At 42.6% G+C, this 72,089-nt stretch overlaps 1 protein-coding gene across 10 annotated transcripts; it reads left to right on the forward strand.

The window, feature by feature from the left end:
- The first annotated feature begins 14,607 nt into the window (after positions 1 to 14,607).
- Positions 14,608 to 54,119, forward strand: LOC147034455 (ATP-sensitive inward rectifier potassium channel 12-like). Of its 10 annotated transcripts, none has more exons than XR_015058800.1 (5): positions 14,608 to 14,820; positions 16,237 to 16,328; positions 28,110 to 28,248; positions 37,993 to 38,107; positions 48,978 to 49,661. XR_015058800.1 is itself a non-coding variant. In XM_085883651.1 (5 exons), exon 5 carries the CDS (start codon positions 51,659 to 51,661, stop codon positions 52,952 to 52,954), a length of 1,296 nt encoding a protein of 431 aa, XP_085739777.1. In that variant the 5' UTR covers positions 14,611 to 14,820; positions 15,490 to 15,595; positions 16,237 to 16,328; positions 28,110 to 28,248; positions 51,508 to 51,658; the 3' UTR covers positions 52,955 to 54,119. The 10 variants fall into 10 exon arrangements, 8 of the variants coding, with proteins under 8 accessions (XP_085739777.1, XP_085739788.1, XP_085739784.1 ...); XM_085883651.1 differs by lacking the exons at positions 37,993 to 38,107; positions 48,978 to 49,661 and adding exons at positions 15,490 to 15,595; positions 51,508 to 54,119 and having other exon boundaries at positions 14,611 to 14,820; XM_085883662.1 differs by lacking the exon at positions 48,978 to 49,661 and adding an exon at positions 51,508 to 54,119 and having other exon boundaries at positions 14,611 to 14,820.
- Positions 54,120 to 72,089: the final 17,970 nt, after the last annotated feature.

Genomic DNA, 72,089 nt, shown 5'->3' on the forward strand with positions numbered 1-72,089 from the left:
AGATCTCAAGCATGAAGTGAAAAGATCCTGTAAGCTGAAGAATTGAAGAATGCCAAAGTTGTACCAGTGATGACGAAGAACCTCACAAGTATGATGAAGAAGAACCTCAAATATATATTAAAAACCATCCCTGTGACGCAACGGCAAACGATCTTCAGTTGGAAGCCATCTTGGGCTCAGTAACGACACTGAAGAGCCCTTGGCACAAAACTTTGAAAACAGAAAACGTCACAGCTTGGTCCATGAATCGTGGACCCCTTACCGAAATGAAGGTGGATACTTTGAGCCCACCCTTGGAGGACTCCATTCCACATTCTGAAACCCACATCAGTAGATACCAATCAACGACACACACACACCCACACACACACACACACACACACACACACACCCACACACACACACACACACACACACACGGACTCCATTCCACTTTGTGGAACTTATATATGGAGATATGAACCAAACACACAAACACTATACAGTATATATATATATATATATATATATATATATATATATATATATATATATATATATATATATATATATATATATATATATATATATATATATATATATATATATATAAGATCCTGGTGCTGGCTCAGTGGTTAGGGTGGCGGCTTGGGATCCAAGGGTCCTGAATTCAAGCTCCGTTGGCCACTGAATTAATACACACCAGGGGGTTGACTCAGCCTGTCATCCTTCTGAGGTCGGCAAATTGAGTACCAGCTTGCTGGGATAATTGAGCCATTCGAGGTCAGAAATCATCTATGGCAGCGGGTAGATGAGGCACGAATTAGCGACTGCTAATATACTTGCAGAACGGTATGAAGTGCACTCCGCCTTAGGGGGGAGACCGGTTCAAGCAAACACCGCGATCTACAATAGGACTGGCACCCACTGTAGATTATTCCTGCCATCGAGAGGCAAAATGCCCGAGTTCGCTCGATCAGATGATATATACATATATATATATATATATATATATATATATATATATATATATATATATATATATATATATATATATATATATATATATATAAAAATAGAGAAGAATTTTCAAAACATCAGAAGGGACAACCGGCTTAAAAATGTGTGACACAACACGATGTGCTCAACTTAGCAGTACCCCCTGATGAAACCACCTCGGAGTAGGAGCTGTTCATCCGATTCTCATCTGATTGGATCCTCGAACAATCAAACCCAGAAGCAGAGAACTCAAGACAGGAGAATATCATCTGAAGTTTCCCACCATCACATGGAGATACCAACCCATCACATGGAGACTCCAGCTAGATAGAACAGAGGTCACATATATGTATATATATATATATATATATATATATATATATATATATATATATATATATATATATATATATATATATATATATATATATATATATATATATATATAGAAATATATTGTTGCGAATTCGCGCCCGCCGTCGTGCGAACGGCCACGTCACTCGAATCGCGGCACGTCGCCCACCGGACGGACAATTCTGTCGTGACCCTATCGGACCAACGCCGGGAGCTAGTCACGGGTGGGCCTTTCGGCCTCACCACGATCGTGCCAATCGGCCCCCCGCGTGGGATAGGGTTGCTCGCCAAACTCGACCTACCTAAGTACCCACGCGGAGGGTAGACCGGGCGATCGCACCTCGCCGCAGGTCGACTCTGGACACGGGCCACTTAAGCGATCCGTTCCGTACTATCGGGATAACCGAGCGGTGTTATCGTCGGCCTCGACGGTTCCGATTAATTATCGGGCGTATTCAGCCCACTACCAACCCTTTACGTGAAGCAAGATGGAGATTCAATTAAAAAAAAGACGAAGCGAAACGGGAAAACAGTTCAACATGATGCACATTTATTCCGCGGCACACGGAGAGCACACATATACAATTAAACAGAATGCACATAAAGCAATTGCAACAAAAGAAACACAACAATGCAGAGATACTACCGACTACGCGAGCACACGGCAACACTTAAACAGTTTTACTTTGCAGACGGCGCCAACAACACATTTACTCAAACGTAAAAGAAAAGGCCACCCTCAAAGACAAGGGGGCAGACGGGGCCTGTGGGCCAATATTTGCGCGGGACCTGAAAGAGCGGTCAGGCCCGCGAGACCGGGTGGATCCTACCCGTGTCTTTGTGATGAGCCGCAAATGTGGCGGCGCGGCGGTGCCCCGACTTCGTGCTCCTTCGCGGGTTTCGTTGGCACTGCTTGGAGTGGGGTGGGAACGGGGCCCCTTTTTCGCACTATCTCAGCGCGGGGGAAAAAAGGGGGGAGGGAATTGTTGATGCTCTGAGGAAAGAGTATAGCTGGCTTGTTTGGGTCCCGCGATGAGCGATTCCACCACGACCTCGTCGCCGACCGCCGTCTTCCTTGCCTCGGACCCGAGCTCTTCGGTCTCTTCCCCAATTCTCTTCAGCTGACTGCAGCAAACCACCTGTACGCCCTCGCCTCCCGACTGCACTCCACGCTCCAACCCGACTCTGCCCCAAAACTCTCTTCGCCCTTCCAAGGCCGACTTCCCGCTCCTCCAAGGCCGACTCCGCTCAAACCGACCCTTCAACCGACTCTCTCAAACCGACTCTGCCCAAACCGACTCTTCAACCGACTCTCTCAAACCGACTCTGCCAAACCGACTCTGCCGAGACCGACTCTGCCGAGACCGACTCTGCCGAGACCGACTCTGCCGAGACCGACTCGACCCAAACCGACTCAACCCAAACCGACTCGACCTTCTGCCACTCAATGCTCTTCTAAAACCGCCTCGACTTTCTGCCACTCTCCGCTCTTCTAAAACCGCCTCGACCCAGATTCGCCCCGCGCTCGGCGCTTTATAGGCCGGCAGGAGAACCCATATGCAAATTTCTGGATCAGAACGAGCTCGGGGTGGAGCCACGCTCGCCCATTGGACGGAGAAAAAGGGGCGTGAATTTCCCCTTATCCTAGAAATAGCATATCTCGATTTGACACCGACGCGCCTGGAGGCGGGGCCGAACCGCCCCGCGCTTGCTGATTGGACGGATCAGAAGTGGGCGTGTTGCATTCCTGATCCGAATTCTCCTCGGAAAGGCCGCATTTTGCACTCGTGGCTCGGCGCGCGTCCCGTACGAGCCCAGGACAGCCTGACGCTCGGTGCTCCCAGGTGGTGCGGGAATGGCCGCAGAAGGAGAGAGGTGAAGGTGGTGGAGGGTTTATGGTGGTGGTTTATGGCCCTGGTGCCATTTGGAATGGTGGTGATGCGATGTTTGCGGGAGCGAGTTGTGAAGGTAAAGATCGTGGCTGTTGGTGTTGTTGTGAAGCGGCGTTGTGGTTGGTGGTTGTTGTGTGATGGCGGTTAAGACGTGGTTGGTTCAAAATAAAGATAGAACAGAAAAACTGCTATCTCAAAGGGTCGCAGCCCGAATGAATCACATTTATTCCTTCTAAACAACGGGTTTGGGGCTAACTACACATGTACTTACAGAGATATCTCACCTATGGGACCTGAATGGTGGTTTGCGAATTTCCACAACCGCAACAATATTATTTATAAATATATTATATGATATCTATATATATATATATATATATATATATATATATATATATATATATATATATATATATATATATATATATATATATATATATATATATATATATATATATATATATATACAGATATACATATATGTTCATACATCTATCGTCATATACACACACACACACACACAAATATGTATATATATATATATATATATATATATATATATATATATATATATATATATATATATATATATATATATATATATGTCAATCTTCTCGACTAAAAAAACAGAATATGTTTATATGTATGTATGTGTGTGTGTTTGTTCGTCCTTTATAGGTGGCCGAACCGTTGGATGGAATGAGATGAAACTTGGCATGAGTGATCCTTGGGACATGAGAACGGACATGGGGGGGGGGGGTCAAGTTCAAGCTCAAAGGTCACGGGGTCAAGGGGTCAAGGTCACCGGGTAACTTCAATTTCTCAATTTCGTCCGATCGAGACGGGACCAACGCCATTCGACAGATAATCAAAATTAAATCACAGTTCCTTGACGACATTCACTTCCCACTTCCGGTTTTCGAGTTATGACGTCCTAAATTAACTAAAACGTCAATTTTTCATGTTTTTGTCCTTTATAGACGGCCAAACCGTTGGATAGAACGAGATGAAACTTGGCATATGTGATCCTTGGGAACGGACATAAGGGGATCAAGGGCAAGGTCAAGGTCAAAGGTCACGGGGTCAAGGTCACAGGATAACGTCAATTTCTCAATTTCATCCGATCGAGATGGGACCAACGCCATGCAACAGATAACTGTACCCGCCCATGGGCGGGTACTTTGCTAGTATATACTCATATAGTCACATATAATACAAACCCATATATATATATATATATATATATATATATACATATATATACATATACATATACATATATATATATATACATATACATTCCACATAAAGCCATATGTATATATATATATATATATATATATATATATATATATATATATATATATATATACATATATATATATATATATACATATATATATATATATATGTATATATGTATATATATATATATATATATATATATATATATATATATATATATATATATATATATATATACACATATACATAAAAACATGAGCAGAGGTGCCTGGTGTTTCTGGGCAGCGCTGGGTCCCTACTCCCACCAGTTCCCCTCTCTCTTCCCATCCATTTTCCTCCCTCATTCTACCCCTCCCCCAGCTGTTCTACCGGACATAAGGGGATCAAGGGCAAGGTCAAGGTCAAAGGTCACGGGGTCAAGGTCACAGGATAACGTCAATTTCTCAATTTCATCCGATCGAGATGGGACCAACGCCATGCAACAGATAACTGTACCCGCCCATGGGCGGGTACTTTGCTAGTATATACTCATATAGTCACATATAATACAAACCCATATATATATATATATATATATATATATATATATATATATATATATACATATATATACATATACATATACATATATATATATATATATATATATATACATATACATTCCACATAAAGCCATATGTATATATATATATATATATATATATATATATATATATATATATATACATATACATATATATACATATATATACATATATATACATATATATACATATATATATACATATATCTTCTTCTTCCTCTTTCGGCTTGCTCCCGCTAGGGGTCGCCACAGCGGACCAACTGTCTCCATTTTGCTCTATCCTCCACATCTTCCATTGACACTCCAACCACCCGCATGTCCGCCCTCACCGCATCCATGAACCTCTTCTTTGGCCTTCCTCTTCTCCTCCTGCCTGGCGGCTCCATCTTCAACATCCTTCTCCCGATATACTCCGTTTCCCTCCTGTGCACATGTCCAAACCATCGCAATCTCGCCTCTCTCACTTTGTCTCCAAACCGTCCTACCTGCGCTGTCCCCACTCTAATACACTCATTTCTTATCCTATCCATCCTCGTCACTCCCAACGAGAATCGCAGCATCTTTAACTCTGCCACCTCCAGCTCTGCTTCCTGTCTTTTGTTAGCGCCACCGCCTCCAAACCATACAACATAGCTGGTCTCACTACCGTCTTGTATACTTTCCCTTCACTCTTGCAGCTACCCTTCTGTCACAAATCACTCCTGCAACTCTTCTCCACCCACTCCATCCTGCCTGCACTCTCTTTTTCACTTCTCTCCCACACTCTCCGTTACTTTGGACAGTTGATCCCAAGTATTTAAACCAATCCACCTTCCCCACCTCAACTCCTTGCAACCGCACCATACCACCACCCTCCCTCTCATTTACGCACATGTACTCCGTCTTTCTCCTACTGACTAACATTCCCCTTCTCTCCAGTGCGTACCTCCACCTCTCAAGGCTCGATTCAGCCTGCTCCCTACTCTCCCTACAAATCATGATGTCATCCGCGAACATCATGGTCCATGGAGACTCCAGTCTGATCTCGTCCGTCAACCTGTCCATCACCATTGCAAACAGGAAAGGGCTCAGAGTCGATCCTTGGTGCAATCCCACTTTAACCTTAAACCGGTCCGTCATTCCTACCGCACACCTCACCGCTGTCACACTGTCCTCATACATATCCTGCACGATCCTCACATACTTCTCCACCACTCCCGACTTCCTCATACAATGCCACAACTCCTCTCTTGGCACCCTATCATAAGCTTTCTCTAAATCCACAAACACACAATGTAACTCTTTCTGGCCTTCCCTATACTTCTCCATCAACATTCTCAAAGCAAACATCGCATCAGTGGTGCTGCTTCCTGACATAAACACATATTGTTGCTCACAGATCGTCACCTCTCCTCTCAACCGAGCTTCCACTACTCTTTCCCACAACTTCATGGTGTGGCTTAACAACTTTATCCCTCTGTAATTTCCACAGCTCTGCACATCACCCTTATTCTTGAAAATCGGAACCAACACACTTAATCTCCACTCCTCCGGCATCCTCTCACTTTCCAAGACTTTATTAAACAATCTGGTTAACAACCCACTGCCATCTCTCCTAAGCACTTCCATGCCTCCACTGGTATTCCATCTGGAGCCAACCGCCTTTCCACTTTTCATCTTCTTCATAGCAGTCCTCACTTCATCCTTACTGATCCACCCCACTTCCAGATTCACTATCTCCACCTCTTCCAACCTTCTCTCTCTCTCATTTTCTTCATTCATCAGCTCCTCAAAGTACTCCATCCACCTTCTCAACACACTCTCCTCGCTCGTCAGCACATTCCCATTTGCGTCCTTTATCACCCGAACCTGCAGCACATCCTTCCCAGCTCGGTCCCTCTGTCTTGCCAATCGGTACAAATCCTTTTCCCCTTCTTTTGTATCCAACTTCTCATACAGCTCGTCATATGCCTTTTCCTTGGCCTTAGCCACCTCTCTTTTTGCTTTTCGACGCCACTCCTTGTACTCCTGCCGACTTTCTTCATCTCTCTGACTATCCCACTTCTTTTTAGCCAACCCCTTCTTCCTTATACTTTCTTGTACTTCCTCATTCCACCACCAAGTCTCCTTATCTTCCTTCCTCTGTCCAGATGTCACACCAAGTACCTTCCTAGCTATCTCCCTCACAACTTCTGCTGTCGTTGCCCAATCATCCCACCCATCTTTACCACCATCCAACGCCTGTCTCACCTCCTCCCTAAATTTCACGCAACAGTCTTCCTCCTTCAGCTTCCACCATCTGGTCCTTGGTTCAGCCCTCACTCTCTTCCTCAACCTCACCTCTAAAGTCATCCTACAGACCACCAATCGATGCTGTCGAGCCACACTCTCCCTGCCACAACCTTACAGTCACTAATCTCTTTCAGGTTGCATCTCCTACTTAAGATGTAATCCACCTGTGTGCACTTTCCTCCACTCTTGTATGTCACCCTGTGTTCCTCCTTCTTCTTGAAATACGTGTTTACCACTGCCATTTCCATTCTTTTGCAAACTCTACCACCATTTGCCCTTCCACATTTCTCTTGTTGAGACCGTACCTCCCCATCACCTCCTCATCCTCTTTATTCCCTTCCCCAACATGTCCATTGAAATCTGCTCCAATCACCACTCTTTCATCCTTGGATACACTCTCCACCACTTCATCTAACTCACTCCAGAAATCTTCTTTATATTCCATCTCACACCCCATATGTGGGGCATATGCACTGATGACATTCATCATCACCCCTTCAATTTCCAACTTCACACTCATCACTCGGTCAGACACCCTCCTCACCTCCAATACCCTCTTGACATGATCTTCCTTCAGGATTATCCCGACACCATTTCTCCTCCCATCCACACCATGGTAGAACAGTTTGAAACCACCTCCAATGCTCCTCGCCTTACTCCCCATCCACTTGGTCTCTTGTACACACAGTATGTCCACCTTTCTTCTCTCCATCATATCAGCCAACTCTCGCCCTTTGCCAGTCATCGTCCCAACATTCAGAGTTCCAACTCTCACCTCCACACTTCTACCCTTCCCCTCTCCCACTGCCTCCGGACTCGCCTTCCCCGTCTCCTTCTCCTCCTTCGCCCAGCAGTAGCACAATTTCCACTGGTACCCTGCTTGACCACCGGTACCGGTGGCGGTCGTTGGTAACCCGGGCCTCGACCGATCCGGTATGGAAATTCGTTTTGTTGTCCGCATAATGATTTGACATAGGTTTTTACGCCGGATGCCCTTCCTGACGCAACCCTGGTCGCCTCTTACGACACACAGGGATATGGTACACCCATTCTAACCGGGGCATACACCGGGCCCAGTACAACTGGTGCTCATTTCGCCGACCTCGGAAGGATGGCAGGCTGAGTCAACCCCCTGGTGTTTTCGACTTGGTTTATATATATTTATATATATATATATATATATATATATAGATACATATATATATATATATATATAGATACATATATATATATATATATATATATATATATATATATATATACATATACATATACATATACATACATATATTAATTCAGTGTCCCAACGGGGCTTGAACTCAGGACCTCTTGGGTCCCAAGCCACTGCCCTTACCACTGCGCCAACACCAGGCTTATATACATATATATATATATATGTATATATGTATATATATATATATATATATATATATATATATATATATATATATATATATATATATATATATATATATATATATATATATATATATATATATATATATATACACATATACATAAAAACATGAGCAGAGGTGCCTGGTGTTTCTGGGCAGCGCTGGGTCCCTACTCCCACCAGTTCCCCTCTCTCTTCCCATCCATTTTCCTCCCTCATTCTACCCCTCCCCCTCCTCATTCTACCCCTCCCCCGAACCCCCACGATTATAGATCAAACCAAGTAGCCCATGTTCACCATAAGGTTGAACTTGGTCCATGTGCCAGGTTTGGTGGCAATTCGCCTCGTAGTTCTGGCAGTATTAGTGTTACACACAGACACAGTAAATGACATATACACACACAAGTGCATGCCTTTTGGTTTGCAATGTCAATGACAGTTGCAAGTGTAAGTATAATCCCATGAATTCATGTCTGCACCGTTGTGTGATGTCTGTTATGTGATGTTTCCTTTGTTGATGTGAAATTCGTATATAATCACCAGCAAAAGTAAATCCACATAGCCGATGTAGGTATAAGTTTGAATCTCAAGTTTGATGTTGGTTCATTGGCTATGGTAAAGCGGTATATTTGTCCTTCGAATGTGATGGGAAACTTCAGATGATATTCTCCTGTCTTGAGTTCTCTGCTTCTGGGTTTGATTGTTGGAGGATCTAATCAGATGAGAATCAGATGAACAGCTCCTACTCCGAGGTGGTTTCATCAGGGGATTTTAAGTTTTAGCACATCGTGTTGTGTCGCTCATTTTAAAGCCGGTTGTCCCTTCTGATATTGTGAAATTCTTCTTCTTCTTCCGTTGTGTGCAGCACGTGACTCCGAGTAGAGGAACATTTGCTTGCTGGAGGGGGGAACTGTGCCACTGATGCAGTGCCCCCTCTAGGTTAGAGCAGGAATTTGGAATTTGGCCAGGGTGTCGGTGACAGCGTGCATTAAATAGGATGTCAACATGACAGAAGTGTGATGGGTGGAATGACCTTTCATGCATTTCCATATATAAAATAAAACAGGTACGAGGTTTTATTTGTTTGTTGTTTTTTTCTTTACAGGAACGAAGCTCATGAAGGAGTAAAAAAAAAATATTGTAACTGCATCTGAATTTGAATCTAATGCACAAAATATTGTCACGTCGAAGTATCCGTTGATATGGAATTACTGAGAGCCGGGACCTTTTGGCCCAAGAGATGGTCTGAGCAGTCGTTTGAGGCACTGCGTTCGATTTTTCTTTGCTTTTACCATTCCTCAAGGTCATCCAAATGAGCCAAAACGATAGCAAACTCACATGGAAAGCAGATGGCTGAACCACGCTCTTACCTTTTAAAGGATTAATTTTTATAGTGAAAAGCACAAGAAAGAAGGTTGACAAGATGCTATAATAACGGAACAAACCAAGCGAGTCAAAAAGACACAAAAAGGAGAATGGGATACACAAACGTCTATACAATGAGGAGAAATAAAAGTTTAAATACTACCTACTAGATGCCAACAGTTCACACTTTTGCAAACAATAATGATGCAGGCAGGACTTCCCTTTTCTCTATGATGTGCACGGAGAACACGGGACTCACTGGTGTCCGCTTTTGAGACCATGAGGGAGACAAGAGGCAGTAACAATTCAGGGTCAGCGATGGGAAGGCCAGGTCTTCCACGAGAACATGTGGTCCCCTTTTCCCTCCTTGCACATGAGGCTTCTCCTCCAAGCGAGGTCTCTGTCCTCCTTGCCACATGAGCCTCTCTTGGTGCTGTCCTGAAGGACTCATGCATGAGCCTTTCTTGCACACCATTCTCTCCTTGGTGGACTCCCTGGTCTCAGCTCTCATGCTTCTGCCCCTGGTGACTCTCTTGTCTCGACTGTCGTGCAAGACTCTCATCGTGGACTCTCGTGCAGGACTCTCCTGTCTCGTGTAGGACGTTCTCTCCTTCCTGGGCAGTCTTTCTCTTGGGTCCCTCCCATGGGGGCAGCCCCAATAAAAATAGTAGTGCACCTTATCTTCAGGGCTCGAGAGCTCACTGTGCCACACTGGCCAGAGAGATCGTAATTGGCCTAGTTGTCCACGTGTGCCTCTGCAATGGGAAGTCCATGCCAAGCCCCACCTACAAGAGGTATTCACGCATACTTAATTAATTAATCTGTCCACCCTATAGGTTACATCCACTACCTCCTCAGTGTCACGTGCAACAAACGACTTACTCTCACAGATCCCTGTTACATGGCAATGTAACCTCCTCAAAGCACTTGGACCATACTACGCTTACTACCATCTAGCTATGGATCCCTACCCCTCTTCCATGCAACAATATCATACTGCACACCTAGCATTGTGAGTTAACAGGATAGCTCAGAGTTGGTTAGCCTGGGTCCCATTCCCAATCTGACTTTGTGAGGTATTAATTGCTGTCCTGATACTTCGCAAGCAGGTGATGTCGGTCTTCTCATTTTGACGTACCGTAGTCTGTTACAAAGCGTCGGTGCTGCCGCAGCAGTTTCATGGCAAGGGTAATTCTGGGTAATTTGCTGTTGCCTTCCCAGCAGATCAAGTTAGAGCAGGAATTTGTAATTTGTTCCATAGTTCCGGCGACAGCTCGCTGACTCTTCACGAAGGACGCCGTGGGATCTTTAACGTCCACCTATTCATGCTGGCAGACGGGACACCTGTTTCACGTCCATCCGAGGGGACTGCACACATGAATCACCCTGCCTGTGAAACACCAGGATGACAGTTTATATCTGGGTCGGGATTTGAACCCAGGTTAGACACCTTTGAGGCGAGTGTGCGTACATTTAGGCCATCCTTCCATCCCATTATTCCAGAACAATGGTCAAATTCCAAATTCCTATCGTGATTTAATGATTGAGGCTGAGATGGTGGAAGGACACTGCAGGAGTGGCATTACCATGCTCCCATTTCATTATCTGAAAAACAGAAAGTTGCATATTTGGGAAGATACAATTTTGTGACTTGCTCAAATCAAATTGTTTAACATCTGTCCCCATGCAGGATAAATACCTTAGCAGACAGCAGTGTTTTGTTTCCCCCCACAAATGTACAAGAACATTACCAGACAATGGACAATGGTATCTAGGATATGAACCTGGGTTCCCTGCATCATGAGCTAGTGCTTCAAATGGGAACTTTAACAGATCAGCCCATTGTATAGATTGTAGAGGGTAGAGGGTAGAAACCTTGAGAGAAATCATGAGATGCCATACTCATCACAGAATATCTAGCTTGTGACCTGGTCTAGTCATCACAACATTTATGTAGCTGGTCCTTTTGAGTAGATCATGGACAATGGTGACTTCCAATATGTTAATAGTGAGAACTTGGTGATGACAATGCCATTAAATGGTGCGAGTGCGATTCCCAGTGGAACTGCTCAGTGGAAATTTTCCCACCTTGCGTCCGGTTAGGTAACCTATCCAACATTGGTTCTTAGCGATGGAATCGTTAATGACTTGATATTCCTTCATCAAGAGCATGGACCTTCACCACCACCTCTCACTCATCCTTCCCATTTTACGTCATCCTTGCTTGTGAAGAAGTTGTTTGTCGACTTTAATTACCACTGTCTGTCACCAATTAGGGGCATTGCCCTGAACTAAATATGCAAAATAAGGGAGAGCATGGAATCTGGCAGTATCAGATTACCCACAGCCTCCTCCCCAAGCACCATGACGAAATAATTTCAAATGTTTTGATGGTAGCTTAGGAGAGTCTGTTTGGAATTCGTACCTGGAGGGTCTGTTTGGCTACTTTAGCAGCATTTTCTCACCCCACGACCTCCACTATGTAGAAGGACAAGCATATCAGATGCATGGGAGCACCACAACCCTTGTGTTCAATCTCCAGGTCACACACAATTCACAATTAAAATATACAAATGTTCCCTACAAGGAACTTCAAAAATCTAGGAAGGAGGAGGCCATTATTCCCATTAAAGCATGTACTAGTCTGTTTGGCATTCATAACCTGAACACTTGCCTCATGATGTATAGAGTACAGTATCCATCCATCCATTGGGACCATACTCTGTGCAGAGCATTGGTGCTGCCTGAACAGTCTCCTTGGCTATTGGGCACAATCCTAGATGGGTCACCACTCTGACAGAGGATACCAGCAAGCTGGCACTCATTTTGCCGACCTTAGAAGGATGACAGGCAGAGTCAACCCCACCTGCTATTAATTCAACAGTAAAGTGGGCAATGAACTCAGGATCCTAAGGTCACCACCCTAACCATTAAGCCAACAACAGGCATATTGTAAGGTATGTGATATCATGTTGTTGATTGCTCATACTAATGGCTTTGTTGTTCATTTAAACATGCACCGACATCTAATATTGTTGTGCGTGTAACATTTTTCTATCATTAGACAACAGAAGGAACTAGAACAGCACTTGGTAGAGCGCATATAATACCTCTGCTCGGCTGGACATTTTATGTTTTGTATCCCACTGATAGGTCAGATCTGGAAATGGAATAAATCTGTCCCTGTCACACGCCCAACCTGTCCACCAAGTTTTGTCAGAATCTGTTCTTAAGTTTATGAGATATCCTGCTCGTGGACAGACAAACAAACAGGGGTTTAAACATAACCTCCGTCCACCTTGGGTGGTCGAGGTAATAATGTGGACCTGTAGAATCTAATGATAACTTACACAAGAGTAGACCTTTGTGCCAGTAACTTCGATCCTTCCCCTGCAATTAGCTTAAACATGACAGAATGCAAGTGTAGAGGGCATACAATGTAGGTAATCTGAGTTACTGGTGAAGGATGAAATGGTCTTTTCCATTATAACAGCAACTTCTTTGTCCATAGCTCAATGGTGTGCTGCTCCACTCTGTTGAATGGTGCCCTTACTTTATACCTGTCTCTCCTGCGATGGAATCCAAGTACCTCAACATCATTGGCACAATCCCCAATAAACAGGTGCACAGGATCTGTCTGTCGGTCTGTCTGTCCGTCTGTCTGTCTGTCTCTCTCTTCCTCGCAGGCAGGTCGGTGACCTCTGTCTTCTTCTGCCTCTACTCAGGTCTTGCTCCTGCTCTTTCATCCCTCTTCAATCCATGTCGGTCATACTGTACGCGTTCTTCTCGCCAACCCTCCTTGAGAAAGTCACAAAATGTACTCACTTCTCACTCTACCCCTTAATTCCTGGTTTATCTTTCCTTGAACCGGTTGAATCGCATTGTTCTCTCCAGAGCTCCACGTTGGCAGTGCAACACCATCAGGTCATCCTCCATCCCTAACTACCTACCCACGACCTTTTCTGTCATATTTAACCTTCCTCTACCCACGTCTGCTTGCAGGTTGCCATAATGTTGATCCTTTCCCGTCCTCGATGTCCCATTTTTATTGTTCAGCTTCTCATTGCCTTGTCCCACCGTCCCAATGTGAGTGCGCGTTCCTTTGTGTACCCTCTTTTACGTCTCTCTTCCACGAACTTCGAGTCGATATACACATTTTATTTTGATTTGTTCCAATCAAAAAGGAGTACATTTTGTGTTCGCCTTTATCTGTCCAAGCTGTGTGTGCACACCCATAGTTTATTCGTTATTTGTGCAGTTACTCCAAAGTTTAAATGTGATTGTACATTTGTGCAGACACTCACACCTGCAAGATGAAAACGGCGACACAAGGAACGAATACCGATTCTCAAACAATATTACACAACCCCCAAAAGTGGTGGGTGTGCATTTACCGACAACGATGGAGAAGGCACGTTAAGACTTGCGACTTTGTACACGTGGGTGTGGACAGGCTTGCACGTGATCGTTTGGAATAGTTTGATCGATGGGTTTTTGAAGCTCCCCCCACCCAGTCCCGGTCCCGGTCCCGGCAACATCCCGATCCAACAAACCACTGCCATCCAGTCTCGTGTCTCCTCCAGCCCCGTCCCTCCTCCATAAACGCCCTTCGCGTCTCCCTCTCCTCCCCGATCCGCCTCTCGTGAAGGTTTCGATATAGCAGCGCGCGCGGGCGCGCGCGCAACCTCGTCCGCAGCCAAGTTCGCTCGCCCCTGGGCCCGCGCAGCACGAGTACGGTACTGACCAGCGTACGGTACTGCCCTTTGTGCGTCTCGTGCACCTGTCCGGCGCTTTATAATCACGCGCACCTGCACCGTGCACGTTTAGAACCCCCGTTCCTTTTCTGTTCCACGTCCTCTCGTGCACAGCTTGCCTGGTGCGTTCTCCTTTCCCGCCTCTTGTTTGCTCATTATCCTGTCGCGTGATCTGTCGTACGTTCTCGTCCTTTACAGTAAACCTCATCCTCGCCCCCCCCAAAATGGATTCGCTCCGGTTTATTTGCGTTTTGCCCCCCATGGGGGTTCGGTTCCAGCCGCGCACCCTTCGTGTCGTTTCCATGGAACAAATTTGCTTAATGACGAGGAAAGGGCAATGGGATAGGTTATCGAGCCAGACCCAAATTACCAGGTTCTTTTTCATTATCATCCTGTCCCTCTATCGGTCGAGTTAACCGAAGCTTTGCCTTTGTTTTCATTTGCATACAATTTGTAATGATTGTGCACACAAGTGTTCATGGCTCGCCTTTGTGCAATCAATTGTTTAATTGTTGTCCATTCATTGCCATTGTCCCCATTTAACACTGACTGTTTATGCGCATATACCTTTCAAACATTGACCCTGTGCGAAAATAGTGCAGCTTTCCAGTTTTTGAACACATCAACAATGGTCGTCATTTGTGTCGACAGAGTGAGTTAGTTTCATGATCTCAGATCGCTCGATTCCTGGAGCTTTCACTAACGAGAGCGATGGTTGACGTCACTCAACACCTGCTCAATGGGGGCCCAGTCCCTGGTGAGATGGTATTACAGCAACTAAATGCAATTATTTCTATTCTGTGGACAATGACACTTCATAAACATGCAAGACCATCTTATTTTCTCCTAGATTCACTCGTGGAGACTAAACACCACATTGTGCACCATCCGTAACCTAGATCGCATACGTACAAAGGACAAGGCCTTTAGGCGTACAATCGCTGCTCGGTCTTTTGCCTTATTTGAAGTTGCGTGCAACATTGCACAATCAAGGCAACTTCTTCTTGTAAAAGGAACAGTGCTGTGAACATTATATAACATGGTAATTTATTCGATATTCTTCATTAACAAATTAATTTATTGTTATTCACAAGTAGCAAAACTTTCTCCCATGCAAGTTATCCTAAACTTGGTGACCCCATACTAATGGGAGATGGCGTAACATGAAGATGAATATGGCGATGAGATGACCGTATGTTGTCATATACTGTTCTGAAGCTCCCAACCTATTGTTCACATCGCTTCCTTAACGAGATTGGTATTAATGCTGTAACATAAATGGAATCCGCGAGTATGTGTACTAACTTTTTATTCAACGAACATATCTAGTCGTTTTGTTTTACTCAATGTCCATGATGTGTGCACATTATAAATCTCTTTTCATATATCATCATCCAGATCGAATATTTTGTTGGTTTTAAGAACTTGCACAAACCTGAATCTCTCCTACATTCCAACGATGGAGTGGCAGAGTTTACCTGATAATGAAGGTAAGTTATCCACTCTCGCTCTGTCAAACCTCCAGCGAAATGGATAATTTAATAATTTATCCACACATAATTTATACCCCAACACGATAACACACGCATATTCACACCTCAATATTATAACACATGAACATTTATAACCCAATATTATAACACATGCACATTATACCCAAATATTATACCACATGAACATTTATACCCCAACATTATTATACATGAACATTTTTAACCCAATATTTTCACACATGCACATTTATACCCCAATATTATAACACATGCACATTTATACTCCAATATTATAACACATGAAAATTTATACCCCAATATTATAACACATGAACATTTATACCCCAATATTATAACACATGAACATTTATAACCCAATATTATAACACATGCACATTATACCAAAATATTATAACACATGAACATTTATACCCCAATATTATAATACATGAACATTTTTACCCCAATATTTTAACACATGCACATTTATACCCCAATATTATAACACATGAACATTTATACCCCAATATTATAACACATGAACATTTATAACCCAATATTATAACACATGCACATTATACCCAAATATTATAACACATGAACATTTATACTCCAATATTATAACACATGAACATTTATACCCCAATATTATAACACATGAACATTTATAACCCAATATTATAACACATGCACATTATACCCAAATATCATAATACATGAACATTTATACCCCAATATTATAACACATGAACATTTATACCCCAATATTATAACAGATGAACATTTATACCCCAATATTATAACACATGCACATTATACCCCAATATTATAACACATGCACATTATACCCCAATATTATAACACATGAGCATTTATACCCCAATATTATAACACATGAACATTTATACCCCAATATTATAACACATGAACATTTATACCCCAATATTATAACACATGAGCATTTATACCCCAATATTATAACACATGAACATTTATACCCCAATATTATAACACATGAACAGTTATACCCCAATATTATAACACATGAACATTTATACACCAATATTATAACACATGAGCATTTATACCCCAATATCATAACACATGCACATTTCAGTATACCCAAATATAATAATACATGAACATTTATACCCCAATATTATAACACATGCACATTTATACCCCAATATTATAACACATGAACATTTATACCCCAATATTTTAACACATGCACAATTATTCCCCAATATTATAACACATGAACATTTATACCCCAATATTATAACACATGAACATTTATACCCCAATATTATAACACATGAGCATTTATACCCCAATATTATAACACATGAACATTTATACCCCAATATTATAACACATGAACAGTTATACCCCAATATTATAACACATGAACATTTATACACCAATATTATAACACATGAGCATTTATACCCCAATATTATAACACATGCACATTACAGTATACCCAAATATAATAATATATGAACATTTATACCCCAATATTATAACACATGAACATTTTTACCCCACTATTATGACACATCCACATTTATATCCCAATATTATAATACATGAGCATTTATACCCCAATATTAGAACACATGAACATTTATACCCCAACATTATAACACATGAACATTTATACCCCAATATTATAACACATGAAAAGTTATACCCCAATATTATAACACATGAACATATATACCCCAATATTATAACACGTGAACATTTATACCCCAATATTATAACACATCAGCATTTATACCCCAATATTATAACACATGCACATTTGTACCCCAATATTATAATACATGAACATTTATACCCCAACATGACAACACATGTACAGTTATAGCCCAACATGATAACACATAAATTTATAGCCCAACACAACAACACATGTACATTTATACCCCAACGTGATAACGCATGTACATTTATACCCTAATATTATAACACATGCACATTTATACCACAACACGATAACACATGTACATTTACACCCCAATATTATAACACATGAACATTTATACCCCAACATGACAACACATGTACATTTATAGCCCAAAATGATAACACATAGAAATTTATACCGCAGCACAACAACGCATGTACTTTTATACCCCAACGTGATAACGCATGTACATTTATACCCAAACGTGATAACGCATGTACATTTATAACCCAACACTATCACACATGTACATTTATTCCCCAACACAATAACACATGAACATTGAACATTTATACCCCAATACTATAACAGATACACATTTATACCCCGACACCATAACACATGAACATTGAACATTTATACCCCAACACGATAACACATACATTTATACCCAAACACTATAACACATGAAGATTGAACATTTATACCTCACTACGAGAACACATGTACATTTATACCCCAACACCATAACACATGAACATTGAACATTTATACCTCAATACTAGAACACATGTACATTTATACCCCGACACCATAACACATGAACATTGAACATTTATACCTCAATACTAGAACACATGTACATTTATACCCCAATACTATAAAACATGTACATTTATACCCCGACACCATAACACATGAACATTGAACATTTATACCTCAATACTAGAACACATGTACATTTATACCCCAATACTATAAAACATGTACATTTATACCCCGACACCATAACACATGAACATTGAACATTTATACCCCGACACCATAACACATGAACATTGAACATTTATACCTCAATACTAGAACACATGTACATTTATACCTGACACCATAACACATGAACATTGAACATTTATACCTCAATACTAGAACACATGTACATTTATACCCCAATACTGGAACACATGTACATTTATACCCCAATACTATAAAACATGTACATTTATACCCTGACACCATAACACATGAACATTGAACATTTATACACCAACACCATAACACATGAACATTGAACATTTATACCTCAATACTAGAACACATGTACATTTATACCCCAATACTGGAACACATGTACATTTATACCCCAATACTATAAAACATGTACATTTATACCCCGACACCATAACACATGAACATTGAACATTTATACACCAACACCATAACACATGAACATTGAACATTTATACCTCAATACTAGAACACATGTACATTTATACCCCAATACTATAACGTGAACATTTATACCCCAATAATATTACACATGTACATTTACACCACAAGACTATAACACATGAACATTCAACATTTATACCCCAACACTATAACACATGAACATTGTACGTTTATACCCCAATATAATAACACATACATTTATACCCCAACACATGAACATGAACATTTATAGCTCAATACCATAACACATGTACATTTATACCCCAATACTATAAAACATGTACATTTATACCCCAATACTATAAAACATGTACATTTATTCCTCAATACTATAACACATGTACATTTATACCCCAATACTATAACATGTGAACATTTTTACCCCAATAATATTACACATGTACATTTACACCACAACACGATAACATATTAACATTCAACATTTATACCGCAACACTATAACACATGAACATTTATACCCCAATACTATAACACATGAACATTTATACCCCAATACTATATCCCATGTACATTTATACCCCAATACCATAACACATGAACATTGAACATTTATACCCCAATACTATAACACGTACATTTGTACCCCAACACGATAACACATGTACATTTATAACCCCAACACGGTAACATATGAACATTTCTACCCCAAAACCATAACACATGTACATTTATACCCAAACATGATAACACATGCACATTTATACCGCAACACCATAACACATGTGCATTTATACCCCAACATGATAATAAATGTACATTTATACCCCAATACTATTACATGTGAACATTTATACCCTAATAATATTACACATGTACATTTACACCACAACACTATAACATATTAACATTCAACATTTATACCACAACACTATAACACATGAACATTTATACCCCAATACTACAACACATGAACATTTATACCCCAATACTATATCCCATGTACATTTCTACCCCAACACCATAACACATGAACATTGAACATTTATACCCCAACACCATAACACATGAACATTGAACATTTATACCCCAATACTATAACACATACATTTGTACCCCAACATGATAACACATGTACATTTATAACCCCAACACGGTAACATATGAACATTTCTACCCCAAAACCATAATACATGTGCATTTATACCCCAACATGATAACAAATGTACATTTATACCCCAACACGATAACACATGAACAATTATACCCCAACAATATAACACATGCACATATACACCCCAACACCATAACACTTGAACATTTGTACCCCAACACGATAACACATGCACATCTATACCCCAACATGATAACACATGCACAAATATACCCAAAACTATAATACAAGCACAATTATACCCCAGTACTATACCCCAACACATGAACATATATTCCCCAACACTATAACAAATGCACATTTGTACCCTAATAATATAACATACAAATATCTTCACCAACAAAACCACAAGAAGATTGGACTCCAACACCTGAATATGCATTTCCTTGTTGTATCTCTTGTTAGTTGTCAAATTGTTTTGAAACTACAGGTGTGCCCCAAAAGTAGTGTACAGTCGTGACATGTCTGTTGGCTCATTGTGATCGAACAATTGAATTTCCATTTGTAAAGTACAATCTCCAGGCTCAGGGCATCAATTTGGAAAAAAATAAATCACATTGTTCAAAAGGCATTGGCATTTACAAAATATTCATAATTAAAATCACTACACTACTTTTGGGACACCCTGTATTTTCCGTTTAAAAAATAAACTGGCGTGGATCAGCTCGCTACACTCGCCTCTCCACACGTCATTGCAGAGAATGACTGCAACGACATAACATATTTGCTGTGTTGTCCTAATTTACACCAATCATAATACAAACCTTTATTTTCTACAAATTTATTTGTAATATTGGTGATATTATATTTATTTGATATAAGAAGGTCCAAGTGGTCTAAATGGGCAAGGGTCTAAGCTGTCAAATCTGTCTGAAGGGTGTTAGGGGTCTAAAGGGCCATCAGGGTCTTTTGAGCCTTTTAGGTGTTCAGAGACTTTTGGGTGTTCGGGACTTTTGAGTCTTCCGGGTCTTTTGGGTCCTCGGGGACTTTGGGGTCCTCATGGTCTTTTGGGTCTTCAGGGGCTTTTGGGTCTTCAGGGTCCTCGGTGATTTTTGGGACCTCAGTGACTTTTGGGTCCTCAGGATCTTTTGGGTCCTCAGGGTATTTTGGGTCTTTATGGGTCTTGGGGAATTAATGTTCAAACAGGACGTGATTAATAAGCATACAGTCTTCATGGCTTCACCGACTCACCATCTCACCGAGCTTTTCGATTTTTGCTCACCTGGACTTTAGTCAGGTGAGCTTATGTGATGGAGCAGTGTCCGTAGGTGAGTGAGTGACTAACCCACTCAGTCAGTCCGTCAGTCAGTCAGTCAGTCAGTCAGTCTGTAAACACTTTAGTCATTATCGCATGAACCAAACAAACGATTTTGATGAAGCTTCCTATCTGAGGCAGAATGAAGCCTATTGACCGCATCAAAATCTGCACTCATTAATGGTGTTGAGGGGAGATTGACACCTCCCCCCCCCACAAAAAATAGGTATTTGCTGTATTCTCTAAAACTACACACACAATTTCGATGAAACTTGACCACAACCTTGATCACCTGTGTTGGACCAAAGTTTATCGACCACATCAAAATCTGCACTCATTAAGGCGATCTACAGGGGTTTTTTTTGACCCCCCTCCAGAAATAGGTATTTACTCTCTTCTTTATTAACCCAAACTACACACACACACACACAAAATTTCGATAAAACTTGACTACAACCTTCATCACCTGTGATGTAACAAAGTTTATTGACCGCATCAAAATCTGCCTCATTAAGGGAGTCTATGGGGAGGTTCTGACCCCCCAAAATATGTCTTTGCTCTTCTCCGAACAACACACAGAATTTCTATGAAACTTGAGCACAACGTTCATTACCCTTGATGTACCAAAGTTTGCTCACGGTATTAAAAATTTCATGGTCTTAGGAGGTCTGCGGGGGGTTTGAGACACTTGCTCCTTATCCAGGTGAGCTTCAAGACGGACAATCAAATATATATATATATATATATATATATATATATATATATATATATATATATATATATATATATATATATATCCATCCATTGGGATCATACTCTGTGCAGAGCATTGGCACTGCCTGAGCAGTCTCGTTGGCTATTGGACACAATCCTGGATGGGTCACCACTCCGACACAGTATACCAGAATGCTGGCACTCATTTTGCCAACCTCAGAAGGATGACAGGCTGAATTAACCCCATCTGGTATTAATTCAACAGCTGAGTGGGATTTGAACTCAGGACCAGAGGATCTTAAGCCCACCACCCTAACCATTAAGCCAACACCAGGCATACATATACATACACATCTATATATTAATACTGAAGGAGCAATTTTGTTCTCCTCCTAGCGGTCGCGTCACTTTTTTCTCGGTACTGTGACCTGGACTGAAAGAAACTTTGTACCTGTAAGAGTGCATAGCACATAGTGGCAATAGTCAACCTTCAACTCTGAAGCAGAATAAACACTTTTTGTTGAGACGGGGGCGAGGAGTGAAGAGGCGGGGGCGGGGTACGAAGAGACGGGGCAGGGAGTGAAGAGGCGGGGGCAGGGGATGAAGAGACAGGGCAGGGAGTGAAGAGGCGGGGGGCAAGGTAATCAAATTTTTGGGTGGGGGTAAGCAAATTGAAAGCAGGACACGGGGGGATGGGGGTGGGGGATGAGTAGGTGGGGGCTGGGGTGAATTAGGCAGGGTTGAGTGTGAGGGGGTGGACAGGGTGGCGGGGGCCCGGGGGCAAGTGGGGCGGGGAATCAAGAGATGGGGAGGGCAGGGGTAAGCAAATTGAAGGCAGGGGGTGGGAGGCGGGGGGGGAATGGGGCAGGGGATGAGAAGGTGGGGGCAAGCACACCCTGTCCAGTCCATGTCCCTCGAGTGTGGGTGAGCTGGTGAGGGTTGTTGAATGAACGGAATCCGTCTGTGATGGGGTTTCGGCTAATATATATATATATATATATATATATATATATATATATATATATATATATATATATATATATATATATATATATATATATATATATATATATATATATATATATATATATATATATATATATATATATATATATTGTTATGGATCTGGAAACCATATGCATTCAACATACAGATGTCCCAAAAGTCAGTTATGTCGTTAAGTATGTGTGTAGTCAGATCCCCTTCCTTTTGTCTCGTGGGAGAATCAAAGGCGTGCGTTGCGATTTATTTTAGTTAGGTTGTTACATCTAACAAGCCATCTAACAACGATCCCATCCCCCATCACGATCCACCACCAACCGGCTGCCTTCTCACACCCTGACGTGCCGAGGCGGGATCTCGCAGTACCAGTTTCTCAGCTTCCACAAATGTTGTAACTCTTTCACGGCGACCTTTGCAACATTGATACTGTTGCTCGACAAGTATGAACCCACGTTGTAGAGTGGGTGAGGTTTCCAGGCAGGGGCTGAAACCCTGCCCAGAAAGGGCGAACCCATAGGAGCCTGTCCAATCAGGGCGGGGAGTGACGTCTGTTCAAGAGAGCCCCGCCCCATTGAGGAAAGTCCATAAATTCCCGAGCATTCTGAGGCAGGGGGTTGTTACGGAGGTTGTTCTGAGGTTTTTGACAGGGTTGTGGTGGTTGTGAGTCGAGTGAGGAAGAAGGGTCTTGGAGGAAGTTCTCCATGGGTTTCTGACAAGGTTTTGGAAAGGGCTCTGAGGGTTGTTGTTGAGCGTGCAGTTCTTTTGAAGCGGAGGGTTGAGCAGAAGGTCGAGAAGGCGGTGAACATGTCCTTGCTGGCCCTCTACAAGGAAAGGAAAGAGCGACCATGACCCCCCTCCGTGGACCCCGCTATTCACCACCCGAGCTCCGCCACGAACCACGAGTCCCACACATGTGACTGGAGAACAAACCAACGACCATTGTCAGATGCCGCACCACGGAGCACCCCCTTCTTCCGACGGTCGTTTATTTTAATTTGTATGTGTGTCTGCGTGTGGGCCCATCTTATAAGTAGAAACTGTTTAAGTGTTTGTTTTTGATCATTGTAAATATTACTTGCATATCCGCGTTTAGTCTTCCCTGTATCTTTTTATTGTAAATAAACAATTGTAGATATGTCCCCAGTTCGTTTCCGTCCCTTCTTGCATTGGTCCAGCATGGTTCGGATCTGAGTTTCGGTGAGGTTTTATCCCCGGTAATCGGACAATTGTCGCCGGGACGTCCTGGGCAGGCCTGCTCAACTGCATCTGAGCCGGAAAGGTGAGTGGCAGAGTGGTAGTCGGGAGGTGTAATTTTATCGCTACCGGTAGAGTGAATCCGGTTCGGCCAGGCGTTCCGAGGGTGTGGATCCCTGGTAGCCGACACCACGTGGTTACTTAGGTACATTGGATCGAGACAAAATAACCCTATGCCACGCGGTCAAGATATTGGCATTCCATGGTCGGTTAAATGACCCACCGGCTGACTTCGTTATCTGAGCGACGGCCTACAATTCTGGAGAGTCTGGTGGGAGATGACGAACCTCCCCCACTGAGTGGTCATTCTCGCCAATGGACCCCCGGCCCGCAACAATATATATGCACATATATATATATATATATATATATATATATATATATATATATACATAAATATATATCAAGAAAAAAAACATATATATATATACATATATATATATATATATATATATATATATATATATATATATTGTTGTGGGCCGGGGGTCCGGTGGCGAGAACGACCACTAGGTGGGGGAGGTTTGTGTCGTCTCCCAAAAAACTCCCCGGAATTGTAGGCCGTCGCTCGGATTACTCTGCGAGCCGGCGGGTCGTTTAACCGACCATGGTCGCCAATATTTCGACCGTGTAGTGTAGGGTCTATTTGACCAATTTACCTTATTAACTACGCGATTTCGACTACCGGGGAAACTCCGGTTCATGGTGGAACTTCGGTGGTGAATGGCCGGGGTCCATGGAGGGGGGTCAGGGTCGCTCTTCCCTTCCTCTTCGTGGGCCAGCAGAGACACGTTCGCCGCCTCGACGCCCACCAAAAACTCTTCAAAAGAACTTTTAAAAGACTCTGCAAGACCTCAAAAAGACCACCTGCCTCAGAGAGTGCTCAGGAATTTATGGATCTCCCTCAGCAGGGAGAGACCTTGGTGAACACACCTCACTGTCTGCCTCTGATTGGACAGGTTCTACGGCCCACCTTTCCTGGGCGGGGCCTTGGCCCCTGCTGAGAAACCCCAGCCACTCCTCCACACGGGTCTGCACTCGACGAATAACAGTATCAACGCTGCAACGGCCCCTGCCGGGAAACCCCAGCCAGTTTTCCATGCGGGTTCATACTTGACGAGTAACAGTATCAATGTTGCACAGGCCGTCGTGCAAGAGTTACAACGTTTGTGGAAAGAACGTTGGTGGACGAGGCAAGGAACGGCTGCAAGACCCTGCCTTGGCAAGTCAGAGTGCTTTTAGACAGCGGGTGGGTAGTGGATCGTGATGGGGAATGGAATGGTTGTTGGTTGTTCGTTGGAGGGTTCGTTGGATGTATAGATGCAATAACCTAACTAAAAAGAAATCGCAACGCACGCCTTTGATTCTCCCACTAGACAAAAGGAAAGGAATCTGCTACACACATACTTAACGACATAACTGACTTTTGGGATCTGTATGTTGAATGCGTATTGTTTCCAGATCCGTAGCAATATATATATATATATATATATATATATATATATATATATATATATATATATATATATATATATATATATATATAGCTACAATGTGTATCTATATATATATATATATACATATATATATATATATATATATATATATATAGCTACAATCTACATATATATATATATATAGCTACAATCTACATATATATATATATATATATATATATATATATATATATATATATATATATATATATATATATATATATATATAGCTACAATCTACATATATATATATATATATATATATATATATATATATATATATATTGTTGCGAATTCACGCCCGCCGGCGTGCGATCGGCCACGTAACTCGAATCGCGACACGTCGCCCACTGGACGGACAATTCAGTCGTGACCCTCCGGGAACGACCGCCCGGAGCCACTCACGGGTGGGGGTTTAACCTCACCACGATCGTGCCAATTGCCCACCCGCGCAGGATAGGGTTGCTCGCCAAATTCGACCTACCTAAGTACCTGCGCAAGTGGTCGACCGGCGATCGTACCTCGCTGCAGGTCGACTTCGGACACGAACCGCTTAAGCGGTTCGTTCAGTGCTGCAGAGATAACCGAGCACTATCTCAGCGCAGATGGGGGGGGGAATTGCTGATGCTCAGGGAGAGGGGAATGGCTGGCTGGTTTGGACCCAGCGACGAGACGAGCGACCCCCACACCGCAACCTCGTTGAGGACCTCCGTCTCCACTTGACCCACGCGAACTCAACTCAACTCCGCACTGAACTGAACTCAACCGAACTCAAAACCCAACTCAACACCTGAGTCGCCTTGAGCTCGCGTCTTTATAGGCCTCAGGAGGAGCCTATATGCAAATATTCAGATCAAAACGCGATTGAAGGCGGGGCCACACCACCCTCTGTTCAGCCATTGGTGCGGCAAAAAGGGGCGTGAGCCTTTTCTGATCTGAATTCCTCTCTCGGAAAGGCCGCCATTCGCGCTCGCGGCTCGATGCGTTTGGCACCAATCGCCGAACGGGCCCGAGACAGCCCGACGTTCAGTGTTCACAGGTGGTACGGTTGCTGGTTGTGAAGGAGAAAGGCGAAGGTGGTGGAGTTTTTCGGGGGCGTTGTTGAGCATCGTTAGAGAATGGCAGGTGAGGCGATGCTTGCGGGGTTGGGTTGTGGAGGTGAAGGTAGTGGCGGTTTGGTGGAGTTGTTCGGGGGCGTTGTTGATGGTGGCGATTTGGTTGTTGGGGTGGTGTTTGAGTTGTTGGCTGCTTAATGGTCGAAAATAACAATAGAGAAAGAAAAATGGCTAACTCAAAGCATCGCAGCCCGGATGAATCACACATATTCCCTCTATACAACGGGTTTGGGCTAACTACACATGAACCTACCGATATATCTCACCTGACAACTCTTTATGGTGTAATGCGAATTTCCACAACCGTAACAATATACATATATATATATATATATATATATATATATATATATATATATATATATATATATATATACATACAGTACATATATATATATATATATATATATATATATATATATATATATATATATATATATATATATATATATATATATATATATATATATATATATAGTTTAATTATAGTTCAGTAAACCCCCATTTATTTTACTGTTCTCACATGTTTTCACAGGTGTTCTCTAATATTGGTATTACTATTTTTTCCGAAATACTGACCTGCTCCCTCTCATTCATCTACAATGTCATGTTTTCCATTCATATTCTTTGATTGTTTTACTTTGAAATGTTCTCACTCACAGGTCCTAAATCGGGATGTCGGAGCTACAATCTTCAAACATTCCTTTTATGATCATCCTGCTGAGGCTCAACCCTCCGATGCATATAGAATATGCCATTCTTCATATGTATGCTTCAATTTCCACCAGTCCATCCGACATGGTGAGCATCCCATTACTTAAAAAAAAAAAAACTTTAAACTCCACATCACATGTCTGTTTATTTTTCAACGTAAGAATGTTTGTTTCCTCCTCTGTCTCTTTCTTCTGTTTCTTCCCAATGTGGTGTACTGTTGATTGTGGTTTATCTACGGTACGAGGATCATCCCAAAAGTAATCCTGTTTTCAAATTTTTGTGTACATTTTTTAGGTGATCATAAAATTGATTGTGCACCATCTCATTATTTATAGTTAAGATATAACCAAATTGAAGACATCCAAACGCTTGCTAAATTGATAATAAGGAATAACAAGGATCATTTGTGCAGGAAGAAGCAATTCGGCCAATCATGACTGCATTGCACCAACACCAGATACTATCACACATCCATGTGCAAACTACCTCCAAGTTTTGCCAAAATCCCTGTAAAACCCCTCTATCTCCATTACTTTGAGGTACCTATCTATAGTCATTCCAATTTCAACCTTTCTGCTCTTTCTGCTGCCAAAGCCTTTCTCGGAAGACAATTCCATGTATTAACTATTCTCTGAGTGAAAGACCCCTGCCTTATCTTTATTTTCAGGTTATGGCCTCTGGTCCTATCATTGGCCTCTGTACTTATTTTGCCTATATCCTATAATCCCATATCATCTCAAATATCTCTATCAGATACCTTCATAATCACTTTCTCTCGAAGGTGTAAAGTCCTGTCTCCTTCAGCCACTCCTCATAGCTTCATCTAGTTAGCCCCAGAAACAATCTAGAAGATCCATGCTGAACCCTCTCAATGGCAGCTACTGTAGGTCCTTCCTCAGATGTGTTTACCAAAACTGTACACAATATTCTCAATGAGGCCTCACCAAATTCCTACACAGTGTTAATACTATCTTTTTTGATTTACAATTGACCCCCCCCCTACAAATACAACCTAAAACCCTATCAGCTTTACCGAGAGCTGTCTGTCACTGTGCTATCTGCTTACTCCCCCTCTCCACACCTCCAGTATCTATTACCACCCCAGATCCTTCTCCCGAGTCACACGCTCCAAGACTGCCTCTTGCATCACGTAATCCATATTTTCATTATTCTTACCCATCGCCAGGACCTTACAGTTATTTATTACCCCCATGCACATGAAGCGAAAAGTGGAGTTAAGCAATTTATTCACTTCCGTCTGTCCAACTATCTGCCCACAAACGTCAGGATCGAGGAACAACTTGATTTCAATTGAATGTTTTATTTTGAACATGAATAGGAAAAATGAACCTGTAGTTCAACACGACTTTGGCTCTAAATTAGTCCCGATCGCACAGTCACAAAGAGGAGTAAGACATTTTTTTTTTTACTCTGCCTGTCTGGCAGTCAAACAAAATGGAAAATCATTCCAAACAGGAAACTTACTGTTTTTATGGACGTCATAAAGGACACAAACAACAGGCACGAAGAACTAATATAACATGTTAAACAAGATGGTGTAACAGCCACTGCATCAACCCGGCAGTAAACTTCTGGAATATCTTTTTATATGGCCTTTACAATGTTTATTTTATTTCAATTTAATTATGTACTCGAACAATGTAGAACACAAATCACCTTTTTATCGTTTCCAAAAATGTCCAGTTCTGCAGTACTTGGACATGTTATATAAGGAAGGTGGTGTATAAGACTGTTTGCAGTTACAACTAGAATGACCCTCAGTAGACCGCATACCCTCGCCAGGCTGGACAGTTTACGTTTTGTATCCTACGGATAGGTCGGATCTGGATCTGGTCCTGAACTAAACTCTAATTGGCTTGTTCTTGTTTCCGACCCAACTCATCCACCAAGTTTTGTCATAACTCGTCCACAACTTTTTTTGAAATATCGTACTATACTGAATATCATTTTTGGCCCCATCTCTCAATAGTGAAGAATCACGTAAAAGTTTTTTTTTAATTCTCGTATCTGGAAGTATCATCTCCCAGAAGACGTTATCAAATGAGTTTTGAAAGTCTAGATACACCGCACTTCCCTCATCTACCCAATCAGAAAGTACTTCATAAAACTCCAATAAATTTGTTAAACATGATCTCCCTTTCATAAATCTACGCTGACTATACATTTAATTTGTTTGTATTTATTCAAATGGTTCCTATCCAACGATTCCAACACCTTCTCTATAACTGAAGTCAAGCTAACAGGTCTACAGTTCCCCAATTCATGGTGATGAAGAAGTAAAATGCACAGGAAATCCAACAATACATTTTTGGAAATTCTGCCGAACACATATCCATGCTTGAAAACCGTTTGGTGATGGGTGTTATCCGATCTGGGGAGAATATTAATGTGCACCGGAGCCAGATCCACTGAACTAAGGGCACTTCAGAAGGAATGCTTCTGTGCTGGGATCAAAAAGGTTTGACCACTCAGGTGCAACGAGAGGATTGACATTACGTAGAATAATATGGTATGAGTAAAGTATGTCAGCGGTATACTGCGTCTTTAGGTGGTCCAACAGAACTTTAGGGATGACCCTCGTGCATCAGTTCTTACCCACCCCCAAATTTCTTAATTGAACATCTTTGGCACAATATCTGGGATCGAAATGGAGCACAGGTGAAGCTACAAATGTATGCTTTCTTCATTAGAGTTTCCTTGTATTAAGCTTCCATGTGATCGACCACTGAATATAATTCAATGAAAAGTGCTTCAAAGCAATGTCATAAGACTACGCGCACATTAATTATTATTATTTTATTTTTTTTGTATACCTTGTCGAGGCTCGTATGAGAGATAACACACAACACACAGCAAAGGGGGGGGGGGGGCATGAGACAACAGGGGCAGGAGTAGGAAGGACAAAACAGTGGGGAACAGAGGCATTAGGAGATCTGTGGAAGGGAGAGGGATGTGGCTGGGAACACGGGATATACAAGATGGACATTACCGGGACTTTCAGGAGGGAAAGCAGGGAATTTGAAGGAGGTGGGCTTGGGGTGGATGAACGGGGGTAGAAAAGATTGAGGATTTGGATGGGGGACGATAAGAGGTGGTGGTGAACAACTGTTTTGAAAGCCTGGAGGGAAGAATGGGATTGAACAGAGTGAGGAAGTTTATTCAAAAGGCAGAGAAAGAGAGGAATGAAAGAGTAAAGGTGAGCAGTGATTCGTGATTTTTGGTAGTTTTACCAGAAGGGGGTTGTTGGTGGACCTTGAGCACCTTGCGGAAATATGGTCGAGACAAATTGCAGACAGAGCGGGGGGGGGGGGGGTGAGATCATAGAGGAGACGGTAGAAGACAGAAAGACCACCGACCTGCCTGTGGAGAAAGGGTGAGAGACCTAAACACTCACCCTCATAGCTGGAGACACCAATGATCCAAAATGCCTTGGTTTCCACAGTGTGAAGCCGAGAAAGGTGAGAGGCAGGAGCACCAGCCCAAAGGGGAGAGCAGTACTGCATCAGGCTGCAGACGCAAGCTTTGTATGTGGTCAGGAGCTCAGGTGGGCCAAGGAAGGACTTTGCACGACAGAGAATTCCCAGTCGGCGACTGGCTTTGGAGGCAAGTTTGGAAATGTGACTTTCCCAGGAAAGGTCATGGCAGATAGTGAGACCCAGAAGCTTTAATGAAAGGACTTCTTCCAGAGGATTGTTGAGAATGCAGATGGTGGGTTTTCCTAATGGTCGTTTCAGAGATATATCGTGAGAGTGTGAGATTTGTCCGGATTGAAAAACATGTTCCACGTGTTGCACCAGTTTGTGATTTTACGCAGATCTGCAGATAGCGAAGAAGCTGCTGCTTGCCAGTCTGAGGGATGACAGATGGTCTGGCAGAGGTTGGACTCATGAGCAAAGGGAAAAGGAGGATTTTCCATAGAGTTGGACTGATCATTAGTGAAAACCAGAAAAAGAACAGGGCCCAGATTGCTGCCTTGAGGAACTCCAGCATGGACAGGAAGAGCTGATGAAAGAACTCCACTTAGGGCCACACGTTGGCTGTGACAGGAGAGGAAGTCTGTGAGCCATGATTGGAGATGGCCTTTGATACCATGGGAAGAGAGTTTGGTGAGTAGGGCAGGGTGCCAGACCGTTTCAAAAGCACATGATGTGTCAAGGGATATGGCTCTGATTTCATGTTTGGCAATGAGAACCTCCATCCATTGTTTGGAGAGCAGAAGCAACATATCCAGGGTAAAGTGACCTGGTCTGAAACTAAATTGATGATCGGAAATCAAGCCATTGGAGAAGAGGAAGGATTTAATGTCTGAAGCGATGATGGATTCCTCAACCTTTCTGATGATTGGGAGAAGGTTGATTGGTCTGTAGTTGCAGGGATCTGTTTTTGCTCCTTTTTTATGCAGGGTGGTGATGTTTGCAGATTTCCAAGCAGATGGCAGATGACCTTCAATAAATGAGAGGGTGAATAGAACAGAGAGAGGGTGAGCAAGAGCAGAGGAGCAGGTTTTTAGGACACGTGGGCTGATGCCGTCTAGACCGGTTGCAGAATCTGAGTTGAGGTTTGACAGCAAGCTCTCCATTTTGTCAGAAGAAAAGGACACAGAGTCCAGGGACAGTTGGGTGCAACTGGGTAAGGTGGGTACAGAAAGCAATGGGTTTTGGACACAAGCTTTCAATGTGAACACCGAGTTTAGGCATTCAGCCTTTTCAGTTGTGGTATCAGCAGTGCGGCCAAAGGTAAGGGAGGGGATGGAGGGGGAACATACACCAGAAACAGATTTGATTAGACGCCACCAGGATTTTGAGGAGGGAGAGAGGTTTGAGAGTTCAGACTTGAGATGAGAAAGATGTTGTTTTCTGGATCTCCTGAGGGTAGATACACATTTGTTCCGAGCTTTATGGAAGGAACTGAGATTACCCTCAGTTGGGTTTGCTTTCCATGAGGAAAAGGCAAGTTGTTTCAGGACAACTGTCTCGCCACAAGCTTCAGTGAACCAAGGGCGGGAGGAAGGGTAGGACAACTGAAGACGAGAGGGGATAAATGTGTGTGAGGGAGAGTAAGTTTCTTTGAAAGAATTCCCAGGATGAGTTGATGTTGGAGAAAGTAGTGATGGGAGACCAGTCTATAAGTTTAATGGCTGCTTGGAGACCCTGCCAGTCAGCTTGAGTGAAATGCCAGACTCGACGGTGGTGAGGTGGTTCTCTGATAACAGCCAGAGAGATGTCCACTTTGACAAGGACATGTTCAGAAGAACCGATTGTAGCGGAGGAAGAACAGCAGATATTTTCAGGGGAATTTGCCAAAATCAGATCCAGAATAGATAGAGTACCATTGGTTGAGATCTGGGTCAGAAAATTGACTGAATGAGTCATTCCCAATGAGTCTCAGAAAGCTTTTGCTGAGGTGCCATGGCAGGTGAGAGAGGTACCCACACCTAGCCAACTGGCATGATGACAATTGAAGTCACCACATATGAAGAAGAGAGAGTTCGGATGAGAAGATAGAAGATGGTCCATGTTTTCGGATAGTGAGGTGTAGATGGAGTCATCACTGTTAGGTGGACGGTGCAGTACACATATAAACATGAGGTGGGAGTGGAGGGGAAGCCGTAGCCAGAGATATTCCTGGGGGTGTGGGGGAGTGAGGGCAGTGCTTGGAGAGTGAGGAATAGAGTCTTTGATGAAGAGAGCAACTCCTCCACCAGGACGAGGTTCAGGTCTGTCAAACCGGAGGAGGGAGTAACCAGGGAGAGATACATGGGAGTCAGAGACGTCTTGAGGGAGGAAAGTTTCTGTTTGGCAGATTATGTCTGGTTTGTCAGTGGAAACCTGCATGGAAAGATCTGAAAGGTTTGAACGAAGCCCCAAATATTTAAGGTCCACCCTGTTAATGAAGAGGGAGGGGAGAAGACTTTGGGTGCCAGGGGATGGGAGGGGAGTTAGAGGGTAGGACAAGAGAGGAGGGGGGTGGGGGGGGAGGTAAGGAGAGTTGTTGAAAGAGTGTGGGGGATTGCAGAATAGCTATGGGAGGGGGCCGGATGAGGAGGAGAAAAGGCTCTTTGGTGCTGGGGGAGAGGGAGGGAAAGAGAGGGAGCAGAAGGCAGTTGAGTATTTGAGGAGGTGGAGTGATGAGATGGAAGTGAGAGGGCAGTGGAAGGAGGCAGCTTTGTGGATGGGAGGGTGAGTGGGGAGAGTTGAGGGGTGACTGGGGAGAGTTGAGGGAGAAAGGTGAGTTGGGAGTTTTTGAGAAAGGTGAGAGGGAAGTTTGTGGGGAGAAGAGTGTGATGGTTGCTTTGCGAGTGAGGGGTGAGAGGAGTGAGTTGGAAAAAAAAAGAATGGTTGATGGAAAGCAAACATTCATCGCAAACGGGTTTTTTTTATTTTATTTTAGGTCAGAAATGCGATTAAGGACATTTCTTGATGGATGCTGTAAAGCTGTAAAGGCGAATCAAGAGAATGGAGAGAAGAAACGCTGTAACAGTTGGATGTTTGGGGCAAGGAATGAGGTGGGAAAGGTCGAATTGAGAGCAGTCTGTTGAAGTCGAAAAAGAGAAGTGAATTGTGATACAGTAATGAGAACCACACGTGTGAAAGAGGAAGATTAAGCATTATAAGGATCGTTTTTATTATTATCATTTTTTGAGAGAGTTTTCATCCGATTAGGTGATGGGAAGGTTGTAGAAAAAATTGTGATGTGAATGGTGAACTTGGATCGGTATAGGCAGAGGGTGGAATGATATCGCGTGGTTATGGGAGAATCACGTGGCTATGGGAGTTGTTTCGTCAAAAGTGAATTTATTTATTTTAAATATGGATGGCATAAGATTTGGAAAAGGGAAGGTTGAAGTAAAATTGTGGGGGTGTATGGTGAATTTGGACCGGTAAATGCAGAGTGAAGTTGGTGGATCGATGAAAAGTATCAGGAAGAGGGTAGAGAGACACGTGGTTACAGGTGGTGTATAGATAGAAAGGATACAAGCAAAATTATTATTTTTTGATGGATTTTTGAAGATTCGGTAAGATTTGGGAATGGAAGGTTGTCGGACAATATCGTGAAGGTAATGGTGAGAGTGGTTCAGCTCAGGTAGAACAAAGATGGTGTGTCGGCAAAAGGAGCAAGAAGAAGAAAAAGAAGGATTGGGACTCATGGGTGTGCAGGGAGAAAGGGATTTTTTGTTTGTTTTTTTCTTTTAAATTTAAGACTAGAAACAGAGTGTTTGTTGGGAGGGATGGGGGGAGGGGGCGTTGGGAAAGTGGGGTAAATAGGAATTGAAGGTAATCGGGAGAGAATACAAATAAAAACGATCATACACCAAGAGGGGAAGGATGGGTCGGCCTCAAGGAACCCAGTAAGACAAGCTCGACGAAAACTCACAAAATAGCACGATTTTTGAAACAAAACCAAACTAGGAACACACAGTAAAGGCCCGGTCACACCTTGACGTTTTAGCCAACGTATGCCGATTTTTGAATTTTTTTTCTAAAACGCTGGCACACGTTGAATACGTTATGGGTAAGTTTTGATAACATTGAGAGCATGCTGGCATACGCCGTAGTACGTTGCCATACGTCGTTGTACGTTGGCTTTAAACGTTGTACTTTTCGGTTGTCCTCAAATTTTTTCATGCTTGAAATTTCACGACGTATGCCGGCGTATGACTCACACGTTCCGCTACGCTGGCCACAAGTTGTAGGCACGGTCTGCGATCGTTGACAGACGTCAACACATGCTACTTGTAAGTTAATCATAAGTTGAGACACGCCGAGGTAGTGTTTAGAGTACCCGAAACTTATTTCCTACCTATGATTAACGTGTTGTTGGCACGTTACGCGATCGTTGCCACACGTCGACAGACGTTACTTTTGAGTTACTCATAGGCTGAAAGACGTCGGTATAATGGATCGTCCTTGCGTCAGCGTCCACGGCCACGGCCAGGACACTTATTTGCAGCATTCTTCAAACTTTTCTTCGGCATGACGAGGATGTTCACACTTCGATGTCTAGCTTGGCTATGATTCCAATTGTCCATCGGCAGCGTCTATTTAAAATAGTCGAGTTTGAGCGTTTTAACATGTTCAGAAGAAACGTTTCAAATTTCCAAACCCCAGCGTCAAAAAACAAAGGCGAGTGACAGCAATTTAAATCGTTCATTGTAAACAATGAAACTAGCTGAGTGGTACCGTTTAAAAGTCGTTGAGTGTAAAAAAAATCCAATTGTTGAGCGCAAGCGTCTACTTTCAATAGTGGAGATGCAGCCATTTAAATCGTTGAGTGGCAGCCTATGAACCTACCCGTGGACACGCGGACGCAAGGACGATCCATCATAACCCACACCCTCCCCCTCACACCCACCTACTACTGCCAACATGAACAAACTACTACTAATACTAATACTAATAGTAATACTGATACTGATACTGTTACTGCTGACATGGACATCGACTCAAAAAGGACTCGAAAACACTGTTGGGTTCCCCTTTTATGAACACCATTTTTATATACCAATTCCCAAAACCGCTGGGAACACGTCTTTATATGGCAGTTGTAACCTAGAAACACGTTCATTTATTTTTTTTGTCGACCGGAAGACGTCATTGGAATACGTCTACATACGTCGATGTGTGTTGGGGCTACGTAAAGAATTGGTTCAAAGCACGTCAAACATAAGTTAGAAATAAGTTTCGCGTAAAAAAGACATTACCGCGACGTGTTTCGACTTATGAGTAGCTTATAAGTAGCCTTTGTGGACGTGTGTAAGCGTCCACATATCGTGTGTAAAACTTATCCTCATCGCATGCGAACGTGTGTCATACGCCGAGTACGTCGTAAAATTTTGAACATGTTCAAAATTTCTTGACGTACTCTACTTACTACGACTTTTGATAGCGTATTTAGCGTTCTACTCGCACATACCAAACTTACCCATACCGTATTCGACGTGCCCCAACGTTTTAGACACACTTTTTGTTACGTCGGCATACGCTGGCAAGATCGCCAAGGTGTGACCGCGATTTTGACCCTTCCATTTCTACGGCAGTTATGATTTGAATCGTTGTGCGTCAGCCTTTTAATAGGCTACGTCACGACATCGTCGGCGATGCGTGCAACGCGCTATGCCTGAGTTAGACTATCGTTGGGCATAGGTTGTGTAGGCCGACAACAGGTTCAGCATTCGTTGGTATAAGTTATCTATAACACAACGAAACGTTCTGTGTCCATTACCAATGCGTTATACATAAGAGCAAGTCGCTATGAATACGTCCGAATCTTTAAAAAAAAACATCAAAAGTTCAACGTAAGCCAGCGTTTTACATACATTTTAATACGTTGCCATCGCTGGCTAAAACGTCAAGGTGTGACCGGGCCTTAACATGTAGATGAGAAAATAAACAGTTAAAACGGGACAAATAATGACCGGAAACTTAACTTTTAGAAAGTCGGCAGAGACTCCTGAGAGAACCTGCCGTTGCTGCAAACCCAGAACCCGAAGTCAAGTTCTCGATGATCTCAAAAGGTTTGAAGGATGAGTTTGTGTCATGATGCTTTGTAAATGCAGACATCCTGACACAATGAAAGACCTCAATGCATCATTGAACCACAGGAAGGTACGAGATAAACGAATGAGAGGCAGAGAAAGTCCGCCCGTCCACTCGAGCATCCATTCGACTTGTGGTGCGACTGCAAGGAAATGTCTCATTAAAAAAATGATAATTGCTATGGCGACATTGCGCTCAGCTGAGGAGTCAATTGAACAATGGGTTCCTTTTTTTTTTTCCTTCTATAATTAAGTTGTCTCCTCTGTTCAACCAGGGTGATCATATAAATTGTGTGAAGATCGAATACAGTTGGGTGGGTGGACCTTGAGTTTGCCTGCTTGCTTGTCATGTGGTCATCAAAAACTCACTTCGCCACAGCTGGGACACAAGTAAGAACATTTGATAGGAAGGTTTTATCACAAGGTAACTTTTACTGAAATTTATCAATCGGTATAGCCCTGGTGCCGGTGGAGTACTGTTTGCTTTTGTTCAGTTTCCCGACAGATCTAAAACCATCAATTATTCTCTCATTTATTTATTATTTAGTCCAATAAATCCGGTCATGTGACGCATGATCAAATGTCTATGATTTATCAAATTTATTCTCTTCTCCTGCAAATCAACACAGCCCCAAACGGACCTCTGCATCCATTGTAACACACCCCTTAAGCTTGCAGCATGTGCAAGGTCATGTTCTGAATCCTTTGTATGGGACAATGACTTTTAATGACAATGACAATGACAATGACAAAGTCCAGCCTGCGTTTGAATCTCCACCCAGTTATAAACTGTCACCCCTCATGTTTCGCATGTAGGAGGCATTATAATGTGTGTGTTCCTTGACACCAAGTTACGCTGCTTGCTATCTTCGAGTGTGGTTGCTGTCTGAGCAGTGGCTTCAGTAGTGTAAACAAATTGACCGAGTGGTTCTCGTGGTTCACGTGCACAGCCTTCTTTGGATATGGAAGGGCATCTGACATACAAGTAAATCGTGTAAACAAATAATACATTGCATTTTATCAATTTTCACTCTGTGTGGGAGAAACTTTTGAAGGGGGATAAATCCCATGATATCATTGACCTCCAACACATTTATCTGCCATTTTGTCAGCATTATGGGTGTAGTGTACTGGGATGGGAAGGATGAACACAGCACTGGGTTGGAGGGCGGGGGTTAGGGTTAGGGTTAGGGATCCCACATATCTCTTCCGCCTCAATGGTAATTTCAATTACCACGATGCGAGTTGACTCAAGAACAACCAGCTATGATTATTGCACGTCCTTCCTCCTGCATTACCATTAAAGCCATTTGTAAGTCTATAGATCTGACACATTTGAACCTCCGAACTTTCAATCTCTGATTATAGTATGTCCTCCCTCCTGGACCCGGTAATGATTATTATTTCTGCCAACTACTCCTGTTCCTCTATTCTACTTGAGTCCTCTGAACATGTTCATAGTCAAAGTCAATCTCCCTTGCTGTCGTTGGAGAGCGGCCTCGGTGCCGCAGGATTTGAAGGATCACTCCGGCCGACTGGCAGCGATTGCAATATATACCCTTTCTCGAAAAGACTGATCTTTAAATGACTGTCTCATATTCACTCTGCATGGGAGTGCTTTCACAAAAACCTATTCTCTGTCACCGCATAGGTTTGTCAATTTGTACATCACTATCATATCCATCCTCTAAGTTGTGGTGCACAAAGTCTTGTTTGCAAAGCAATTGCTACATGGAAGGTGACCCTGAGCAACCTTGACATTTTGATTTGTTTTTCACCCACAAAGGAAGAGGAAGTTCTGATCCACCATCAGTGACAAGTCCAAATGGTATCAATGCCTGTGCTCTCAAATCCTTCTTTGCTGCTTTTTGCTTCTCCATTGTCTGCTTTGTTCAACTTTTCCTTCATCTAAGGTTGCCTTCCATCTGCCAGGAAGTCATTAAACCTCACTTGCACGCACATACAAGTAAGGAAACAGATTGCCTTACTTCCATGTATCAGCAAAGTTATAGAAACGATCATTGTACCTGAGCACATGTCCGTCCTCCACTCGAAGTGTGAACTCTGATATTCAGTTTTAGTTTACATTTGCTGATTCTTCCCTCTCTGAACAATGGATGGGGGCCTTAAATGATAAACAAGAGGTCAGCGATGTTCCACTGGACAAACACGCAATCAACATTGTCTGTCATCTTGCTCTGCGTGCACCCTAGGCTACTTCATTAATGGTTTGCCAACATACTATGTTCATGTGATCAGCATGTAGCTTTCAAGGGTATCCTTTGAACTCCTCTCCTAATCGAGCCTGATGTGCCTCAAGTCAGCATTTTTGGGCCCTGTTGTGCTTGCCATTTCCATAAATGACTTTTCGGATCCCCTAGAAAACCGTATTTTCTTCTTTGCAGATGATCCCACATTTTGCTGTTGGGAACTCTATGCCAAAGACTGGCCCACAGCAGTTGTTGTCCCACAGCAGTTGCAAAAGATTAGATGGTGGTTTGACACATGTAGCAGGTCAATAAATGCAGTGATATTTCACTCTCTCACCCAGTCTCTCGAGAAGTATTGTCTTTCCAACTTCCTTGATCAACTACTGGAAGAGGTTCAATTCTTTGATCAGATCAGTCTTTGGGCCTCTCACTCGATCACCGCAGGTTGGTCGGTGGTCTTTCTGTCTTCTACCGACTCCTCTCCAGCCTTGCCCCCCCTGCTCTCTCTGTGATTTGTCCCCACCACATTTCCACAGGGTGCTCAAGGTCCGCCAACAACCCCCTTCTGGTAAAACTACCAAAATCACGAATCACTGCTCATCTTCACTCTTTCATTCCTCTTTTTTCCCGCCTTTGGAATAAACTTCCTCACTCTATTCTTTCCCATTCTTCCCTCCAGGCTTTCAAAACAGCTGTTCACCACCACCTCTTATCTTCCCCCATCCAAATCCTCGATCTTTTCTACCCCCCGATAATCCACCCAAGCCCACTTCCTTAAATTCCCCTGCTTTCCTTCCTGAAATCCCTGTAATGTCCATCTTCTCTTCGCCATGTTCCCCGTCCCATCCCCATCCCTCTCCCTTCCACAGTTCACCTAATGTGTCTGTTCCCCACTGTTTTGTCCCTTCCACTCCCGCCCCTCTTGTCTCATGCCTCCTTGCTGTGAGTTGTGTGTTAGCTCTCATACGAGCCTCGACCAAGGTATACAAAAAAAAAGAAGCTATTACTTCTCTTATGTCGACCAAATATCAAATCTGGCCTCCAAACCAGCTACAGACTAGAAATTCTCTGTCGTTCCAACTAATTTATTGATAAATCAGAATATTAGTCCATTGCCCATAGCTCAATGGATTATTGCTCTCCCCTATAAGCTGTTCCAGCATCTTTCTCTCAAAGTTCTGTCGAATCTGAATCAACATACAGCTCAGTTGCTCTCACATCACAGACAGGTCAGGGGTTCCTCTGTTTTCTATCTCTTTGCCTCCTCTCTCCCTTTACTCTCTCAGCCTTCCCACCCTCCCCAGCAACTCCAGGACACAAGTGTTCTTCCGGTAACGCCTGTGCAACAGCTCCAACAACCCAAGCTGACTGCCAACCTCAACTCATTTGTTCTTCCTGTCTCCCATTTGTGGAACTGCATTCCTAAGGCTATCCCACTCCTCCTTCCAGAGCTCCAAGCTGCTGATGCACTGCTATCACATGTCATTCCCAATTCCTACTCATGACCATACACTCTTACATGCATGTGATTGTTTTTCCTCCTCTCTCTCTCTCTCTCTTCTTTTTCCTGTTCGTTCATTCCCTTGCTGGGTGTGGCCGCACTGTCAGTTTTGTTTTGGCATATTACTCTTTGTCACTCTGTTCTTCCATGAGCCTCAATATTATGTCGTGTTTTTTGTCTCCTGTTGTTTTCTCCAAATATTCAAGCATGCTGCTCATTCCTGCCTCATGCTTTCTCCGATTTCTACTTCTGAGCTTTATGACGTCCGATAAAACCCTGTTCCCATTTCATCCGCATCCTCTTTCCTTGTGCTCTGGAGCATAAATGCATTATTGTCGACTTGTTTCACCTTTGCCTGACTTTCTGTTTGAAAAAAAAAAAAAAACGTTTTGACCCATTTCATAGTCATAAAAATAATAACTAGAAGGACACTTGATACAGAGCATGCCTCTGCCATGGAATGCCTCATCTACGAAAACATATTAGGCCCAATACATTTTTGAAATATCATGCTATTTATCGGTATTTTTTTCCCTTTCTCTAAATGGTGAAGAATCACTTTCAAAATGAAATAATTCTCGTATCCAGATCCGGATTCAGATATTCACCAAAACTGAATCAATTCGTCGTGCTCACACAACCAAATTGTCCACAAAGTTTCATCCGAATCTGTCAACAACTTTTTGAGATATCGTGTTGTATATATGTTTTGGCCCTATCTTTCATTGGTGAAGAATCACTTTAAAAATCCTGGTAGTCGGATCCGGATCTGGATCTTCACGAAAATCTAATCAGTTCGTCCTTGTCACACACCCAACATGCCCACCAAATTTCATCCACAACTTTCTGAGATATCCTGCACACAGACACACACACACACACACACACACACACACACACACACACACACACACACACACACACACACACACACACACACACACACACACACACACACACACACACACAGACAGACAGACAGAGATGGGTGAAAACATAACCTCATTCACCTTTGATGACAGGTAATAGTATGAGTTCTCTGACAAGGAACTTCAACGTAGGAGGAGGCTATTAGGCCCATTATAATGGCCTGCGCTACTTTTGCTAACATATGGTTTTGTCCATACTCGATCCTCTTTACCTCCACCACTGAAGGTGAAGGAGGTTATCTTTTCACCCCTCGCTGTTTGTTTATTACTTGCAAAATATAAAAATTTTCAAGGATATTGGTCAGTCAATTTCGTTATTCTGTCTGTCTGTCTGTCTGTCTGTCTGTCTGTCTATCTATCTGTCAATCGCCTAAAAGTCACAAATTAAAACCGATCTTCACGAAACTTGACCAAGTTGTACAGGTAGTCTCAACTGAGAAGCCTATTGATTTTGAGGTTAAAGATCAAAGGTCATCCTGAGGTCGTATTTCTAAAATCGGCATTTTTCATCCGATTGACTTGAAATTTGAACAAGATTTGCATATTGCGTCATTGAATTGGGAAACCAACTATTTTTTGAGGTCAAAAGGTCAAAGGTCAACTGAAGGTCAAACTTCTAGAATAAACAATTTTCAACTGAAAAAAATCATCAATTTACATCCCATTATCTTCAAAGTTGAACAGGATTTGCATAGTCCATCACTGAATTGGGAAAGCAACTATTCTTGAGGTAAAAAGGTCAAAGGTCAACTCAAGGTGAAGCTTCTAAAATCCTCAAATTTCATCTGAAAAAAAATCGTCACTTTTCATCTGATTAGCCAGGGAATTAAGCAGGAATTGCATAGTGCATCACTGAATTTGGAAACTATTTTTGAAGTCAAAAGGTCAAAGGTCAACTCAACGTCAAACTTCTAAAATCATCAATTTGAATCTGAAAAATAATCAATTTTCATCCGGTTTGACCTGAGCTTTGATTAAGATTGTCAATTTTAATCTTAATGAAATGGACAATTTAATGTATCCATTGCAACGTTTGGAGAAAGGGGTGGATTCTGCAACTATCATGCTCTGCACGACATATTTTTCTTGTTACTTGCAAAATCTAAGATTTTTCAATTAAATTGGTTAGTCGATTTTGTTTGGTGGTCGCAAGACTCCTGTTATTCTCAGGTTTTCCGTCTGTCTGTATGGATGTAATGGACAGCTCTGGAGGCCAGAGGAGTCAACCGATTTGGATGAAACTTGACTGGTAGGTTCATACCAGGATCTAGTTGTATGCTTTTGAGCACCATTGCAATGGACGCCACCGTTGCCGAGCAACGGGACTTTGAATTTTTTTCAAAAATCCGAAAAATAATTTATATATATTTTTTTCGAAAATCAAAAATCGGCATCTGCGCTTTTATGCGCACTATAATCAACCTCTTTGTCAAAAAATTTCAGCCTGATCCGTCAAAAACTGTATGACTAGTACGCAATTATGTAGCGACCACCCATGTCGCCTTTCGGCTTGTTCTATTGTCTAGCTGTCTGTTTTGTCACCAACAGGTCACAATTTCAAATCGATCTTCACGAAACTTCACCTATTGTTTTTGAGGTCAAAAGTTCAAAAGGTCACTATAGGCCAAAGGTCTGCAACTTTGTTGAGATTTCTAAAATCCTCAAATTTCATCCGATTGACTTCAAATTTGATGACTTATATTTCATGTCACCGAATTCAAACACCAATTTTAATTGAGGTCAACAAAGACTAGAAGGTCAACTTAGGCCCAAGATCAACAATTAAGGTGGTATTTCTAAAATACTCAATTTTCATCTGATTGACTTGAAATTTGAAGAGGATTTATTTTTCAGGTCACTCAATCCAACGAGCCAATGACTTTTGAGGTCAACATGGACCAAAAGGTCAACATAGGCCAAAGATCAACAACTTCGGTGAAATTTCTGAAATCCTTAATTTTCATCTGATTGACTTGAAATTTGAAGAGGAGTTATATTTCAGGTCACTGAATTCAACCTGCCAATTATTGTTGAGGTCAACATTGGCCAAAAGCACAACATAGGCCATATTTCTAAAATTGTCAATTTTCATCCGATTTACATATTTGGTCAATGAATTCAATGACCAATTATTTTTGAGGTCAAATTTTTTCAAGGATTTTGCAAGTATCGTGCTCTGCATGACGTCATCTTCTTATTACTTACAAAATCTTTAGATATTGATGACTTCCGTCCTCTGTTTGTGTGTGTTTGTTTGTGTGTGTGTTTGTGTGTTTGTTTGTAGGCATGATAACTCGAGAACGGAAGAAGCTACCAATGTCAAATTACACCACGTGATTCAGGAGGGTGATGGCTAGCACTGGTTAGATTTTGGTCAAAATCGGTTCAAAGCTCAAGGTCAGAGTGAGGTCAAACATCCAAAACATTCGATTTTTAATGGTTTGGTACAAAATCATCGTAGAAACTTCTGGTTTGCATCGCTACCTTTTCTAGAGACAGCTTTTATTAGACAAGGTCAGAGGTCAAGTTGACGATTTCGTAAGTACCAGTCAATGACTGCTTGTTACTTACGAAATCTAAAGATTTCGTAAGTATATTGATGACTTCCATCCTCTGTTTGTGTGTTTGTGTGTTTGTGCGTTTGTTTGTAGGCACGATAACTCGAGAACAAAAGAAGCTACCAATATCAATTTAAACCACGTGATTCAGGAGGGTGATGGCTAGTGCTGATTAGATTTTGGTCAAAATCGGTCAAAGGTCAAGGTCACAGTGAGGTCAAACATCCAAAAAACGATAACTCGAGAACGGAAGAAGCTACCAATGTCAAATTACACCAGGTGATTCAGGAGGGTGATGGCTAGCGCTGATTATATTTTGGTCAAAATCGGTCAAAGCTCAAGGTCACAATGAGGTCAAACATTCGATTTTTGATGGTTTGGTACAGAATCATCGTATAAACTTCTGGTTTGCGTCGCTACCTTATCTTGAGACAGCTTTTATTAGACAAGGTGAGGGGTCAAGTTGACGATTTCGTAAGTACCAGTCTATGACTGCTTGTTACTTACGAAATCTAAAGATTTCGTAAGTATATTGATGACTTCTGTCCTCTGTTTATTTGTTTGTGTTTTTGTGTTTGTGTGTTTGTTTGTAGGCACAATAACTCGAGAACGGAAGAAGCTACCAATGTCAAATTACACCACGTGATTCAGGAGGGTGATAGCTAGCGCTGACTAGATTTTGGTCAAAATCCGTCAAAGGTCAAGGTCACAGTGAGGTCAAACATAATTCCATAAATTCATGTGGAGAAATGGAGTATTTTTGCTTCGGTCGACGTTACGAGTTCGTTTTAACTTCAATTTTAATTTTGTCTTCGGTTTTTGCGATCGCTTAGGACGCTTAACACTTGGTTGTCGAAATTCTGGTAAAAATCGGATGTTTTGGAGACGTTTTAAGATTGTATAAAAAATATTTCACTCGCCGCGTCACGGCTCGTCATGTGGTGCAGCGCGCTCGAGCAGACGCGTCGTTGATCAAGTAAAGGTTTTGCGTGTGCGCGCTGACGGTGTTTTCGATAAAGATGGTTTTTAAAAGTCCTTTTTTATCCCAATAACGGTTATCGTCGCATGCCTGACTCGCTAAGCCATCGGATTATGTAAAGATTGTTGGTGGATGGCCGAATATTATGGTTTTGTGACTGACAAAATAATATTAAATAATTGCGTGGAGAAATGGAGATTTTTGCTTCGGTCGACGTACGATTTTTGATGGTTTGGTACAGAATCATCGTAGAAACTTCTGGTTTGCGTCGCTACCTTCTCTACAGACAGCTTTTATTAGACAAGGTCAGAGGTCACGTTGACGATTTCATAAGTACCAGTCTATGACTGCTTATTTGTTTGTTTGTCTGTCTGTCTGCCTGTGTGCAGGTTATCTCAAAAACTTGGGGACGGATGTGGATGAAATTTGGTGGGCAGGTTGGGTGTGTCCAAAGGACGAACTGATTAAATTTTTGTGAAGACCCAGATCTGGATCCGACAAGTAGAATTTTAAAAGTGATTCTTCACCATTGAGAGATAGGGCCAAAAATGATATATCACACGATATCTCAAAAAGTTGTGGACGGATTCGGATGAAACTTGTTGGACATGGACAGGTTGGGTGTGTGCCGACAATGAATTGATTCGATTTTGGTGAAGATTCGAATCCGGATCTGGTTACGAGAATTATTTAATTTTTAAAGTGATTCTTCACCTTTGAGAGATAGGGCCAAAAACGATGTATAGCATGATGTTTCAAAAATGTATTGGGTCCAATTATGGTCTCGTGGATCGGGCATTACGTCGCAGTGGTATGCGCTCCACTGAGTGCCCTTTTGGTTTAAATACTGAGTTTCAACCATTTTTAAAGTCTGTTACGACTTGCCTGTAGTCGGGTTGGAAGCAGCAATCTCCCAGTCTCGGAGCGGACACTCAAACTATTACACCACCGAGTCAATATTAATCATCTCGGTGTTCTCACAGTTGGAGCCTCAACACCTGTTTCACATTGTTTATCTGTTCTTCTGGGAGTCTCAACAACTGCATCATAATATCCACCAAAAATGACAATCGTTGGAAGTATATTGAGAAACAATTGTATGCAGTGTCCTTTATGTTATTTTTGTTGACCAGTCTATAAGGCTTACGGATAATCTTGTGGACATGTGTCACATGCATGACAAAGAAATGATGTGACATCAGTGTATTTTTAAATCAACAACTTTTATCAACTAAAGGTTGACAAGGATATGCTAATCACTGTGGGAAGCAAAGTGAGGTTCATATTTTTGGGCATTGTTCCTGAGTCACAGTTGATGAAACCTACTGTTTGAATAGTGTGCCTTCACAGACTGACAAAAGCATTGACAGTCTATTATTCCTTTACTTGTAAATCAATAACATGGTCATTAGTAAATGTAAACGATGAACAAATCAACTTGATCATGCCTCAACAGCATCACGAATTGTGGGTTCAGATCGGAGCACGAAACAGGCTCATCAAGACTACCCGGTAAGAGGGCACAAGTGTCACCAAGAGATCTTGGATAGCTCACCTCCCTCCCCACCACACCCCGTCTGAGCTAAAAAGGACACCAGCCCTGTGATTATCGACTCCTCTTGTACATGGAATGGAAAAACAGATTTGGGAGGAAAAAAAAATGACCTTAATGCTGTCCTTCAGTGCAATCGGAACAGAGTGCAGTGTCGTTGCCTCTCTAACACACAGAAGGCTTCTCTTTTGACATAATTTATCATGCTGATATGGAGTCTGTGTCGCATGTGCCGAAGGGCTTTTCATGGAGCGAGAACGAATGGCCAATCCAAGAACATGATCCGGCCGTTGTTCAAATCCCAGCAATTGACCGAGTGATAAAAGTAGAGTAAGAGGTGATGGGACAGGCAAGAGAAACAGCCGACTCCAGCAAATAAACGTCAGGACTCCATAAACTGCATGAACCATACAGAAATCAATCCATTAGCAATGTCCCAGTGGTGAACATGAAATGGTAAAATATCCAGTGAAATATTACAACGTTGGACAGACAGCAGCAGACAGGGTACCATGGAGCTTGGAGAGTTAAGACCAATTCAGCTATATGGAAATTTTGTCATTGTTTAACCTTTTCGTCAAATGGAGGAAGAGATAATGGCCAAGAAAGCTAGTGGGTTAAGGGAGCAAGATAGGAGGAAAAGGGGAGAGGCCGGAGCTGCGCTGAGATGGGAAGATTGTGTTAGGAGGGGATGTAAGTAAGATGAGGGTGACAAGAGAGTAGAGACAGTTGGCTGGGGATAGAGGGCAGTGGAGGAGTACAGTGTTGTACAAAAAGGTGGGGCAGCAGCAGCTTGGTACCATTAGGCCTCACCCCCACACAAAAGTAAGTGAGGAAGAAGAAGAAATACATGAAGAAAATAGCAAGCTTATCTCACAAGTTTCACATATTAGATATGAGCATACATCGATGGGACCTTGCACAAAGCCAGGAGGTTGTCAAAGACAGAACAGGTAGATATACTTCCTCTCTTCCATCCAATGTATATTTTATCAAGCGTTTGACTAATGTTGACGTACTGTAAACTTAAAATGATCACGCCGAGTTATAGACAAAGCCTTGCAGCTTAAGTGTATGCCGTTTGAACCGAGGCACTGCTGCTAAGTATAGCCGTGAACACAATGACGAAATAGCATGACAAATATCACACAGGCTGTTAAAAACAACACCGAGCATCATTCCTGTAACAGACATGAAATTCTGCCGATTGGAAGGGATTTTTGAAGTTACAGTAATTGGTCGATCAAGATTTGAACGGGTCGATGCGTTCAACTCGTACTGTTTCACGGTGGTTGCATTTGAATTCACAATAAATAAATAAAAACAATTTTAGTAATATTTAATTCCTATTGTAAAATTATCTATTTTTTTTTTTTTACCTTTTTTTGACTTTCTTCCATCCCTGCTGGCACGTATGTTGCAATTGTGGAACTTTAGATCTGTTGAAGACCCAATTGAATGCTGTTGTACAGGTCTTAAAATCCTGATGGTATTGCTTATTGTTTTTTTGTTTTGTTTTTTGTGTGTTTAGATGGTCACAAGTAGAAGTAATGAAAAGCCAATGAAGAAATGCACTTGCAATCGCCCAATCGATGATCAGTGCTTGCAATTGCAACCTCATCTGATAATTATGAATGTTATTTTTGGAGACTTGCGCATGAAATGGCCTTCTGTGTAACAATGCTGAACGTGGCCGACACAGCCCTTACCTGGATTTTCGATGAAGTTTGAGCCTTATTGGATTGGCCTACCTGTTTATAGCATTCCAATCTGGACCCCTGTCTTGTGATTGGGAGGAGGGGAGGGGGGTTGGGATTGCAAATTCAAATCCCATATGCTATACATGTTTGTTCAATGTCTATTAATGTCCTGGTAATTCATGTTAAAGTACATGAATGTCTGCTAATATTTTTGGCCTGCATATAATTCATTTATGTAAGCTATAATACGAGTGCAAAGTTGTGGTGGTGGTAGTGGTGGTAATGGGGTGGAAGATGGAGTGCTCATCACAAGCCAACTATTTCTTGGTCAAAAGATAATCCTGAACAGGACAGACTCCACCGGAGGAGTGCGCCAACTTTCCACTGAGCAGTCGTGAGAATGGAACCCACACCAGTGACAGCAATGGAACAAAGCTTTTGCCTAATCCAAAACTGAACCAATTATTATGAACCTTAAATCAATGTAAAAATAAAATACCATTTATAATTATTAATATTATTGGTGTCTCTCATAAACAAGCAAACACAAAAGGTGGGCTGCTCTCTCATCACCGACACGTTTGCGGTCTTGCTCCGTTTTCTCCTACACCTCTTCTGGTGTTCCTCCCTTTTGCTCCTATAACCGTCTACCCCTCGCCAGCTCATCCAGGATGTATCAGCATTCTTTCAACGACCCTCCCTTGTTAACCTTCCAAAATCCAGGATTACTACCCACCTCCACTCTTTTATTCCTCTTTTCTCCAGCTTGTGAAACGACCTTCCTGACTCGGTTCAATCCCACTGTTACTTTCAGGGTCTCAATTATGCTTCAGTCACATTTGGCTCGGCGGCCATAGGGTCTAAAAAATCTACGGCCACTAGCAATTATATGGCGGCCGCAGTATTTCCATGGTCACACAATGTAGCAGTCACATATGTTTTTATCTTTAGGGTAGCCGCATGGTGTATTTATAAATTGTGGACACCGAAAATGTGGGGGTGCCGTACGGTCTTTGATTTGATGTCGCACGGTGACCTTAGGGCGTCCCTGCGGCGGCCATAGAATTTTCAAGGCAGACGCAAGGTAGCCTCAAGGTGCCCGCAAGGCGACCGCAGGGGGGCCCTAAGGCGAACATGGAAATAGTGCGGCCACCGTCATTTTTTGGGGGTTGGCAAAATTCATTTTTCATTGATAAGAGCCTATGGAAAACGCATGAATAACGCAAGCCCACCGTACGCCCTACGTACGGTCGACGTGGAACACATCTACATCATGGCTCCGGCTTGCTACGGCCAACCTCGAAATGCAAAAAAGCTATAACTCCGCGCTTTAATTCCACGGAGACCCCTACGGCCTGTAAAATATAGCCATACGGTGTAGGGCCACCCTGAAGCCACCTCAGAAACTCTGCGCCGCCGCACGTTTCTGTCAATTCATGGGGGGGGGGGGGTACGGCCGCCGTATCCTCGCCGTAGAGCAAATGTGACTCATGCTTTAGTCGCAGCTCACTACCATCACATTGCATACCTTTAGGCCAGCCTGCCATCGCATTGTCCTCTGTCATCTCTATGCACGATATTTTCCTATACACATTAACCTTTGCCTCTCAATTATTGTAGTTTGTTGCTGTGATTAATTTCTCTATTTTATCTATTGTTTTTATTTGTTTATTCCCTTGCTTGCTTGATCTGTGTCCTTGTTTCCCCACTGCTCACTATCAGTTTGCTTCCCTTCCTGTTGTCCTTCACCTCTCTCCTCCTTGGGCCTAAATGTGTGTACAAATGAAACTGTATTTATTTTGATGAAAAACGAACAACAATTCTTTTTTTCATGGCCAAGTCAGACGTTAAATATAACTGCTTTGCATAATCGGACGTAAAGGCTTCCTCCCAACTCCTAGACATGCCCTTTGACCATGTTGTTAATGGGATATGTCAAGCGTGGCGTAATTTTATTTTCCAAATGTGGCAGCTGCTGCCATGTTTAGTCAACTTTTGGAAAACCTCACTGCACTTCTGTACAATCTTTCCTCCATTGTCATTAATGGTCCTCTTCTCTGCTGGTGTTTATCGAGGTTTGTAATTCTTCTTCCCGTTTCTTCAGCTGTTCTACAAGGCCTGTGCATTATGTCTGTTACTTGTCATTATTTGCATAAATGACCCAAAACTCTCATTTCCCCCTTCATTTGAATTTGCTGATGAATCTGCATTGTTTACTTTGGTGCCCACTCCAGATAAAAAGCACAACTGTTAATACTATTAGACAAATCCAATCCGTTTGCACTTTTATTGTAAGTAAACATATCCCTCTAGTTTTGTGTTACATTATGTCCTTGTTTTGTTGTTTTTTTTTTCTTACAGAGATAAGAATACCGGAAGGATTGATGGTATTTCGGAAGGCTTTGCATGGATATACTCAGCAGCCCCCTGAACTTTGAACCCGACAGTCCACGTACACACAACGGCTCGAATACCGGTCATAAAACAAGCTCTCCTGTGCCAACGTGTTCTGATGAAGGCAATGAAAAACCACCATTTGAACCGTTACAATATTGTAATGTCAGAAGAGGATGGCCTCAAAATGACTACGTTGCAGGTTGGCTGTGGTCATGGCAATGGCAAAATCAACACACATCCTTGCTCTCATAACCGCTTTGTGAAAAAGAATGGGCAGTGTAATGTGACTTTCATCAACATGAGCGATAAGTCGCAGCGCTACATTGCGGACATCTTTACAACCTGCGTGGACATCCGATGGAGGTGGATGCTGTTCTTTTTCACGACAGCCTTTGTTTTGTCTTGGTTAATATTCGGTCTGGCTTATTGGTTCCTCGCCGTGGTTAATGGAGATTCAAGTGACTCCAAAAGGCCATGCATTATGGAGGTATCGGGATTCCTAGGCGCCTTCCTCTTCTCCATCGAAACGCAGACCACGATCGGATATGGTTCCCGCCATATCACTGAAGAGTGTCCATCCGCCATCGTCCTCGTGGTGCTGCAGTCCATTGTGAGCTGCATTATTGATTCCTTTACAATCGGTGCAATAATGGCAAAAATGGCACGCCCCAAAAAACGCGCACAGACACTGTTGTTCAGCCACAATGCTGTCATTGCCCTGCGTGACAGAAAACTGTGTCTAATGTGGCGTGTGGGAAACTTGCGTAAAAGCCAAATTGTGGAGGCGCATGTCCGTGCACAGCTGATAAAGCCCCGTTGGACACCCGAGGGTGAATACCTCCCACTTGATCAGATAGACATAAACATAGGCTTTGACAAAGGCCTCGACCGCATTTTCCTAGTATCTCCCGTCACAATCATCCATGAAATCGACGAGGAGAGCCCATTGTATTGCATTGGCAAGCAGGACCTGGCCATGGCTAAGTTCGAAATTGTCGTTATCCTCGAGGGAATGGTTGAAGCCACAGCTATGACAACGCAAGCACGGAGCTCATACCTGTCCAGCGAGATTCTCTGGGGACATCGTTTTGAGTCTGTGCTCTTTGAGGAGAAGAATAACTACAAAGTGGACTACTCACACTTCCATGGCACCTATGAGGTGTCCACACCTACATGTAGTGCCAGATTGTTGGCTGAGAACAAGTATGTACATACAACCCCCACAGCTTTTTGTTATGAAAATGAAGTGGCTTTGATGTGCAAAGATGAAGAGGAAGATGAGGACAATGCCAGCATTAAGACCCAGACTGTGTTTGATAGCCCCAGTCCAAAAGGGAGTGTTGAAGTGAAGCGCTTCGGGTCCACCAATTCATTCAGCCAGCAATCATGTCGAAGAGAATCGATAATCTGAGAAATTTTTCTGTGGATCTGGGGAGTCAACACCCTTGAGTTTGACGATTCTCACAACTTTTGGAAGATAAACCTTTTTGGGGACTTGGAAATTTTTCGGTCCATCTTTGCGTGTGTGGATTTGAAGCCTGCGCGCGCTACAATTCACACGGGCCAAGCCGCGCCAACAGTGACCCGCACAATTAAGTGTTTTCGCTTGGTTGCAAAAACCATGAAATTTACGACGTGAGAGTTATTGCACCACAAAAGTAAACTCAAGAAAGACTAGCCATTCTGTTTTCGTTAGCACGGAACGATTTTATACAAATAAGTGGTAAAAGCAGCTGATTATGAGGAATTTATTTGTTCAACTGATGCCAGTAACGATGCACAAAATATAGATGTATACCAATTGAGTGCTGTGTGACAATCTGCAGATTTATATCAGGAAAATAGCTTTATGGAATGTTCTTAAAAAAAAAAACTTGAATGTAGAATTTAACACTGGCATTTTAAACTGTCTATACCTCCCCACATGCTTTAATGCAGTGTTACTATATAGCCATGTACATATAATGATTGTATGTATAAAAACCGACAATTGTGTATTTGTACATATCTATTATATAATGATGTATAATGCCAAGATAGCTCACCAAGTTGTTTTGTCCAGGTGAGAAATGGCGTGTGGGGAAATATTCAGCTTGTTTGGGGTTTCGACGGCGTGTGGGAATCTCTGATAAATGTGGTTGAGATTCCAAGCAAAGCAAATTCGTCTGAAACAGTCTGCAGTACTTCGCAGACAAGATGATAATGAGCGGGGTGTCCTTCGGCGGAGATGCTGTTAGGTGAGATGCCTTGGCTACTTGCACTCTCCTGTCAATGTTAAACGTATTAAGGTGTATTTTGACGAACCGTTGGCCTTTTAGGATGGCACCATGGGCTGCCTATTCCTACTTGTGGGGAGAGTGCACAGACGACATTCCTGCCCCCCCCCCCCAACAGGACCTTTGTCATCCTATATTGAACTTGAGCCATAAGCTTGGCAGAAGTTGACGAGCTTTTGGCTGTGGAGATGTTAAGGAATATAATTATGTCATAAAAAAAAGCCTTCCACACACGATGAATGGGGGAAACCAAAGAAGAGAGACGAAGAGCAGGAATAAAATATGATTTATGCAAAACAACTTGTTCTTCAGCTTGAATTGTGCAGAACTGCAAAGATTATTTGTCTAATATGACACGTGCAAACTTCCACGATGGTTTATGTTAAACATATTTTTTTTAAAAAGGTTCCCTCAATTTACCCTAGACAATCTGTTCTTCTCAATCGATTATAATCATTCTCATTTTTTTCATTTCAGACCTTTATAAAATAAGATGTCGGTGAATTTTCCATTTTAGATTTGTTTTTTTCCTCCTTGCGAGCCGGATGTTTGCTCCACAATTAGCTCGTACATTTGCTATCTTCCTCAATGTGATTGGTTGTACAGTCATTGTGGTTCATTGCATCATAAATTTGCCTTAGCGTACAATGTTGAAAACTTTATAATTTCTTATAATTATAACACAAAATATCACTGAGGTCCAATTCCCATTTAAAGAATAAAAGCACATCTCTTGGGCATGGACGTTGTGACAAATAAATATGGCAATTCTGTTCTGCTGTTGCCGGGTTTTCAAAGTCCAAATCTTACTTTCACAACGTTGGACAATAATAGTTAATTTCATCTCTGTCTCTGTCTCTGTTGCGTGGTCGCCGAAATAGGTGACCCTTATTGTCAGTAATTATGTCTGTTTGTTTGGATGTTTGTTTAGATGTTTTGTTTGTTTGTCATCAGCATAATTGGTAGTAAACGTGGGCGGATTTTGACCAAACTCGGGTGGTAGGTACATCTTATGACCTCGTGCTTTGGAAATTGTGATGGTTGCTTGGGACGCTTTCGTTCCCTAACAACAACCGAAAAACCTTCAAAATCGGTACCGTTCACGTGAAATCAATTCCGAAAGCCATTATCCCACGTAGAGTTATGAAATTTGGCACGAGTGATCTGCAGGTGATGCACTATCAAATATATCCCGGTTTTTTGTGATATATGCAATACTTTACCTGCAGCGCCCCCTACAGTTTGGGTATGCGCGAAAATTGGTGAAAATTGAAGGCCCCCTTGCAACCAGGTGAGTGCATCGATACGAATGAAACTTTGCAGGTTCATGGTACGCAATGAGTACTACAACTTTGCCTCAGGACATATTGACCGATTTCGCTTCGGTCAGGGGTCAAAGGTCAATTAGTGCAAAAATCGATAATATGCGAGAGCTGGAGGTGCCTTCGCGCCAAATGCTACTCCTCCTCGGGCAGTGGTTACCAACCTGTGGTACGCGTACCACTAGTGGTACGCGAGGGCCTTACGGGTGGTTCGCGAGCACTTTCGGGTTCAACCTTTAAAAAAATGATTTGGCCTGATACATCTGGGAACCCTGACACACAGCAAAGACGAAGCACAAGGAATGCTCTCCTATGAACTTCAGTGTGACCATGGCCTCCTCGTACCCGACACTAGCCCCTCATGCTGTTCCCCAGCTACTGATTTTCCCCTCTACGTGGGAGTGCGAGCAGGGTTTCTCAGCCATGATGACCATCAAGTAAAAGAGCCGGAACCGTCTAGCTGTGCCCGGGCATGATTTCCGATGTGCTGTGAGCAAAGTTATGCCCCGCATCGACCAGCTGGTGGAGAAGAAACAGATGCAGCCCTCACATTAAATTTTGTTCTTTGTTGACAGTTAGTTCATTTGTGTGTTCTACTTGTGAATAAACTGATATCTTATCAAATTGAGGTTTTCTGGAACCAGGTGGTACGCGGCGACGGTATGGGACCTCCAAATGGTACTCGATCCGAAAAAAGGTTGGGAACCATTGTCCTAGGGTTATGGTCGGATGCTCATGAAAATTCACACAAATCGTCTGGAATACATTGTGCACAAACGGTCCAGCCGGATTTTCGACTTAGATCTTTGTTCACCCACAGCACCCCCTCGGACTTTGGGGATTTCCGATTTCAAATCGCATTTTCGGTACTTTTCATTCAAATGGATACCGAGTAGTTATCAGTAGATGGAACTGGATGAGATTTGATATGCATAATCTTAAGGTGATTCCCTATCCGCTATACGACATCCATTTTGCTCTACATCTTATAGTTTCCATGCTCGGCGACCCATCGCCGCCTACCGGCTTGTCTCTTAGTATCTCTCTTTGCCCCTATCTGTGTTTCTCTAATTTGCACTTCTTTGTGTGTGTATTTGTCTACCTCTCTCTGAGTCTCTGAGTCTCTGTGTCACTGCGTGTGTGTCCAACATATATACATATATACAGCCTTTCTAACGTGCATAATTGTTCACGTTTCACTCCCAGGTTAATGTGCATGGGTTCACGTCTCTCAAATTTGCAAAGATAAGAGACAAGGGATGGAAGGAGTGAGTGAGATCAAAGTCATGGGAGTAAATTGTGTGTGTGAGTGTGTGTGTGTGTGTGTGTGTGTGTGTCACTCACCCCCATCCCAACAACCATAGGATGTCCCTAACCGACTCCGGACTCACTGATAAAGGTGAGCGGGACTGTGAGCTCGGTCGTCCACAGCTGCCACCGTTTCAGAGACCGAGCATGACCATTCCTGCTGCCGTTAAAGGGATTGCTGTTGGCGCCCTTGAATGAATGGTTGCCAACACTGTAGATACACCATCATCATGAGTAATGAAAAGGCAGTTCTCGGTCCTCGGTGTGTTCCTACTTTAGCCCTACAACTATTTTGAGGTTTGCTAAAAAAGAAAGTTCAGCACAGGGTATTGTAGAACATCATTTCATCGTGAATTTAATGCATTTGGAATAGCTGTCACTGTTGAATTATAAATAATTGTCGAGAGAATCAGCTTTATGCCAAAACCAAAGATGTTTGTTTGTTTCAGTTGAAGAACATTTTAATCGATTTACTTTTTATATTTTTTTATGCAAATTGAAATCATGACCAATGCACTGCATACACACACAGTCACATAAAATGATGCGCTTGCAATGAGGCAATCGTTCTTTAATAATGTCATTTGGCTATATAACACCATTTTTAACTGACTTCGTTATTTTTCACCACGCGACTACAATAGGTCGAATGTGTCAATTGCTTGACCCGAGCTGTTTCCTATCAAATAACTATCTATCAGGGATGACAGGACAGTTGAGAGAACTTCTTTGAGCTGTCGAATTGGAGTTTGACTTCTGACCCAACTTTAAACTGTCTTCCACGTGCTTCGTAGATTGTGTTTCGCATCGGACTATTCCATCCTTTGGAGAAGACAATTCATGTTTTGCTGTCAGATCACATATAATAGTGTACCGTGTGCATTACCATGGTTCCTTTAAAAATAAAGAAAAAGAGTCAGCCATTGTGTGCCAGTACCCTGGACAAATTCTACCTCCTCTAACATAGTGGGGCACTGCATCAGTGACACAGCTGTGCCTCAGTAATGATGTCACCAGAAGACAATTAATGACTGAATCGTGGTTATATATGCACTCGGTCATAGGTCACCATCAAGATTCTCATAGATGTGTGTATATATATATATATATATATATATATATATATATATATATATATATATATATATATATATATATATATATATATATATATATATATATATATATATATATATATATATATATATATATATATACACACCATCTATCTCTAGCATAATGCACTTTCTTCATTGGGAGCTTTTGACATTGCCATCTGAATAGTCCATAATGGTCTTTGAACTACATGACATTTAATTAAAAAGGTGCTCTGGAGAGATTTGGAATGAACTGGAAAGCTGCATTTCACATATCTGGAATGCTGGGTGACATTTGTTGCACTCACCCTAATAACCCTAACCCTGTTTGCTGCTGTATCCTTCAACCCGAATAACCCTAACCCTGTCTGCTGGTGTATCGTTCAACCTTAATAAATAATCTTAACCCTTATAGCTTTAACCCCAGTTACCTGGAAAGCTGGGTGACATTTGTTACCCGAACTCTAACCTTAAGAGAAGGCAGGAAGGATGACCTGGAGGTACGCACACTTGCCTCTAAGCTGTCTATCTGGGGTTCTAATCCTGACGCAGCTATAAACTGTCATCCTGGTGTTTCACAAGCAGGGCGATTCATCACTGTGTGTGCCATCTCTTCGGATGGACGTTAAACTAGGTGTCAGATCTACCAGCATTAGTTGGTGGACGTTAAATATCCCAATGTCCTTTGCGAAGATTTGGCGAGCTATCGCCGTCACCATGAACAAATTGCAAATTCCTACCTTAACTTGTAGTGGGAAGGTAATGACAAACCACCCAGTGTGTATACTGTTGGTGGTCCACGTGATTCTATTGGCTTTCTGTGCGTTTCCACATTCGATTGTTCGACTCAAACGCTTGGTTCATTTCTGCTTAAAAAAAAAAAATCGAACATTTGGTTTTGAATAATGGATGACATGGACTTTTATTTGTCTGGTTGCGACAGTGAGTGTGAGAGAAATGAAGGATTTTGGTCTGAATCAGAAGGAGAATTGTCGGATAACGTAGTAGCGGAAGGTGAAGTTCAGGCAGCTGGAAATGGAATACGGCCTTAGCAGTTCGAGCCCAAAGCAGGACAAGCAGAGAAAAATGGCGATGAAACTCCCGGAGTCATGATGATCGGGAGGACATCGAAGGAAGACTCGGCAATAACAATTGGTTAGACTAAATCCTATTCGTAATTCAATAATGTAAATTCTACTTGCATACTGCTCGATATCAGAAATATTTTAGTGAGGTGACGTGACTGTGGTGAATTAACGTGAATCAAGGGACATGACGCGGGATCACATGTTGTGCGTCTCGCGTATAAGGGGATGTCTCTCTGCGGCACGAGTGATTGTCCCCGGGGCATTGCTATTGACATCGGCTGTCCACTTGATGCTCGTTAACTGAAGGTGCTCATTGACTGGTGAGAATGGAGATTATATCGAACTCCGTGCTTACGCGGATTAGTCTGCAATGGTTAACTGCACATGTATACGTTTCTGCTTATGTACTCCTAGCTGAACCTGTATTTCCTGGTGTGTCCACAGAAGCGGCTCCAATCAAATGGAATAAAGCCTAAACTCTGAAGGTTCATCTCTCGCTCTCATTTCAATTTATTCCATTTGATTTTCTCGGCTCTCTCAACCAAAGATGGACAAGATCTACAAACCAGAGAGGTTCGACGCAGACCCAAACACGACTGACGCAGAAATGAAATGGTCACATTGGTTCTGCTCCTTCTCACACTATCTGACCATCATCGCGGAGGAGCTGACAAATTTGCCGCTCTCGTGAATCATGTCTCGCCCAGCGTGTACAGGCTCTTCTCGAGGTGCGACACTTACGAAGCAGCGATTGACGTACTGCAGGCGCTCTACGTGAAGCCCAAGAACGAGGTATACATCGACATCTTCTCAACACACGCAAGCAAGCAGCCGGGGAGACAATCGATCAGTTCCTGCAAGCTCTGAATCAGCTGGGAAAAGACGGCAGCTTCCGGGCCGTAAGCGCCGAGGAACACCGAAAGAAGCGACACGGGAGGCATTCATCCAAGGACTCAGATCAGCCCACATACGGCAACGCTTGCTAGAGAAAGCGCAACCCACTCTTGACAAGGTAGTCGATCAGGCTCGAGCGATGGATACGGCTCAGCAGCAATCTGAGTCATTTGGGACACCAATGCTGCTCATGAACGCTGCTACGATGGGAACCCAAGGAACCCCACTGCCACAGACACAGCCAGACATGAGGGATGGAGAAACACCCGAGGCCGGATACCCAGACCTCGTCAAACTCCTCAGCAACTGCTCCGGTCGGTAAATGCTTCTTTTGTGGGTACAAAGGCATCCTCGTCAAAAATGTCCAGCCAGAGATGCCACATGCATGGTGCGACAAAGAAAGGGCATTATGCCAGGGTATGTAAATCTACTCTAAGGAGGAATAAACCCACTTCTGCGGCTCTCTACTCGCAAAATAAATTGACTGCAGCCTCTCCGGGGAATCTATCCAAGGCTATCATCAACGTGCGAATGCGGGCATATGGCTGAGGCTCTGGTTGATACCGGTAGCTCTGAAAGTTTCGTCAACAGCTCGCTAGTGAAGGGCAGGAAATGGGTAATCCACCCGACTGACAATACGGTATGCATGGCCGCCACCTCACTACAATCCCGCGTACGAGGGTACTGCAATGTTGAATTGGACGTAAAGGGTACACGCATCGGGATGTAAAGGTGCTGGTGCTTCGTGATTTGTGCGCAGACGTAATTCTGGGTCATAATGTCCTCAAGCAGCACACGGCGTCGAAATACCCTTTGGAGGAAGCAAGCCTCGTCTAATTTTAAATGCGCTGACCACCGCGGAGGTGACGTCCCCCAGCTGTTCGCTAACTTGGCGCCGGTCTGCAAACCGATAGCGATCAAATCGCGGCGATATACCACTGCTGAGATGAATTTCATCACTTCAGAAACGAAGCGATTACTGGAGGAGGGAATTATAGAACAGCGATTCGCCATGGCGCGCACAGGTGTTAGTGTCCAGCAGTCAGAACCATAAGAGACGGATGGTTGCCGATTATTCCCAAACGGTCAATCGCTTCACCCAACCCGACGCCTACCCCCTGCCCCCCATAGATGACATGGTCGCACGCGTGGCCAATTATAAGCTATTCCGTACCATCGACTTGCGACGCGCCTACCATCAAACTCCCATCCGAGAGCACGACAAACCGTACACTCCATTCCAGGCAGGCTGGCGCCTCTACCAGTTCAGAAGGATACCATTCGGTGTCACGAATGGAGTAGCTTGCTTCCAACGGGTTATGGACGACATCATCTCAGATGAAAACCTCGAAGACACTTTTGTTTACGTGGATAATGTCACAGTGTGCGGTAGGGATCAGAGGGAACATGATAGGAATCTGGACAGATTCTTGAGCATTGCTGGAAAATATAATCTGACTCTCAACTACGAGAAATGCGTATTCTCGGCAAGGTCAATTGACCTTCTCGGCTACACGATAGCCAACGGCACAATTAAGCCTGATCCTGAGCGATTGCGCCCGCTCCGTGAGCTTCCACCACCTCAGGACTTGCAGACAATGCGCCGGGTGATCGGGATGTTCGCTTACTATGCAAGATGGATTTCGCAATACTCCGAGAAAATATATCCCTAGTGCATTGCAAAAACTTTCCACCAGATGCCGCTGTCGTGAAAGCTTTCCACGATCTCAAGGATGATATCAGTAAGTCCGTGGTTTTATCGATCGACAGCTCGGTGCCCTTCGTGGTGGAAACCGACGCTTCAAATCACGCCATAGCTGCAACACTTAATCAGTCTGGGCGGCCGGTTAAGCTTTCTTCTCGAGAACTCTCTCTAGAAGCGAGCAGAGACACTCGGCAATAGAGAAGGAGGGCGTACGCCATCGTCGAAGCGCTGCGTAAATGGAGACATTATTTACTGGGAAACCACTTCACGCTCGTTACGGACCAACGATCCGTGGCTTTCATGTTTGATGGGAAAAATAGCAGGGAAAATTAAGAATGAAAAAAATTATGAGATGGCGGATAGACCTAGCCTGCTACAGGTACGACATTGTTTACCGGCCCGGGAAGGAAAACCCTGCTGCAGATACCTTCTCCCGGGTCTACAGTTCGGCAACAATCAGTCAGGCTTTGCAAGACCTCCATGTGTCTCTGTGCCACCCAGGGGTAACCAGGATGGCACATTTTAAATGCAGACAAAATCTTCCTATTCTGTTGAAAGATATTAAACAAATGAATGCTTCATGCCCTGTTTGTGCTGAACTAAAACCCAGATTCTTTGGCGCGGCATCTGGCAGACTGATCAAGGCTACTTCCCCCTTCGAGAGACTAAACATCGACTTCAAGGGCCCCTGCCCACCGAGACAGACAACAGATACATATTCACCGTTGTTGATGAATATTCAAGGTTCCCTTTCGCGTTTCCGTGCTCGGATATGACCTCGGGCACTGTCGTAAAATGTCTGTCTGACGTCTTCGCTATGTTTGGGAGACCTTCGTACATACATTCAGACAGAGGAGCCGTGTTTCATGTCGGCCGGGCTAAAACAATTCCTATTAGAGCACGGCATAGCAACTAGTCGAACGACGGGTTACAACCCACAGGGGAACGGGCAGGTGGAAAGGTATAATGGAGTTATTTGGAAAGCCGTAACTCTGGCGCTGAAATCGAGAGGACTGGGCCCCGAGCGATGGGAGGTTGCTCTTCCTGACGCAATGAATTCCATACGCTCTTTGCTCTGCACGTCCACAAATGCCACTCCTCACGAACGTATGTTTTACTCACCAACGACGTTATGTTGACAGTCAAACGGTGCCCAACTGGCTGACCCACCCCGGTACAGTGTTCATGAAACGCCCGGTACGACAAAGCAAGTATGAACCGCTGGTGGAGGGTCGAACTCATTGACACTAATCCAAAGTATGCTCATGTCAGGCTCCCGGATGGCAGGGAGACCACTGTGTCGGTTCGCCATCTGGCTCCCGCGATACTCCTCCCGCCGGTACACCACCTCCTGGCTCTCCTCCTTCTGACATTTCCCCCAGGAACTCCGCCAGAGCGGCACGGGCTGCCGTGTTCCCCCGAGGGCGGTCGAGAGTCATCCCCGGCACAAGTCGAGGCTCACCAAGAGGATCGGGAGTCTCCCTCAAGTGAAACTGCCGTTTACTCCCGGAGAGGTCGACGAATAAGGCCCCTCGACGACTCAATCTGTAAAGGGGATTATCGGCATTCTCGCTGCTCATGCTCCTATATGCCCATTATATCATATATCGATGCTCATTTCCATGCTCCTACAACTCAAAATAATCACTGCTTGGCATGTATGCTCCTGTAGATCTATTAGTCCGCGTTGCTTGAAATGTATACTCCTATGGAGCTAAAGCAATCATGGTGTGTAAGATGGGCCCCTAGTTACATTTTAAAGGTGAGGAGAATGTGGTGAATTAACGTGAATCAAGGGACATGACGCGGGATCACATGTTGTGCGTCTCGCGTATAAGGGGATGTCTCTCTGCGGCACGAGTGATTGTCCCCGGGGCATTGCTATTGACATCGGCTGTCCACTTGATGCTCGTTAACTGAAGGTGCTCATTGACTGGTGAGAATGGAGATTATATCGAACTCCGTGCTTACGCGGATTAGTCTGCAATGGTTAACTGCACATGTATACGTTTCTGCTTATGTACTCCTAGCTGAACCTGTATTTCCTGGTGTGTCCACAGAAGCGGCTCCAATCAAATGGAATAAAGCCTAAACTCTGAAGGTTCATCTCTCGCTCTCATTTCAGTGACCAGCGCAGCGCAGCGGACATGTTGCTCCGCGGCGAATGAATCGCAAGCAAGGCCAGCCCATGTCATCGGCCGTATCTCTCCGCTCATAAAACGAAGCAATCTCAGTGTCCGGATACGATGAAAACTTGTGTGCAGAACACACCTTGTGACACAATTGTCTAGAGTAGTCCGATAAATCTGACGTTCTGTTGCATTTTTATTTATTTTATTCCTACTGTCGTCATGTAGCGCCAGTAGAAAACGATGAAGAAAAGAGAATAATAAAAGAAAGCTACAGCACATCAGATTTATCGGCCTAGTCAGACGGACGATGGATTTATCAGACGAGTCTAGACTCTAGAGTTGACAAGGAACTTGTATTAGCATGCACACAATGTATAAGTCCATGCGCAAGAGTCCCGAGGCTATGAGGCCGTGTAATAGGAATATCGTGGATTTGAGGAAGCGTGAAGTGGGCATTTTGTCAGATATCCAAATGGACATTTATTGTCGTCATTATTTTTTTTATCTTGGGTGGGCATGGGTATTCCTGTATTGTTACTTGTTGTTTGTAAGCTTCATTGCAATAGTATACACAAGTCAACAAGAAGATTTCTTTTCTGTTGCAGTTTTCATTTCTTTGTGCAGGTCTGCTCATTATCATTGCACTATATGTATATATTTATATTTAATAATTGTACTTTACATTTTAATTGCTGTAATATTTTGGGCAAATTACCATGTGCAGTCAGTATTAATTCCTTTACAGTATTGCAAAAAGTATATTCGTTTATGTGCCGGTGCAAAACTGTATTATTCTGACCCACTTGCACAGTAACAACATATACTCCTCATGTGCCTTTACAAAGCATGTTGCCTACCTGATACCTTTGTCGATGTGTCAGAGAAGCAGGGACGTTCATTATCCTAAGCGAACCCTACCCTCCCAGGCATGCAGTTGACGTTTGTGAAAACGTTGAGATTTTAGAGAGCATATTGTCCTCGGTGTATATATTTATTTATTTTGCTGCCACCAGAAACATGCTGCATCACCAATATTGTCTTAAATTAGAAAATTCTGAAATTAATAATGCTTTCTCCCGAATTAAAAAGTACACCTATTTTAACCAAGCCAAACTTAGCAACAATACTTCCTATGACACAGAGCTTCAAAGGAATTTGACATTTTACCCCGAAGAATAACATTTGACTTTCAATTATTTCCTGTTGCAGCTTTCACCAGTTGAATATTTATTGAAATTGTTTGCAACATTGAAGATCGCTTGCTGGAGAAATTCTGCTCTTGTGGGTGCTTCCATGTCCGGTTCAATTTCCAGTGCAACATTAATGGAACTAAGATCAGAGTAAATAGGAAAGGTATGTGGCATTCTCTTTCACAAAATCAGGACAAATGAACATCACTACCTGTCTAACGAACTTCCTGCTCATTCCTGGGTGTACGAATGCTTGAACACCCACACCACCAACTCAGTAAGGGTGTTTTCATGACAGCCATGGAATGTAGTTGACACTTTGGGGTTGACTGATTGCATTCAGGCAATGAAACGAGGTCTAAAAACTATCCAATGAACAGACAGTGTTGTCCAAATGTCCCTTTCTCCTGAACAATAGATAAAAGAAGAAGACATCATGCAGAGCACGATATTTGCAAAATCTATAAAACAAATTTGACCTCACAAACAATTGGTGGTTGAATTCAATAACGTGATGTGCAACTCCTCTTTAAATTTGAAGTCATTCGGATGAAAGTTGACAATTTTAGAAATTCGGCCAATGTTGACCTTTTGGCCTATGTTGACCTCAAAGTAATTGTTTGTTGAATTCAGTGACCGAATATGCAAATCCTCTTCAAATTTCAAGTCGATGGGAGGAAAATTGAGGATTTTAGAAATACCACCTTAGTTGTTGACTTTTGGCCTACGTTGACCTTTTGCTCCATGTTGACCTCAATAATAATTGGCTGGTTGAATTCATTGACCTGAAATATAAATCCTCTTCAAATTTCAAGTAAATGGGATGAAAATTGAGGAATTTAGAAATCCCACCTAAGTTGTTGACTTTTGGCCTCGGTTAACCTCAAAAAATAATTGGCTAGTTGAATTCAGTAAGCCGATATGAAAATGTTTTTCAAATTACTAGTCAATCGGATGAAAATTGAGGATTTTAGAAATTCGACAAATTTCTTGACCCTTGGCCTATGTTGACCTTTTGACCTCAAAAACAATAGGCTTCTTCCTTATGACAAACTCGACCATGTGGTGAAGTTTCGTGAAGATCGGCTTAAAATTGTGACCTGTAAGTGATAGAGACAGGCAGACAGACAGACAGACAGAATAACAAAATCGACTGACCAATAATATACTTGAAAAATCTTCGATTTTGCAAGTAATAAATTGTGCCTCGATGATGTTCATGATGCACTAAATTTAATTTTTGAGAAACGTCTATGTAATGTGTAAAAATAATTTCGTTTCATGACTTAAACCGCACAATGTGCAGCTCATTGATCCTTTCGTCCATCACATCTTGGCTTATCCACCGATCTGATGAAGACTTTTAATACCATATCATAGTATCATGTAGTTTGTTCCTCGTATCCAAAGTAGGCCGTTCATATGAAACATGCGAACCACGTGGTCAATTTGTTTATCACGCAGAAGTTTCTGCATAGACAACCACACTCTGAGATCGCAAGCAGTGTAATGTGGTGTCAATTGGAAGCTCCAAGAAGACCGGACTGCTCAATGCTACACTCTTGGTGAAGGACACTGTGCGATCATTAACATCCACCAACTAATGCTACCAGACGTGACACCCAGTTTAACATCCATGTAATACATAGCACACAGTCGATCCCTCGCCATACCTGCTAAACACGAGGACAACAGTTTATAAGTAGTTCGAGATTCAAACACAAGCACGACAGCTCAGAGGTGGGTGTGCTTCCCTCTTGGTATTGGCTGTCCTTCCAGCCCATGGAAGTACATACATTGGAAACTCATATCAAATATAAACTCCTTCACTGGTCGTCCAGGCAAAATATGGTTTGACTTGGAACAAATTGCAACAGAATTTTTTGTCACCAAAAAGCATTTCCATGGGGTCCCCATAACACCAGACTGAAAGTCCCAAGAACCATCTGTTGGGGAAATTAGAATAATTTGCATAAATCCAATAGGGACACCAAATATCAATATCTCACCGTATCATTGCTCTCAAATGACATATTTAAGTGATGTAAAATCCAAGAATGAGGTTTTTGGACACAAGAATGCATTTGGAATACAGTACTTTAAAAGTTGATTGGATAAATAGCTCATTTACATGAATCCAATTTGGTCACAAAATATCAATATTTCGTCGTATCTTTGCTCTCAAATGACATAAAATCCAAGAATGAGGTTTTTGGACACAAGAATGCATTTGGAATACAGTACTTTAAAACTTGATTGGATAAATAGCTCATTTACATGAATCCAATTTGGTCGCCAAATATCAATATTTCGCCGTATCTTTGCTCTCAAATGACATAAAATCCAAGAATGAGGTTTTTGGACACAAGAATGCATTTGGAATACAGTACTTTAAAACTTGATTGGATAAATAGCTCATTTACATGAATCCCATTTGGTCGCCAAATCTCAATATTTCACCATATCTTTGCTCTCAAGTGAAGTGTCTTGCCTGAGCAACCACAACAACACCTGTGTTCTGCTTCCAAATATTTTAGACAATGGAAAACAAAGGACAACTGCTCAAATATGCTGAAATCATTTCCAATGCATGTAATATTGCATGTTACTCCTGTTATTAAAAAAAAAAAAAAAAAAAAATCAAATTAACAAATTATTCCCCCTTAAAGGTCATTCACACATATTTTTATAAAATGAAAATATTCCAGTTTAAGGAAAATAATATTTGTAACACCAATTGCTTTTCCTATTATGACACGTCTATGTTATATAATCTTTTTTCAAAAGAAAATGATGTTCTCTCGAGACCAAGCTATTCATAATTTCATATTGGCATAAACTTTTATACAAGTAATATTATTCACCTTTCTAATCGAGAACTTTGATCAAAAATCACTTTTATTCTTGTGTCCCTTTAGTGGGGGCAACTTAGCATAACAATTGTGCATTTTGTGAGGAAAGCACCAAATTTGACACACTAGTAGCCTATCATATTCTGAACAGATTTGGATATTGGGCCATCTCAAAATTTTTGATGGTAGTGGAAAATGGCTGCCACAGCCATCAGTGGCTGAATTTGAGATGGCCCAATATCCAAATCTGTTCATAATATGATAGGCTGCGAGTGTGCCAAATTTGGTGCTTTCCTCACAAAATGCACAATTGTTATGCTATATTTAGCTAAGTTGCCCCACTACTTGACAACGTATAATATTGTTCGGTTCTGCAAAAGCGTTGCTCCCCAAGGCAAATGCATACAATACATAGCAGTCCCCAGGCAATCATTCCATTTGTATTCGTTCTAGTTACCCCTTCCCTCATATCTAGTTGGTATATGGGACAAAATACGTTGTGATGGCTTTTAGTAAGGTCTTTAATTCCATTCGATATCCCTTTATCTATTTTAATTTATTTACTTCGTAAACACACCTCTCCTTCATGCAAGCACGTTAACAGACAGCTTTGTTAGCACGTGCCACCAAAACCCTGTTCAAACTGCACGCCATTCCCCAACGGACACTTCATTTCAATCTTCTCCGTACTCGAACTACAATGCTACAACCTTCAAACGACCAACACAACGCCTTCCTAAAAATCCCCACAATAACCTATGCTGACTCACCTCACCACCACTGCTCCAAATGCTTCAACCACCTCACCACAAACGCTATGACCTCCACAACCACAGTCAGCATCCCGGATGTTTTCCACTGTACTTTGAGGATATTGGGGAACCATAGACGCTATCTACCATGGTGGAGGCTTGTGTTCGGAACATATTGGCATGTAGCTTGAAGCAGAAGTATGCACGGGAATCCGTTCAGCATCGTCTGAATAGCCCTGGTGCTCCACTCAGTTACAACCCCCATTTGGTACCCAGTGCACATTCATGGCCGGAAAGCACTCCCAGAAACCTGCACTCCATGTTAATTCTGCAGCTCTGTCACGTGGCCTAGTTCAGGGGGTGATCGAGACCACTTTTGGCTTCAGAGCCTCGCAGGAGTGGGGCCTACTTCTTGGGAAGGCGGCAATGCTCCGATGCGAATGGTTGGAAACGCCTACCGATGGTACTGATCAGACTTCGAGTTCCTCCCTCGCCAGACGCCTATAAAACACCCTGCAAAGTCACCGAGAAAAGAGTTACAAAGTGGTTGAGCAGTGAGAGATTGGTTGAAAGGCAGAGGTAGTTGATGAGGTGCTCGGGGAAGAGGGGAGAGTTCCAGGCATGATCAGCAGCATGAGGAGGAAGGTGGAGCAGAGCGCTGAGTGGCTGTAATGTGAGACCAATTTATAGACAATTAGCATCTACATTTAGACCTTCTCACATGCCATTGTAATTTTTTTTCTCTCACACGTCTGTCTCTTATCTTCTGTGGCTATTCTCATTTTTAGCTTATCTGGAATGTATCGGCATTGCGGTCCATCCGTCAGTCTCCTTTTTCGACTTCTCTGGCTAAACTGCCAGGCTGATCAGCTGAAATTTGGCAGAAACATTCCTCTAGTGACTGTAACAGGAATTGCAACCTCATTCTGGTCACATGACTTTAAATAGGTCAAAATAGTCTACTTAGTAAATTTCTTCAAAAATTTTCTTATCCAGCCCCACCAGTCAAAATGTAACCAAATTTGAGTTACAAAATTTAGGCCCGGGTAGGGACGTTAAATTGTGGAGGTCATGCCGATCACATGACCGAAAGTGTATCAAAATCGCGGTCACTCAAATTCCTTCGAAAATCTTCTTCTATAGACCCACCAGTCAGAATGCTACCAAATCTGGGTTGCAACATTAGGCTCAGGAAGAGATGTTAATTATATTGCAGAAGTCATGCAGATAATGTGACCGGAAGTGGGTCAAAATGGCCAACTTTTGGGAAAGTTGTGTAAATTCCTTCAAAAATCTTCTTCTCCAAATCCACCAGTCAGAAAGCTACTAAATTTGGGTTACAACATTAGGCCAGGGTCCAGATAAACTACAGGTATAGTAGTCCTATTTTTCCTTCTCTGCACCCCACTTGCACCTCCCCATTCATGCACCTTAGACACCCCCAGCTTTCTTCCCTCCTCCCCCCTCTTAAGCGACTGAGTTTGTGCTGGTCCATCGGCCGTGCCAGGTATTCTAGAGTTTGCAAACACCTCGAGCTGTTTCTGTCTTTCTTGCTATTCTAATTTCCTGGGATGTGTGTCTGATGGCGCCTGTCATGTTGATGTAAAGTTTAGAATGCGTAAGTTATTTGTATCAGGTTAACTCTGCCTTGTGTCCTCTTTTGTAAATACTTGCATTTATTTTGCCACACCCCACGAATCCTTGCTTTCCCTGCTGTAAATATTGCTTGTAATTTAACCTTTTGTTGTTGTGCCACATGCCCTTTCCTCAACTTAATAATAAATTGCTTATATTATAAATGTACCCAGCTCATTCTGTCTTTTCCTCCATTGGTCCATCATTGTCCGCACACAGATTAGCCATGAAGTTCTGCCCCATTAATTTGCTCTTACTGGCCGGTGCATACTTGGCAGCTCTGCTCGGCTGCACCTGATATGGTAAGTTAACACAAGTACACATCGAGGGCACGAAACTCGCTTGGTGGAGTCAATCCACCGGAAACAGTAATACACAAAGTAGTATGAAACCAGAAGAGTGGAGATGGCACATGATGGATGGAAGATGTCTGCCCATACAGACCGACCAGCCTGCAGCACCATCAGAACTACGGAATGTCATCTGCTGCAGTTGTAAAGAAGACTAATACAAGGACGTGCACATACCGAAAATATGGCCTGCCTTGCACTGCTGTGTGTGGAGAATGCTGTGGTACAAGCTGTATCAACTCGGTCGATCAGTTAAAACTGATTGCTCTGATCAACTTGATAGGCCTACAAATCGAATAGGGTGATAATGTGCCTGCAATTATCAATTAGCCACAACACTGAACGATCACAACAGCATTCACTGTCATATATATAAATATATCGAAACATGTGGAGTGTGACGAGCACTCCGCCAATCCCCATTGGACATAGTCCTACACCTAAGCATCGCCTCCAACACAGAGGCCATGGCCCGGTGACTGTCAAACAGACAAGGATTATGTGATCAACATCAGTTCAACATCAAACGGAGCCACTGCTCTGGATTTCAGGCATATCTATATATTACTAAAACTCTCATCTTGTGTGTGTGTGTGTGTGTGTGTGTGTGTGTGTGTGTGTGTGTGTGTGTATATATATATATATATATATATATATATATATATATATATATATATATATATATATATATATATATATATATATATATATATATATATATATATATATATGTTCCTGAAATATAGCCAAAACGGTACACGATAGCACAAACATTTTTGGGCCACCTTACTTACCATTCGCCTGCAGTGTGCAGTATCAAGTTTCGTTCAAATAGGGCAATGAAAAAAATTATTTAAAAAATCAATTCCCGATTCAGTCAAGTTTTGGTATGACGATCCATAAAGCGCAAGGAGAAACCATGGAGAAGGTGTTGATATACCCAGAGAAACCGGTTGGCCGAACAATGCACAAAACAATATTAAAATTGTCTTCTTCTTTTTTTTTTTTTTTCATCAACCGCTGTCAACGGGAACCGAACAGGTTCATGGATTGTCGAGTATCTATCTATAATTCCAGCAGTGTGTGTGTGTGTGTGTGTGTGTGTGTGTGTGTGTGTGTGTGTGTGTGTGTGTGTGTGTGTGTGTGTGTGTGTGTGTCCGCTGTTTCTCGACAACCTCTGGTCCGATGTAATTGAAACTTGCCAGGTATATTGCTGGGGACCTGAGGATGTGCCTTTTCAAGGTTTGATATTAATCGGACAAGTGGTTCCCAAGTTATGGCCATTTATTTACCAAACCAATGGGAAGACACGTTGTTGCGTGGGCGTGGCCGATGGGGAAGGGAAGCTCAGCCACGTTCCCCATTACGGGTTACAACGTTACGGGCTTCCGGAGAGTGATGACTTCGTGTATTCTAATAATTTCTTATGCGCATTTGTAGATAAACACAATGGCCCAAGTTGTGATCGTTTTCATATTAGATGGTGTATAAATTTCGGGAACATCAGAGTGCTGGTATGCTCCGAACCAGGAAGTAAATTTTTTCTCTCTTCTCTTCTTTTGTTTTTCCTTGCCACGACATTCCGAAAAGGTAAAATACGTTGGCGCTAATTGAATAATTGGGTATTAAAAATAAATGGTGAATAATCGTAACTGCGAATAATATCGAACTTCCGGGTCACGCACGTACGGGCACGTGAGAGCGAATAAACGGCCTGTGTGGTTTATTTATTTATTATTATTATTATTATTATTATTATTATTATATTTTTTTTTTTACGGGCACGTACTAGTATTCTAAAATTCTAGAATTGTAAATCTCTTTAATATTCCCTCAGTGAGCAAAGATATGGTGAGATATCATTATTTGGTGGCCATCTTGGATTTATGAAAATTACATATATTTCCGCAACAGAGATTTCTTAATAGAGCAGAGGGTGCGACCC

This window comes from Eptatretus burgeri, chromosome 1, assembly GCF_056783735.1.
Source record: "Eptatretus burgeri isolate ZD-2024b chromosome 1, Ebu_testis_v1, whole genome shotgun sequence".
Classification (NCBI taxonomy): Eukaryota; Metazoa; Chordata; class Myxini; order Myxiniformes; family Myxinidae; genus Eptatretus; species Eptatretus burgeri.

Bases quoted from the DNA above. Each gene is read 5' to 3' on its own strand.
- LOC147034455 (XM_085883659.1), top strand. From the start codon at position 51,659: ATGAAGGCAATGAAAAACCACCATTTGAACCGTTACAATATTGTAATG.